This window comes from Perca flavescens, chromosome 15 (assembly GCF_004354835.1).
Source record: "Perca flavescens isolate YP-PL-M2 chromosome 15, PFLA_1.0, whole genome shotgun sequence".
NCBI classification, from domain to species: domain Eukaryota; kingdom Metazoa; phylum Chordata; class Actinopteri; order Perciformes; family Percidae; genus Perca; species Perca flavescens.
Window position 1 is genome coordinate 34,973,779 of NC_041345.1, and position 65,371 is coordinate 35,039,149.

General features: G+C 43.9%; 1 protein-coding gene across 1 annotated transcript; it reads right to left on the minus strand.

Moving 5' to 3' along the window:
• Nucleotides 1-15,128: 15,128 nt before the first annotated feature.
• arhgap27l (Rho GTPase activating protein 27, like) lies at nt 15,129-60,670 on the minus strand. Its single transcript, XM_028600513.1, has 21 exons — nt 60,595-60,670; nt 60,114-60,281; nt 54,052-54,740; nt 50,492-50,689; nt 43,338-43,493; nt 41,078-41,134; nt 40,710-40,766; nt 40,538-40,633; nt 40,312-40,392; nt 38,754-38,819; nt 38,335-38,402; nt 38,151-38,238; nt 35,816-35,917; nt 35,568-35,666; nt 35,385-35,457; nt 34,807-34,926; nt 34,606-34,704; nt 33,390-33,467; nt 32,505-32,639; nt 27,930-28,035; nt 15,129-15,543 (listed from the first exon to the last, which is right to left on the minus strand). The coding sequence occupies exons 1-21, from the start codon at nt 60,668-60,670 to the stop codon at nt 15,366-15,368; spliced, it is 2,790 nt and encodes a 929-aa protein (XP_028456314.1). The 3' UTR covers nt 15,129-15,365.
• Between the last annotated feature and the right edge of the window lie 4,701 nt (nt 60,671-65,371).

The window sequence follows — 65,371 nt, forward strand, 5'->3', positions numbered from 1 at the left end:
GCAATCTTTATCTGCTGATGAAGACCCGAGATGCGGTTAAAAGCTCAGGAAAAAGTGAAATAGACCTGGCTTTTGTAATTTTTGAGTATAGAGCTTTGAAGCTGTGGCCAAGACGATGGTGTTATGAGTTGTTGGGACCAGTTCATTAGCTACGTGGACCTTTTCCACGGCAGACATGTTGACATGTCAGAGTAGGAACAGCACAGGTGTGTTCAAAACCCTTCAGTCTCTGGAGAAACAAACTGGCAAAAAATCTGCTTAATGGGTGACAAATCCTGTCTTAATAACAAAGTGAAAGAGGTTTCTTTTAAAATCTTACATCTAAAATATATCCAGTAAAAAGGACATCAAAGAGATTTAAACTTGATATTGAATATTCTTGTTCTTTCTGTGAACTAGAAGAAGAAACAATCTGTCATCTGTTCTTTCACTGTATGCATACTAAAATATTTTGGGTCGATGTTAAACATCTTATAAGACTGAACACTGGGCAATCAATTCAACTTAAGGATGAAGATATTTTTATTTGGTTTGAAGGCAATGCGTTGGACAGTGATGTTGTTTATTTTGTTCAATTAATCTTGTTATTGGGGAAATTCTACATTCACAAGAAGAAATGGGCCGACTCCAAACCAAGCTTTAAACACTTCTTTCAAGAACTGCACCAATACGGCAAAACTATAAGAGACATTAAAAATAAGAAGGCAATTAAGACTGGAAGTGTGTTTGAAAGATTTCTCATGTAGCGGTGATACATTTGACTTAATATGTACTACATTTTTCTTTTTTACTTTTTTATATATTTTCTACATATAGTTTTCTCTGTATATGAACCTCTGGTATTGACTTCTTGTATATGTACATACTGGCGATGTACCTATGTTCTTTACTAAATAAAAAAGAAAAAATAATGATGGCAGCATTCCACTTAAGAGAGGCCCTGGTCAGGTGCAGATTAATGCACAGGCTTGCGGCTGCAGCCTAGGGGCCCCATGTGTGCATTGGCCATTGGCTAGACAATTTATTATTAGGCTATTTTAAATTTACTTCAGCGCGGACAAAAAACAGACCCTAATTGGCCCATAAGAAACATTTTAAAAAAACAAGCAGGTGATTGGATAGATTGGGTCACATCTATCCAATCATTGGAGGGAGTCTGAGACAGAGGGGCCGGGTCAGAGACTCCAGCCACCCTAAGCGCCATACTGCAGACACATGGCGCGTTCATGCCACCTGGGAATAACAGGCACCGCCCCCGTGGTTACGTTGTTTTTCTGACTGGCAGCGTTCACATGGTCGAGATGCGTGTTCTTCTTCTTCTGTTATATTGGGCGTTTGGCATAACAACTTGTTTCATGACTGCCACCAACGGTTGGCCGTAGCCGAGAGCATCAGGTGGTGAAAACATGGAGACACAATAACAGAAGATGTGCTGCTGTTTTCTTATACGAGCATCCAAACAGCACATGGACAGGTGTGTGTTTGTGTTATCTGCAGGACAACCAACGGGAAAGGACACGGATAATGTGTTTTTTTTTATACGTGGGCCTATTTATGAATAATTTGAAACATATTATGTCTGTGTATGTTTCTTAGAAGAGGCATTTGTCCACAATAAATAGTTTATTGTCATTAAAATATGTTCAGTAAACCAAAGTCGCCTCCATCAAACGTCAGTTGTCAACAACGCGTCACCAACTGGGGACCTCGGGTATCTAAATCCAGCCCCAGTTCCCCTCCTCCGGTTCCCACAGGAAGTTAATCGTGACGTTTTCACTGGGAAAAACGTTTTTCCGATGTCCATGAACGCACGGACAGTTCACCTGCTCGTGGGTCAGCCGCGCCCCCGGCAGAGATGGAGGGAATCCCGCCCCCCCTCCACCTGTTGCTACGGAGGAAAGGACACAAAAAGAGGCCGAAAAATCCTGCTACCTATGGCTCGGATCCTGCATGTTGGGATGAAATTGATGAATACATGAGGGCATATTGGATTAAAACGGAGCCTAAAAGTTGCCCGAACAAAGACGCAGATGTTGCTGCCTCAGAAAGACAACATAAACACCAAAAGAAGTAGGCTGCTTTTCCAAAACCCTGTTTAAAAGGAAACTGGCAAATGGTGAATCGCAGCCAAGAGAATGGCTGTTGTATTCCCCCTCAAAAGGCATCGTGTTGTGTCACGCATATTATTTGGGAACAGTGATATTCAGGTGACTTTAAAAAATGCAGCCGTACGCCTAGCTGGACATGAGGGATCCGAGTGCCACAGATAGGCAACGCTTGCTTATGTTTCGCACTGGGCTGACGCTGGGCGGAGAGATTTAGAACAAAAAAAAGGAGTTGACAATGGATGCTAATCTTGGACCGAGGTTTTAAAGAGGGTGGTTGCAGTGGTGAAAATCAAGAAAGAAAAAATACTAAAGGTGGGATGATTATGCAACAATATGTAGCCTATGTTGTGCTGCTGTTTCATTGTTGTTGTTAGTAACAGTGTTATGTGCTGCTGCTGTGTTTTAGTTACATTTCCATTGTAATTGTTTGGGGCTGTGGTGGCAGAGGATAATATCTGGTATTCTTTCCACTTACATCTGCTGTAGCCTGTTGGTTATAAAGCTAACCGATGCTGTAGCCTGTTGGTTATAAAGCTAACCGATGCTGTAGCCTGTTGGTTATAAAGCTAACCGATGCTGTAGCCTGTTGGTTATAAAGCTAACCGATGCTGTAGCCTGTTGGTTATAAAGCTAACCGATGCTGTAGCCTGTTGGTTATAAAGCTAACCGATGCTGTAGCCTGTTGGTTATAAAGCTAACAGATGCTGTAGCCTGTTGGTTATAAAGCTAACCGATGCTGTAGCCTGTTGGTTATAAAGCTAACCGATGCTGTAGCCTGTTGGTTATAAAGCTAACAGATGCTGTAGCCTGTTGGTTATAAAGCTAACAGATGCTGTAGCCTGTTGGTTATAAAGCTAACCGATGCTGTAGCCTGTTGGTTATAAAGCTAACCGATGCTGTAGCCTGTTGGTTATAAAGCTAACAGATGCTGTAGCCTGTTGGTTATAAAGCTAACCGATGCTGTAGCCTGTTGGTTATAAAGCTAACCGATGCTGTAGCCTGTTGGTTATAAAGCTAACCGATGCTGTAGCCTGTTGGTTATAAAGCTAACCGATGCTGTAGCCTGTTGGTTATAAAGCTAACAGATGCTGTAGCCTGTTGGTTATAAAGCTAACCGATGCTGTAGCCTGTTGGTTATAAAGCTAACCGATGCTGTAGCCTGTTGGTTATAAAGCTAACAGATGCTGTAGCCTGTTGGTTATAAAGCTAACAGATGCTGTAGCCTGTTGGTTATAAAGCTAACAGATGCTGTAGCCTGTTGGTTATAAAGCTAACCGATGCTGTAGCCTGTTGGTTATAAAGCTAACCGATGCTGTAGCCTGTTGGTTATAAAGCTAACCGATGCTGTAGCCTGTTGGTTATAAAGCTAACCGATGCTGTAGCCTGTTGGTTATAAAGCTAACCGATGCTGTAGCCTGTTGGTTATAAAGCTAACAGATGCTGTAGCCTGTTGGTTATAAAGCTAACCGATGCTGTAGCCTGTTGGTTATAAAGCTAACCGATGCTGTAGCCTGTTGGTTATAAAGCTAACCGATGCTGTAGCCTGTTGGTTATAAAGCTAACAGATGCTGTAGCCTGTTGGTTATAAAGCTAACCGATGCTGTAGCCTGTTGGTTATAAAGCTAACCGATGCTGTAGCCTGTTGGTTATAAAGCTAACAGATGCTGTAGCCTGTTGGTTATAAAGCTAACCGATGCTGTAGCCTGTTGGTGTATTAAGCTAAAAGTGATTACCAGCTTGCTGTTGAACTGTGAATCCAGGGAATTGTGCTGCTTTCCAGATTAGTTACATTTACAGTTTGGGGCTGTGGTGGCAGAGGATAATATCTGGTATTCTTTCCACTTACATCTCTGTTGATGTTAGTTTTATGATGTAGTTTTCTCATTTTACGTGTGTGTGTGTGTGTGTGTGTGTGTGTGTGTGTGTGTGTGTGTGTCAGTTCAACTTATTTGTGTGAGGACCATGTATGGCACTAAATACATTTTTCCAGTAAAGCACAATGATTAAGGGGGGGCCTCACACAAAGAGCAGCCTAGGGGCCCCTGACCACCTTAATCCGCCCCTGCGGAGAGCGTAGGTATATGTAAGGAGATAACATAAGCACAGGCTAATTATTGATCACTAACATGCTAGTTAACATTAGTAATTATTGATCACTAACATGCTAGTTAACATTAGTAATTACTGATCACTAACATGCTAGTTAACATTAGTAATTATTGATCACTAACATGCTAGTTAACATTAGTAATTAAACCTAAACAGCTAATGGAAGTCCAAACTGCCTGTGAGCTTCTCCTGTACTATACGGTAATTCCTCTACTGTGTGACAGTAAGTCTCGTGGTTATGACCCAAACGGTATTTTTATAAAAGCGTCTGCTACGGAGCCATAACGTGAGCTACAAGGTAATGGAGCCTTTTATACATTGTCGTGTTTCTTTAGAAATAAAAAACAGACAAATAGAGTATGGAGTTATATTCCTATCTTTATTCAAGAGCGCAATCTTTCAATTTGAGAGCATTTCTCACTGATATTACGTTCAGATTTCTTCTCCGTGAACCATCACCTTATCGTGGTGGAGAGGTTTGTGTGTCTCTGTGAACCTGAGGGCTGTGTTGTCTGGAGCTTTGTGCTCCTGGTAGGGTCTCCCAAGGCAAAGTGGTCTCAGGTGAGGGGCCAGACAAAGAATGGTTCAAAAACCCCAATGAAGAAGCAAGGTAGAGATGGAGTGACCCTGCCCGGAGGAAGCCCGGGGCCCCCGTCTGGAGCCAGGCCCAGACGGCGGGCTCGTCGGCGAGCGCCTGGTGGCCGGGTTTGCCATGGAGCCCGGCCGGGCACAGCCCGAACAAGCTACGTGGCTCCCATCTCTCCAGCCCATGGGCCCACCACCTGTGGGAGGAACCGTTGGGGTCGGGTGCGATGCCACATGGGTGGCAGTGAAGGTCAGGGGCCTCGGCGGACCAGACCCGGGCGGCAGGCGCTGGCTCTGGGGCGTGGGAACGTCACCTCTCTGTGGGGGAAGGAGCCGGAACTGGTGCGGGAGGTGGAGCGCTACCGGTTAGATCTGGTGGGGCTTACCTCTACGCACAGTCTCGGTTCTGGAACCATACTCCTGGATAGGGGTTGGACTCTTTTCTTCTCCGGAGTTGCCCAGGGTGTGAGGCGCCGGGCGGGTGTGGGGATACTCACAAGCCCCGGCTGGCGCCGCTGTGTTGGAGTTTACCCCGGTGGACGAGAGGGTCGCCTCCCCACGCCTGCGGGTTGTGGGGAAAACTCTGACTGTTGTTTGTGCATATGCACCAAACAGGAGTTCGGAGTATTCGGCCTTCTTGGAGACCTTGACTGGAGTCCTGCATGGGGCTCCAGTTTCCATTGTTATGCTGGGGGACTTCAACGCACGTGGGCAATGATGGAGACACCTGGAGGCGTGATTGGGAGGAACGGCCTCCCTGATCTAAACCAGAGTGGTTGTTTGTTGTTGGACTTCTGTGCTAGTCATGGATTGTCTATAACGAACACCATGTTCGAACATAGGGATGCTCATAAGTGTACCTGGTACCCAGAGCACCCTAGGCCGAAGGTCAATGATCGATTTCATAATCGTTTCATCTGATCTGAGGCCGTATGTTTTGGACACTCGGGTGAAGAGAGGGGCAGAGCTGTCAACCGATCACCATCTGGTGGTGAGTTGGGTCAGGGGTGGGGAAGACTCTGGACAGACCTGGTAAGCCCAAACGTGTAGTGCGGGTAAATTGGGAACGTCTGGAGGCCCCTGTCCGACAGACTTTCAACTCACACCTCCGGGCGGAGCTTTCGTGCATCCCTGTGGAGGCTGGGGGCATTGAACCCGAGTGGACAATGTTCAAAGTTTCCATTGCTGAAGCTGCGGCGAGGAGCTGTGGTCTTAGGATCTTAGGTGCCTCAAGGGGCGGTAACCCACGAACACCGTGGTGGACACCAGTGGTCAGGGAAGCCGTCCGACTGAAGAAGGAGTCCTTCCGGGATATGTTATCTCGGAGGACTCGGAGGCAGTTTTCAAGGGCTGCAGCCTCTGCCGTGAAAGAGGCAAAGCAGCGGGTGTGGGAGAAGTTTGGAGAAGACATGGAGAAGGACTTTCGGTCGGCACCAAAGTGTTTCTGGAAAACTGTTCGCCACCTCAGGAGGGGGGAAGCGGGGAACCATCCAAGCTGTGTACAGTAAGGATGGGACACTGTTGACCTCCACTGAGGAGGTAATAGGGCGGTGGAGGGAGCACTTTGAGGAACTCCTGAATCCGACTAACACGCCCTCTATGTTAGAGGCAGAGCTGGAGGATAACGGGGATTGTCGTCGATTTCCCAGGCGGAAGTCACTGATGTAGTCAAACAACTACACAGTGGCAAAGCCCGGGGATTGATGAGATCCGTCCAGAAATGCTCAAGGCTCTGGGTGTGGAGGGGTTGTCCTGGTTGACACGCCTCTTCAACATTGCGTGGAAGTCTGGGACGGTGCCAAAGGAGTGGCAGACTGGGGTGGTGGTTCCTCTTTTTTAAAAGGGGGACCAGAGGGTGTGTGCCAATTATAGGGGTATCACACTTCTCAGCCTCCCTGGTAAAGTCTACTCCAAGGTGCTGGAAAGGAGGGTTCGGCCGATAGTCGAACCTCGGGTTGAGGAGGAACAATGCGGATTCCGTCCTGGTCGTGGAACAACGGACCAGCTCTTCACTCTCGCAAGGATCCTGGAGGGAGCCTGGGAGTATGCCCAACCGGGTCTACATGTGTTTTGTGGATTTGGAGAAGGCGTATGACCGGGTTTGGGAGATACTGTGGGAGGTGCTGCGGGAGTATGGGGTGAGGGGGTCTCTACTCAGGGCCATCCAATCTCTGTATGACCAAAGTGAGAGCTGTGTCCGGGTTCTCGGTAGTAAGTCGGACTCGTTTCAGGTGAGGGTTGGCCTCCGCCAGGGCTGCGCTTTGTCACCAATCCTGTTTGTAATATTTATGGACAGGATATCGAGGCGTAGTCGGGGTGGGGAGGGGTTGCAGTTTGGTGGGCTGGGGATCTCATCGCTGCTCTTTGCAGATGATGTGGTCCTGATGGCATCATCGGCCTGCGACCTTCAGCACTCACTGGATCGGTTCGCAACCGAGTGTCAAGCGGTTGGGATGAGGATCAGCACCTCTAAATCGGAGGCCATGGTTCTCAGCAGGAAACCGATGGAATGCCTTCTCCAGGTAGGGAATGAGTCCTTACCCCAAGTGAAGGAGTTCAAGTACCTTGGGGTTTTGTTCGCGAGTGAGGGGACAATGGAGCGGGAGATTGGTCGGAGAATCGGGCGCAGCGGGTGCGGTATTGCATTCAATCTATCGCACCGTTGTGGCGAAAAAAGAGAGCTGAGCCAGAAGGCAAAGCTCTCGATCTACCAGTCAGTTTTCGTTCCTACCCTCACCTATGGTCATGAAGGCTGGGTCATGACGAAAGAGCGAGATCCAGGGTACAAGCGGCGAAATGGGTTTCCTCAGGAGGGTGGCTGGCGTCTCCCTTAGAGATAGGGTGAGAAGCTCAGTCATCCGTGAGGAGCTCGGATAGAGCCGCTGCTCCTTTGCGTCGAAAGGAGCCAGTTGAGGTGGTTCGGGCATCTGGTAAGGATGCCCCTGGGCGCCTCCCTAGGGAGGTGTTCAGGCACGTCCAGCTGGGAGGAGGCCTCGGGAAGACCCAGGACTAGGTGGAGGGATTATATCTCCAACCTGGCCTGGGAACGCCTCGGGATCCCCAGTCGGAGCTGGTTAATGTTGCTCGGGAAAGGAAGTTTGGGGTCCCCTGCTGGAGCTGCTCCCCCCGCGACCCGACACCGGATAAGCGGACGAAGATGGATGGATGGATGGATGGATTACGTTCAGATTTTGTAATAATTTCCCTCAAAACCTTGCTCTCACACTCAAATGGTCATGCTCGTGCTTGGATTTGCTCTGCTTGTGCTCAAACTTTGTGCTCGGACTCAGATATGTTGTTCTGTGGACAGATTTCCTGCTCTCAGCTTTGAACCTTCTCCTCGCACTCAGCCTGATTCTGCGCGCTTGCAAATCTGCTGCTCTCGGATCTCTCCTGCGCGCTTGGATTTTTTCTGTGTTACAACACTATCAAAATTCCACAACCAATAGAATGCCAGGTGTAGTGTTGACCAATGAAATGATCCCTGCCCCGTTGAGGGTGCGTTCGTTTTATGTGAGAACATCCGTTGCGGCCGGCTCCTCTGTAACCATGGGTCTGTAACCCAAGTTTATTTAACCCCGCCGTCCATCGCTTTATTATTAGTATATGTCAATAATGTGCACAGAATGGTCGACGGTCTTTCACCTGCACCCATCAGGAAACGGGAGAAAGCTTTGAAGTGGGACATATCAAGTTACGGAGCTACACAACTATGAGGGTGAGTAACATAAATTAAGCACATAGCATATGGCGCTAGCCTAGCTTGATGTCTGTAAACAAATAGCTTTTCTTTAAATCAGTAGTTTAGCTAGCTAGATTGAACGACATATGACGGACAGTATGTGTGTATTTACAACTGGTATTTAATGACCCCACTTTGTAATTTGTCCTTGTTTGGTTAACCATGTTCCTGGGGATTTGGCTAATTTCAGACATGTTAGAGGCAATAGTAAAACCTAAACTGTAATATAACTGAAAAACAAAAGAAACTGGATTGTTTGTATCAGTTTTTACATCACTGTTACATGTTTTTCAGATGTTCTAAATTCTTATAACATTATTTTAACAATAACATTCATATATATATATATATATCTGTATAGAAAGTTGTAAGTACAATTCCACTCCTATAATAAAACACTATTTAAAATAGCAGTTATTTATTTTTACCCTTATGAAATCAATACAAAGCAAATTGAACAGAAAAGTATTTAGTTTCAGTTTCCCTTCTTCCAGGTGGGGCTGAAGTACCCCTGTTGAGCTGCACCGTGTGCATGGACCAGTGTTGTACAACCACACTACTGTGTTGTTCCAGTCAGTACATTACTCCAAACGCAAAATCCCATTGGTTCCCCCTGTACTCACCTGTGTGCAGAGGGCAGACATTAGTGGCACAAACCAAGTACGTTGGCAAGTCTGATAATAATTTAATTGTAAAATCATGTTACATACACTTATCATTTCTTTCTTGCTTAAATTCACAGGGTGCACAACAAGGCCCAGGAGAGACAATTACTGTGATGTCCACACATCCAAAGCAGAGAAGAGAAGGTAAGGTAGTAATGATGTTAAAGAAAGCTATGTACTCCTAATACCTTATGTGTTGATGTCTATGAATTGGTTTTAAATAGGAGCACACTATACAAAGACAACAGTGGAGAGTTGCTGGATCGGTCTGTCCTCAAAGTGCCAGAGATCTACAAGGACTTCACCCGTTTCTGCACCATCACCTGCATAATCCAAGTGATAAAAGAGAGAGCAAACTATTTTGTTCTCTGCTTACATGAATAGGTGCCTGTAATGTCTGCACACATAAACAATCAATTAATAAATGTTAAGTATCACTGATATTTCTTAAATCATTGTGGTTTTTCAGAGCAATAAGATTATTAAAGCCATGTTCATTTTCATTCATTTTCTGTAATCTAAATCTAAAAACAGTATAATTAAATTTACCAGAGTGGACACTTGCAGGTTGTTAAACAGCTTTAATTTACCTTGTCAAAACAATAAGTAATTCATAACCAACTGCACAATATTTGACACAAAACCTAAAAAGCGTATGGTTCATACTCCTGTGAAGCAGTACACTTTGCCTGTAGGATTTACTGTAGCAGGAACATTGATATTGGCAAACTGATGACCCAGGTACAGGTGAGTTTGTGAGCAGGGTTATGATATGAACTAAAATAAAGATAAGATAAGCCTAGTGTTCACAAGAGGGATAATTCAGGTATTGCAACACAAGTTATAGAATAATTGAATTAAATAGGAGGTATATATAACTAGTAGAAAATAAATTAACTAAACAAGAGCAATTAAGGCAAAGTTATGAGGTAGTAGCAAGCTAAAGTGACGTATAATCAATAGCAGTGAGTCACATCAACAGTGTACACCAGAATAATATATACTGTGATTAAGTAATGATACTTAGTGTTGTCTGTAGACTACTAATATAAGAAAACAGAAAAATAATATAGTGTACGATGCAGTATGGAGAACAACAGAGTCCCATATGACCCCAAGAGACTTTAATTGCAGCTGTTGATGATGTTGCAGATGGTTGTAGTCTGTAGCCAGTCATACAGTAGGTAGATCTGGAGCAGCAGGGTGACTTCTAGCTTTCATGGGCTGGTGATAAGACTCTGCTGCTATGATGCAGCATTGGTCGAGCCCTTCATTCTCAACTGGAAGAAAAGAAAAGAAAAGAAAAGAAAATGCTTGTTTTTTCTGTTCAGTTTGCTTTGTATTCATTAAAAAAAACTGCTATTTAAGGAGCAAATTATTCTAGATCTGTTTTTATTATAGTGATAACATTGTACTTAACATTACAACGTTTTGAACAGACTGATATGAATCCATCATTTTCAAACTAATGTTATATGAAGAAATGAAGACTAAATTCTGATGAACAACACACAACAGTGATGCAAAAACAAACACAAACAATCCAGTTTCTGGTGTTCTTTCAGTTATATTACAGTTTAGGTTTTACTATTGGCTCTAACATTAAATTAGCAAAATCTCCAGGAAGGAGAGGTTAACCAAACGAGGAAAAATACACATACTGTCGGTCATATGTTGTTCAATCTAGCTAAACTATGAAGAAAATCTATTTGTTTACGGACATCAAGCTAGGCTGTAGGTTAGCATGTCTGAAATTAGCCAAATCCCCAGGAACATGGTTAACCAAACGAGGACAAATTACAAAGTGGGGTCATTAAATACCAGTTGTAAATACACACATACTGTCCGTCATACAGTATGTCGTTCAATCTATCTAGCTAGCTAAACTACTGATTTAAAGAAAAGCTATTTGTTTACAGACATCAAGCTATGGCTAGCGCCATATGCTATGTGCTTAATTTATGTTACTCACCCTCATAGTTGTGTGGCTACGTAACTTGATATGTCCCACTTCAAAGCTTTCTCCCGTTTCCTGATGGGTGCAGGTGAAAGACCGTCGACCATTCTGTGCACATTATTGACATATACTAATAATAAAGCGATGGACGGCGGGGTTAAATAAACTTGGGTTACAGACCCATGGTTACAGAGGAGCCGGCCGCAACGGATGTTCTCACATAAAACGAACGCACCCTCAACGGGGCAGGGATCATTTCATTGGTCAACACTACACCTGGCATTCTATTGGTTGTGGAATTTTGATAGTGTTGTAACACAGAAAAATCCAAGCGCGCAGGAGAGATCCGAGAGCAGCAGATTTGCAAGCGCGCAGAATCAGGCTGAGTGCGAGGAGAAGGTTCAAAGCTGAGAGCAGGAAATCTGTCCACAGAACAACATATCTGAGTCCGAGCACAAAGTTTGAGCACAAGCAGAGCAAATCCAAGCACGAGCATGACCATTTGAGTGTGAGAGCAAGGTTTTGAGGGAAATTATTACAAAATCTGAACGTAATATCAGTGAGAAATGCTCTCAAATTGAAAGAATGCGCTCTTGAATAAAGATAGGAATATAACTCCATAATAGAGTCTTTAAACTCTTCAGATGTGAAGTTATTCACTGTCAATGGAATGCTAACGGCGGGTGAAGGCTTGTTAGTAACAAAATGGCGCCATAGGAGCTACCCGTTGTGGAGAGAGGCTTACCCCCTTGCAAAGAACTGTTACTGGGAAATATAAAGTCTACTTGTGCTACACTGGGGGGTTAAAGAACACAACAGGACGCCGCTTAAGATGATGCTCTGATGTCCCGTTTCCCTGAAGGCAGCACAGAGCTGCGCCAAACAAAGCTGACAGAAGCACAGAAGTGAAGAGTTATGATCCACCGTCTCGTCCAGTAGCAGTGCCGTGAACTGACACGTAACAACATACTTTATATTATATTATATTTTAGATATATTTTTAAATGTCATCTGTGTTTTTCTTCTTCACAAGGGATAAATAAAGGTATTTCCGCTGTAAAATTGGTGCATAAAAGTGTATGATAATACAGGTAATGAAGTCTTTGACGCTCAAAATTTCCATGGGGGAGGACACCAAGACCCCCCACTATGATATGCCCCCCCCCCATTCTCGCCCACATATATATAGGCCCATACATACAGTACAGTATACCCACTACAATACATTAGACTAGACCACTGGTGTAGACTATCATAGTGATGAGAATGATGCATGGCGGTAGAATTCAATATAAAACACAATCAACGGTAGGTAGAAGTTAATCTGGCATCACTCGTTGCCATGGCTAATGTTCTCTATAATATGGAGACTATCTCTCCACCGTTACATATCCCATTACGCCCTTGCATATTATATATGAAAAAACACTCAGGAACAGTGACATACAGATCAGTTTTTATTTGTATTAAAGGTCAGTAAAATACCCTCTTATGTACAAAGTTTAAACTGCTAATCGTCCGTGTTAACTTTGTTCTATATCTGTAATACAGAAACTCAATACTATAAAAACATACAGTATTGTGCAGATTATCATTTCTAAAACTCAGCAACAGCAGTAAAAATGTTCCTGTAAAACCTAGAATCCCTTAAAAATTAACATTTCCTGTAGTTTTCTGCCTAATAACTTCTGGAGTCCCTCGGGGAAATATTCTGGGTCCTCTCAACTTTTTATTAACCCTTATTTTGATTTAAAATAAATTTATCCTCTTGTTCTCGGTTTATCTTTCTCTAATCTCCATCCTTCTTTAGTGTTATTCATCTGTTAAAAACAACACTTTTTGTGACTGATGTGTTTAATACCAAGGTTTTGTTTGTCAAACTACAGTAAAATATGATCTTGGCATCAGCACACACTGACTAAGAAATGAAGCTCTGCAATTAATCCAAATTTTAATCCTGATTACGATTCATGATCACCAAAACAGAATAATCGAGAACGATGATTTTGCACATTATGTTTTGTAGTAAACTCTTGTGTTCTTAAGTCTGGAGGAAATGTTACAGTTGAAGGTGTTTTCACTGTTGATTTCTTTCACTGTTTCACTGTTTTTTAACTTCAATAAATGCAACATCTTTCCATGTTAAATAATCCTGGTTGACCCAAATAATCGTATTAATGGCTTCTTTAATAATGGAGCAGCCCTACTAAGAAAGTGACTTTTCTGTGCTGTTACTTCCTTACTGAGACTCTACGAACAAGTACATAAACACGTTGATATCTTAATTAACTGAACAACAAACATCCCAACAACACCACCTGAAGAGCAGCAGAGTTCAGCAGTTACAAAGACACCATCTGCTGACTGGATGCACCAGAGCAGCGTCACAGCATGAACCATGTATGTACAGAAAGCTACGCCGAGGTAAGCACTGCAGCTTGTATGTATTCCACGTTTCTTTTGCTGTATGCACCACATTAAAGGTGCTGTATAAGAATGCTGTGGACTGCGTAGGGAGGAGTTTGTGGGGGATGTTTGGGTCAAAACACAGTAGTTGCATGCTGGGAGCGGAGTTTGCTTCCCGGGAAACACACAAGACTTGCACCCAGGAAATGCATGTTCCTTGGGAGTGTTTTAATCCAAACCACCATATTTGTCCTAATCTTAAACTATACTGTGTGTCATGGATGCCCTGCACTTCTTAACTGAGCAACAAATTTACCTACGGGTACAAATAAAGTAACCTGAACCTGAGAACCAGTCAAGGGTTGTAGGTGGTTCCACTCAGGGTCTAAAAGTGTGATGTAATGCTGGTGGTCTGGAGATTGGAGCATTATGTTACTCAACAGGTTCCAGGTTCAACAACCCATACATTTAGATGTCCAAAGAAAGGCGGAGGTGATGTTTGGGGTCCAGAGTTCCAGGTTGTAGATAAACTTGTTGGGACAGTTTCCTGTCACCTGCCTCCTCTGATAACAGCTGACAATGTTCAATGAACAATTTCACACCGCCATGCTGGCTCCAAAAACTGAAGAAACAACAATCCCAAAGTAGGAGCTCAGCGTCTCTTGCCTGTGACTCACACAATCCTGCGCCGTTATGTTTTCCATGTAGCCCTGGTGTAAAAGGGTGATGTAAGGCTGGGTTCTGGTAGTTGGAGCATTAAGTACTCAACAGCCCATATTTCCAATGAAAGGCGGAGATGATGTTTGTGTCCGGAGTTCTACGAGGATGTAGGACAGTGTAGGACTCGTTGGGACAGTTCTTTCTCAAAGTGAGAAAATGTTTATTTAAGGTGCCAAGTGAGCGTGTTTCTGTTCGGTCTGTTGCGTTGAAAGAGCAGTCAAGCTGCTGGTTAAAGTTTCAGGATGAGGCCAGGGTTCAATGTAGCTACACTCAACTTCTACCTGGATTATTCAGCGCACAGTGGCTAGCGAAAGGTATCATATAGTCTGCAGGCTAGGGTTAGGGTTAAAAACCAGTCCAGGGTTTTAGGCAGGATCTGGACATTGTTGGGAGAGTTTGGCTCAAAGTGAGATATCTTGAGGTTTAAGGTGCCAAGAAAATACGTTCCATTTTGGTCTGTTACCGTGGAAAAAAAGAGCAACGCTAGGTCCTCTGAAGGTCTTCTTGGGTTATTTAAGGCACAGTGGTTAAAAGGCATCATGTAGCTGCAGATTCCAGGTTCAGTCCTCTGTGAACTTCGGTTCAAAAGGAGGTCCAAAATTCGAGAAGGTTCAGGCAACATTTACACTGCTACGTTTTAGTTTGGAAGTGGAGAAATGTCTCTGGTTTAGGGGCTCAGAAACGCCAGAGCAGGGGGAATGAGAGGGGGAAATATCAGAGCAGGGGGAATGAGAGGGGGAAACACCAGAGCAGGGGGAATGAGAGGGGGGAACACCAGAGCAGGGGGAATGAGAGGGGGAAATAGCAGAGCAGGGGGAATGAGAGGGGGAAACACCAAACACCAGAGCAGGGGGAATGAGAGGGGGAAACGCCAAAGCAGGGGGAATGAGAGGGGGAAACATAGCAGAAGATCTTCCTTTTTAAACTAAAACGTAGCGGTGTAGATGTACCCGGAGACACTTTGGAAGATGTTTGGCTGGTCTCGCGGTGGTTGGGAGGCTTCTCGGAGAACCGTCGCAGGTTCTGGATGTTCTGGAGGTTCCTGTCCCCCTGGGAGAAGAGGTCTGTTTCCTTTAACTCTGGGAGAAGACGGTGTGGTACTCGTTGAGCATGAGCTCCACTATTTGGCTCTGGAACACCATGTGGACCGTCATGTTGGCCGACTCAGTCTGCGGGCGGAGCAACGTGGGGCCAAACACAATAGCGACGCTCTGAACTGACATCCTGTTAGAGTCCTTGTGCTCAATAACCCTGCAGAGAGAGAGAGAGAGAAAGAAAGAGAGAGAGAGGGAGGGAGAGAGAGAGAGAGAGAGAGAGAGAGAGAGAGAGAGAGAGAGAGAAATCCAACAATAAGTCTCCTGTTTAGAGTCTCCAAGTATAGAGTGCAAAGAAGTTCAAACTAATAATGAAGGTGCTCTTTGGAAGGAACACAAAAAGTTCAAAGGCACTCTTTTGGCAAAAAGTGAAATAGCCTTTATTTAGAGGGCTATTTCATTTAGAAATTGTTTGTATGTTGTATGTATTCTAGTCCATATCCTCAATGTCCTCAAACATTTACAGGGTAATACAAGATGGCCGCAGCGTGAGTGAGCCGGTCTGAGTCATGGTCTGCTTGCTTTTGTCATTTTAATTTTGTGGCTATGCTTTGCTTGATATTAGTTACATTTAACAAAATAGTGTGACTAACTTAACAAGGCACGTGATTTGCTTGATGAATGGACATATTTACTTTTGTTATCTTTAAAGAAATCAAATCATCAACCATTGACCAAACAATGGATACTATCCAAATGAAGTCTCTGCACGATACCATTCATCAGGTTAAACAGGATCTAATGACTTATTTCGACATTAAAGTTGATCCGATTTTTGGCCCTCTGAGTGGTATGGAGAGATCCCTATTCACATTAGGGGATCATGTGTCGCTGCTGGAACGTGTCGGAGTAAACAAGGACAATATGACCGATCTCTCTACCCGAGTCATACAACTTGAAACTGATAACAAATACCTGGCTGATAAGGTTGAGGATCTGGAAAATCGGAGCAGATCTGCAAATCTCCGCTTTCTCGAAATACCAGAGGCTGCAGAAGGCCGCAACATTCTGGAATTTATGGCTGGTCTGATTCCTCAACTCCTTGGTAAAGATGACTTTCCCATTCCGCCGGCTATCAAGAGGGCACAACGCACTTTTGTCCACAAAGTCCGCTCACACAGGAGTCCCAATCCTAGGCCTATCCTGATTAAGTTGCTCCATTTTTAGGATAAATTAAAGATTCTTCGCTTAGCTCGTGGAAAAAAAGATCTGACTCTTAATGGCAGCCGCAACTTCATTTAGCTGGACTATAGCGCTGACTTGACGAGGAAACGTAAAGCCTTCGTCACAGTTAAACGGAGGCTTCGGGAGTTGGGTCATGAATATTCTCTTCATTATCCCTGCACTCTGAGTGTTGTAGTTAAAGGAGAAAAACAACTATTCACCGATCACAAAGCGGCTGAGGCTGCCTTCATGGCACCTATGGACCCCTCCATGAGCTCTTCTGGTTAGGTAGTTCAGTAAACTTTCTTCTCTTTTTTTCCCATGTTGTTGTTTGCTTCTTTCTTTTTTTCTTCCCTTATTTTGTTATGTTGTTTTTGCAGCCATTTTATTATGAACTAACTATGATTACTGACTTAATGCAGTTGTATTTAAAACGTTTTCTTTGGTATCTTGGCTGTTAATCTAAGTTAATATATGAAGTGGATACGGTAGTATTTGCCGTAAACTGTCTAACTACCAAAAAACTGAAGTATAGTGTCGTAAAAAGTCATACTGACTGTATTATGTATTTTCTCCATATTGTATTATTTCTGTTAAGGATTAAGGATTTTCTTTTCTTTTTGGTCGTCTTAATTTGATTAAACTAATAAGCATTAGATAAAAATATGCATTTTCTACTTTTGTATTTATTTTCTATATGAAGTCATAACTAGTAGACTACATTTATTATTAAAATCATGTATTTGTCTTAATATCTCAATTCATGTTTGGTCTTTGAGCCACCTTAATATTTTCACTTTGAAGCAGGCCAAGCACAGAAGTGATTTTTTTCTTTTTTCTTTCTCCTTTTCTTATTTCTTTGTTTTACTCACCAAAAACCTGGGCATGGTGACCAGGGTTAAAAGGCTAGTCTTGGTGTTGTTTCTTGTTGTTTTGTTTTGTCTTTGTGTGTATGAATTTGTTAAGTATTTTGTTGTTTTTTGTGTGTTTTATTGTTATTGTTTTTTTAGTAATTTCGAGTCCTACAAATTACTTCCTTTGACCTTTTCTGTTTCATTATGTTTGATCAGTGGTTTTATTTTCTTAAACTTTAAATATCAAACTGGATGGTGATAAAGGTCTGAAAATAATTCATTTAAACATAAGAAGTCTTCTACCTAAAATTGACATGCTAAGAGCATGGGTTGAACAGTATAAACTTGCTGTTGTTACTTTGTCTGAAACCTGGCTTACTAACAAAATATCTAACAATGAAATTGAACTTGCTGATTATGTTTTATATAGGGTTGATAGAGGTGCAAGAGGAGGCGGTGTATCTACATATGTGTCTTCTAATTTGGTCTCAGAGTTAATCATTCCAGATATTGAACCTCTGCATTTTGAGTGTATTTTTGTAAAAATAACTATATATATATATAAGTATATAACTATTGGAAATATATATTGACCTCCATCTGCACCTGCTGAATCTATAAATTACATGATCTCTACTATAAACAAAATTATACTATTAGGTGATTTCAACAAAAATTGGCTTGATAAATCTGCTGCTAAAGATAAGAATAGTTTTGGAAATCTGAATCCAACCCAGTTAATCAGTGAACCTACCCGTGTTACACCAACGTGTCTGTTTGATTGGATACTAGTCTCTCATCCAAATAGATTCCTAAAATCAGGAATTATGTTTGACTGTTTTAGTGATCATGCAATTGTGTACTGTATATGGAAAATTAAACTGCTTAAATTACCTCCTAAACTAATTACTATTAGACAATACAATAAACTAAATTTAGATTATTTTATTAATGATATAATTTCAATCAACTGGGATAGGTATCAGTTAATTCCAAATGTCCAAGATGCGTGGGATTTTTTACTTTCTGAATTGAATACAGTTATTGACAAACATGCTCCTCTGAAAACTATTAAAGTAAAAGGTAGGCACCTTCCCTGGATACATGCTGATTTAATTAGACTTTTCAGGCAGAGAGATGCTGCCTGGGCCACATTCCATAAGTCTAAGAGCCCTGCTGATTGGGATGACTATAGGAGGTTACGAAATCTAAGTAAATAAAACCTGATAAAACCTCTTCTGAAAAAACCCACCCTAGATCCTGAGGTCTTAGCAAACTATAGACCTATATCTAACCTTCCCTTTCTATCCAAGATCCTTGAGAAAGTAGTTGCTAATCAGTTATGTGATTTTCTACATAGCAGCAGTTTATTTGATGATTTTCAATCAGGATTTAGAAAGAATCATAGCACAGAGACGGCACTGGTGAAAATTACTAACGACCTTCTAACTGCTGCAGACAAAGGATTTGTCTCCATACTTGTTCTACTAGATCTTAGTGCTGCATTTGACACTATTGACCATACAATCCTGTTACAGAGACTGGAACACTTAGTTGGCATTAAAGGAATCGCACTAAGCTGGTTTAAGTCCTATTTCTCTGAACGATCCCAATTTGTTAATGTTAATGATAAACCCTCCAAGCACGCTAAAGTTAGCCATGGCGTTCCTCAAGGCTCAGTGCTTGGACCAATTCTATTCTCCTTATATATGCTTCCTCTAGGTAATATTATTAGGAAACACTCGATTAACTATCACTGTTACGCAGACGATACCCAATTATATCTGTCAATTAAGCCAGATGAAAGTGGTCAGTTAGCAAGACTTCAAACGTGTATTGAGGATATAAAATCCTGGATGACCCGCAATTTCCTGATGTTAAACTCAGACAAAACTGAAGTTATTGTGATAGGACCAACGCACCACCGAACTTCGTTTTCGAAAGATATAGTTACTCTGGATGGTATTACCCTGGCCTCCAGCACTGCTGTCAGAAATCTAGGAGTTATTTTTGATCAGGATATATCCTTCAACGATCACTTAAAACAAACCTCAAGAATAGCCTATTTCCATCTTCGTAACATTGCCAAAATTAGGAATATCCTGTCTCAAAACGATGCTGAAAAACTTGTCCATGCATTCGTTACTTCTAGACTAGATTACTGCAATTCCTTATTATCAGGTTGCCCAAATAAGTCCCTTAAGACTCTCCAACTGATCCAGAATGCTGCAGCACGTGTTCTGACGAGAACTAAGAGAAGAGATCATATTTCTCCTGTATTAGCTTCTCTGCATTGGCTTCCAGTGAAATATAGGATCGAATTTAAAATCCTCCTCCTGACTTACAAAGCTCTAAATGGTCAAGCACCATCATACTTAGAAGAGCTCATAGTACCTTATTGTCCCACTAGAGCACTGCGCTCCCAGAATGCGGGGCTACTTATGGTTCCTAGAGTCTCTGGAAGTAGACTGGGGGCCAGGGCCTTCAGCTATCAGGCTCCAGTATTGTGGAACCAGCTCCCAGTCTGGGTTCGAGGAGCAGACACCGTCACCACATTTAAGAGTAAACTGAAAACCCTCCTCTTTGATAAAGCTTATAGTTAAGGAGTGAGGAGTTGCAGCGTCCACCTAACCCGCCCACCTGCTTCTCCTCATAGTCATCAGTTTATATACTGTATAATTAATAATCTAGCGAGAGTAGAGGGAGGCAGGCCAGTACAGCCCGATCCGGTTGGGGAGAGTTCTAGCCCGACCAGGCTCCTCTCTTTAACCTGCCTCTCTTAAGTTATGCTATTACAATTCTAGACTGCCGGGGAGGCTGTTCCTCCCTAAGATATACTGAGCTGCTCTCTCATCTCTACTTGTTACTTTTGTATGCATCCTGTCCAAGAAATGCTTGCTTGTTACTAATCTAGCTCTGGGGAGTTTACTCCCCGGAGTCCTTATGTTTCTTCTTCGCAGAGCTATGCTCTGCGATTCTCGGCATTTCCCGGCCGCTTCCTGCTGCGTCCTGCTGCACCCGCCGCACCCACCCGTGCTCTGCAGCGCCACGTTACATCCCGCAACGCCCTGCTGTGATGTTCCTATGCACAGAGTAGTCAGGATCCGGTATAGGAGACTGCACTACTCAGTATGACACGATGTGCCCTGCTATGACATGAACTTCCACGATAACCTTCGAAGTCACTGTGACTTCTAATGTGACTGTTATCACCACTGTTCATCACGCCCCCAACCGGCCCGTCAGACACCGCCTACCAAGAGTCTGGGTCTGCCGAGGTTTCTTCCTAAAAGGGAGTTTTTTCTTGCCACTGTCGCAATAGCCACTGCTAATGCTTGCTCTTGAGGGAATTACTGTAATTGTTGGGGTTTTGGAATTTATAGAGTGTGGTCTAGACCTACTCTGTCTGTAAAGTGTCTCGAGATAACTTTTGTTATGATTTGATACTATAAATAAAATTTAATTGAATTGAATTAAAACTATGACGAGAAATGCCAAATCTAACTATTACAAAGAATCTCTTATTGAAGACTTCAAAAATCCTAAACAATTCTGGTCCAAGATAAAATCAATAACTAATGCATCTGTTAAATCTGTACCTAAGCAAATTAAAGTTAATAATGAAATCTTACAAGAACCTCTTTTAATTGCCCAAGCCTTTAATACTCACTTTTCATCAGTCTCTTCTATACTGCCTGAATCATCTATTTGTGGTAATTTACAACCTAATAAATCACTGACTATTAACAGTATATTTTCTTTTAGGCTTATCACACCTGTTGAGGTACAGAATGTTATTAATGATCTTAAAATGAGTAATGGTTCTGTGTTGGATGGTGTCGAAGCTAGATTCTTAAAATTATCATCTCATGTACTTATGTATCCTTTATGTGATCTTTTTAATGTCTTTGTCTACCTATGAATTACCCAATATCTGGAAATGTTCACGCATTATTCCCTTACATAAAGGAGGTGATGTACTAGATTTGAACAACTATAGACCAATTTCTATTATCAGTTCTGTTGTTAAAGTGTTTGAAAAATTAATTTATAATCAATTGTCATGTTATCTTAATGAAAACAATATCCTTTCACCTTTTCAGTCAGGTTTTCATTCTAATCACTCTACAACTACTGCACTGCTAAAACTAACCAACAATATTCTTACCGCCTCGGACAATTCGGAACTAACTGGTGCTATTTTCATTGAGTTGACAAAGGCTTTTGATTTGGTCAGTCATTACATTCTTCTAGATACACTTTACACTATTGGCCTTTCACGCACTGCATTACTCTGGTTTAACTCATACTTTCAAAATAGAAAACAATGTGTTGTTATTAATGGAAACAAATCTGACACTCTAACTCAGCAGTGTGGTGTGCCTCAAGGATCAACACTTGGTCCACTTCTTTTTTCCATATTTATTAATGATCTTCCCTCTATTTGTAAGTGTTCTGTTCAGCTTTATGCTGATGATACGGTTATATACACTTCACATAAAAATTTAGTACAGATTGAAACAGACTTACAGTCTGATTTTAATAACTTACAAAACTGGCTTGCAGTTAATAAGTTACTCCTCAATAAAACCAAAACACATACTATGATTTTTGGCACTCAACAGAACATTAAACTTAAATGCAAATCACATTAATTTCGTATTTCTTGTCTTGATAGCATAACATTGCAGAAAGTTGACCATATTAAATACCTTGGTTTATACTTTGACTCTGAGCTCTCTTTTAATTATCATATTAATCACATTGTACATAAATTGAATTATAGTCTTAGTCTTCTTTTTTTCCATTTAAGGTCAGAAAAAGAATTGCCCTTCAACTTATATTGCCAATAATGGACTATGCTGATTCAGTGTACTGCATTGCTTCTAATTCCTCTCTTACTCCTCTTACTAGAGTGTATAATAGATTGCATAGATTTATTCTTAACTGTGCATTTACAACTCATCACTGTATAATGTATGAACTTCTTGACTTGCCCACACCATATATAAGAAGAAAGATTCATTGGTTGCACTTTGTCTTTAAGTGTGTTCATTTCAATTATCTTATGTATCTATCTTATGTTTTTGGTTCCTTTTTCCTCCACTCATCATTTAAGACAGTGGTTCCCAACCTGGGGTCCGGGCACCCCCAGGGGGGGCGGCAAAGATCACAGGGGGGGCGCAAGTCTTTATCTGGTTTGAGGTTGAGGAAAAAAATATATATATATTTGCACATGTTAAACAAATTATGATAATACACTACAATATATAATGTATACAAAAGTATTTTGTTGTATCCTCGTTTTTCCTGCCTCCACGGCATCACTATTTTATAAATGAAACATGGAGGAGAATCTTAACCGTGCTGATAACTCCTCTGTATCAAAAAAGAAAGTAAGGCTCTATCTGGAGAGTTACCTCAACTTCGGTTTCGGGGGGGCTCAGCTTTTCTTAGACATGAGTAGGGGGGCGCCAAGGAAAAAAGGTTGGGAACCACTGATTTAAGACATACTGTACAGCTTTTCTTTTCAGTACCTCATGTTTCTAAATCTAGATCAAAAAATGCTTTTATGTTTAAAGCACCTTCTGATTGGAATAACTTACCAGTAAATATTTGTTCCATTTCATCTTTCAGACTGTTTAAACATGCCTTGGCAATTCATTTTCATATTAACTGTACATGTAGACTTTAATTCTCTCCAGTTTTATCTCATTCTTCACTCTTCTTTTCTTATTGAACCACTTAATTTCACTGTCTTTCTACAGTAACGTTTGGCTATATGTTGATATATCATTATTCCCTGTTATTTATTATGTTGTAATTGTAGGCTCTGTGTGTGTTTTTTTTTTGGGGGGTGGGGGGTTGTGTTATTGTATCGGTTTCTTTTGTGTTTTGTTTATTATGTTTGTATGTCTGTAATGTTTTTTGTTGTATTTTGTTCAGGACCCCATTCGAAAACAAGATGGTACATCTCAAGGGGTTATCCTGATAAAAGAATTTCAAAAGAATTTCAAATGTTTCACTTCCGGGATTGCTCCGTTGCCACCGAAAATTTCGCCGGATGACCCTCATTTTGTTCGGATATCCATCCCCTTCCTCTGTCTCTGTGTTAGCGTTCTAACCTCCGGTGGATTTGTGAGGACTATGGTTAACTGCTCCTCAGATCTCTGCAGGGTAAATCCAGACAGCTAGCTAGACTATCTGTCCAATCGGAGTTTTCTGTTACACGACTAAAACTACTATTGAACGTCCACATGTTCCACCAAAACAAGTTCCTTCCTGAGACTATTTAGCAGAGGCACCGTGGCTCCGTCTGGAGCTTAGCCCCGCCCACGATGATTGTGACTTTATAAATACTATTGAAGTAGTTGTACGTTTGTACATTCTTCCTTGTGTATGTTTTTTGAATAGTTGTTTTTGTATTCTATCCTATTTATTATGTCTTGTATATTCTGTATGTGTGCTGCGTCTCTGATATTTTCCTATTGTAGCACAAACATTCCCAAATTTGGTATCAATAAAGTCAATCTATCCATCCATCCCTCTTCGTCCGCTTATCCGGTGTCGGGTCGCGGGGGGAGCAGCTCCAGCAGGGGACCCCAAACTTCCCTTTCCCGAGCAACATTAACCAGCTCCGACTGGGGGATCCCGAGGCGTTCCCAGGCCAGGTTGGAGATATAATCCCTCCACCTAGTCCTGGGTCTTCCCCGAAGCCACCTCCCAGCTGGACGTGCCTGGAACACCTCCCTAGGGAGGCGCCCAGGGGGCATCCTTACCAGATGCCCGAACCACCTCAACTGGCTCCTTTTCGACGCAAAGGAGCAGCGGCTCTACTCCGAGCTCCTCACGGATGACCGAGCTTCTCACCCTATCTCTAAGGGACACGCCAGCCACCCTCCTGAGGAAACCCATTTCGGCCGCTTGTACCCTGGATCTCGTTCTTTCGGTCATGACCCAGCCTTCATGACCATAGGTGAGGGTAGGAACGAAAACTGACCGGTAGATCGAGAGCTTTGCCTTCTGGCTCAGCTCTCTTTTCGTCACAGCGGTGCGATAGATTGAATGCAATACCGCACCCGCTGCGCCCGATTCTCCGACAAATCTCCCGCTCCATTGTCCCTCACTCGCGAACAAAACCCCAAGGTACTTGAACTCCTTCACTTGGGGTAAGGACTCATTCCCTACCTGGAGAAGGCATTCCATCGGTTTCCTGCTGAGAACCATGGCCTCCGATTTAGAGGTGCTGATCCTCATCCCAACCACTTCACACTCGGTTGCGAACCGATCCAGTGAGTGCTGAAGGTCACAGGCCGATGATGCCATCAGGACCACATCATCTGCAAAGAGCAGCGATGAGATCCCCAGCCCACCAAACTGCAACCCCTCCCCACCCCGACTACGCCTCGATTTCCTGTCCATAAATATTACAAACAGGATTGGTGACAAAGCGCAGCCCTGGCGGAGGCCAACACTCACCTGAAACGAGTCCGACTTACTGCCGAGAACCCGGACACAGCTCTCACTTTGGTTGTACAGAGATTGGATGGCCCTGAGTAGAGACCCCCTCACCCCATACTCCCGCAGCACCTCCCACAGTATCTCCCGGGGGACCCGGTCATACGCCTTCTCCAAATCCACAAAACACATGTAGACCGGTTGGGCATACTCGCAGGCTCCCTCCAGGATCCTTGCGAGAGTGAAGAGCTGGTCCGTTGTTCCACGACCAGGACGGAATCCGCATTGTTCCTCCTCAACCCGAGGTTCGACTATTGGCCGAACCCTCCTTTCCAGCACCTTGGAGTAGACTTTACCAGGGAGGCTGAGAAGTGTGATACACCTGTAATTGGCACACACCCTCTGGTCGCCCTTTTTAAAAAGGGGAACCACCACCCCAGTCTGCCACTCCTTTGGCACCGTCCCAGACTTCCACGCAATGTTGAAGAGGCGTGTCAACCAGGACAGCCCCTCCACACCCAGAGCCTTGAGCATTTCTGGACGGATCTCATCAATCCCCGGGGCTTTGCCACTGTGGAGTTGTTTGACTACATCAGTGACTTCCGCCTGTGAAATCGACGACAATCCCCCGTTATCCTCCAGCTCTGCCTCTAACATAGAGGGTGTATTAGTCGGATTCAGGAGTTCCTCAAAGTGCTCCTTCCACCGCCCTATTACCTCCTCAGTTGAGGTCAACAGTGTCCCATCCTTACTGTACACAGCTTGGATGTTCCCCCTTCCCCTCCTGAGGTGGCGAACAGTTTTCCAGAAGCACTTTGGTGCCGACCGAAAGTCCTTCTCCATGTCTTCTCCAAACTTCTCCCACACCCGCTGCTTTGCCTCTTTCACGGCAGAGGCTGCAGCCCTTCGGGCCCTTCGGTACCCTGCAATTGCCTCCGGAGTCCTCCGGGATAACATATCCCGGAAAGACTCCTTCTTCAGTCGGATGGCTTCCCTGACCACCGGTGTCCACCACGGTGTTCGTGGGTTACCACCCTTTGAGGCACCTAAGACCCTAAGACCACAGCTCCTCGCCGCAGCTTCAGCAATGGAAACTTTGAACATTGTCCACTCGGGTTCAATGCCCCCAGCCTCCACAGGGATGCACGAAAAGCTCCGCCGGAGGTATGAGTTGAAAGTTTGTCAGACAGGGGCCTCCTCCAGACGTTCCCAATTTACCCGCACTACACGTTTGGGCTTACCAGGTCTGTCCAGAGTCTTCCCCCACCCCCTGACCCAACTCACCACCAGATGGTGATCGGTTGACAGCTCTGCCCCTCTCTTCACCCGAGTGTCCAAAACATACGGCCTCAGATCAGATGAAACAATTATGAAATCGATCATTGACCTTCGGCCTAGGGTGCTCTGGTACCAGGTACACTTATGAGCATCCCTATGTTCGAACATGGTGTTCATTATAGACAATCCATGACTAGCACAGAAGTCCAACAACAAACAACCACTCTGGTTTAGATCAGGGAGGCCGTTCCTCCCAATCACGCCTCCAGGTGTCTCCATCATTGCCCACGTGTGCGTTGAAGTCCCCCAGCAGAACAATGGAGTCCCCCACTGGCGCCCCATGCAGGACTCCACTCAAGGTCTCCAAGAAGGCCGAATACTCCGAACTCCTGTTTGGTGCATATGCACAAACAACACTCAGAGTTTTCCCCCCCACAACCCGCAGGCGTAGGGAGGCGACCCTCTCGTCCACCGGGGTAAACTCCAATGTAGCGGCGCTCAGCCGGGGGCTTGTGAGTATCCCCACACCCGCCCGGCGCCTCACACCCTGGGCAACTCCGGAGAAGAAAAGAGTCCAACACCTATCCAGGAGTACGGTTCCAGAACCGAGACTGTGCGTAGAGGTAAGCCCCACCAGATCTAACCGGTAGCGCTCCACCTCCCGCACCAGTTCCGGCTCCTTCCCCCACAGAGAGGTGACGTTCCACGTCCCCAGAGCCAGCGTCTGCTGCCCGGGTCTGGTCCGTCAAGGCCCCTGACCTTCACTGCCACCCGTGTAGCAGCGCACCCGACCCCAGCGGTTCCTCCCACAGGTGGTGGGCCCGTGGGCTGGAGAGATGGGAGCCACGTAGCTTGTTCGGGCTGTGCCCGGCCGGGCTCCGTGGCAAACCCGGCCACCAGGCGCTCGCCGACGAGCCCGCCGTCTGGGCCTGGCTCCAGACGGGGCCCCGGGCTTCCTCCGGACAGGGTCACTCCATCTCTACCTTGTTTTTCCATAGGGTTTTTGAACCATTCTTTGTCTGGCCCCTCACCTGAGACCACTTAGCCTTGGGAGACCCTACCAGGAGCACAAAGCTCCAGACAACACAGCCCTCAGGTTCACAGAGACACACAAACCTCTCCACCACGATAAGGTGATGGTTTACGGAGAAAGTCAATCTAATCTCGTTAAAATAGAGCTGAGTAACAGCCTACGCACTGCTGCACAAACCCAGCAGAAGGCTTAGCGCAGCGCCATAGAAACCTTGGATGTGATTTTGTATTTCTTCTATGTAATGTGTTGGTGTGAATGCTAGAAGGCAACCTTATGTTCTTCTATGTATTTATTATTATTTTTCTGAACCTTTTTTTCCACATTAATTCCTTCCACATTTGTCAACATAGAAACTTCATTCAAACATCAAAACGTTCAGCACCATTAGGACATTCCTGCTTCTATACAAAATTTCCATAACTTTTATAATTTCAGAAATATTCAAATTTGACTCAAATTTATACATTTTCAACTGCTGTCTACTCATTCATACATTGACTGAGAAACACCATTCAAACTTTAAATGTTCTGCATCTTTCATACGTTATGGGAAGTATTCACACATGCATGCTCTAGTTCTTTCTGTTCTGCAACAAATGAACTCAATTAAACCATAAACAACACTGGCTGACATGGGTCATCTTCCCCGGCTCCAACCTTTCGTCATGTCTGGCTCCAAAAAAACAAGATGGCGACGGCAAACACAACCAATGGGTGAGGTTATTTTACAGTGGGGGTGTCTAGGAGTGAGCTCACCTGCGCAGGTGTTTGAACAGCAGCTCCATGGTGTCGTGGTTGGGCAGAGGCAGAGAGCGAACCAGGTCCTTCATGTAGGACACCCTCAGGCTGTAGTCCTGGACTTCTGCAGGGAGACAAACACACAGACATCTTATAAATATGTTTCATTCATGGAAATGTTAGCATGGCTAAGGTGTGTTCAACCCCTGTACTTGGTAGGACACGGTCGTGTACAGCTGCAAAAGGGAAAATCAGCAACAAAATGCCTCCCCAACAACTGAGTGTGCAGGTGAAGAACAGATTTGCTCCTCTGCTGCAGGACCCTGGACATGACCTGGATTACGTCTCATCGTCACACAGCAGGGTAAGGACTGAGAGCAATTCTAAAAGTAAAAAGCTACAGGGAAAGCTAATGACTGGGCCCCAAACTCTGATTGTGGGTGACTCTGCTGTGAAAGATATAAAAAGCAGTAAAAACACCAAAATACTCTGTTTTCCCAAAGACATGGTGTCTGACTTGGCCCAAAGAATCCCAGATATTGTAGCAGCACACCCAACTGTGAAGAACATTATACTGCATATAGGGTCAAATGATGTTGTAAAGCAAAAGTCTGAAGTGCTGAATCGTGACTTTATGAATCTGCTGAACACAGTCAGCTCCCTAAACGCAAAGGTGTTTATCAGTGGCCCTATACTGCCAGTCAGAGGAGGAGCTGAGAGTTTCGGCAGACTGTTGGCACTGAACAGATGGCTTTCAACTGCATGTACCAACAACCATTCTATGCAGTTCATTGACAATTTTAACATTTTCTGTGGCTGCAGACATCTTTTTAAAGCAGATGGACTATTCCTTAACAAGCCAGGAGTAAAGCTGTTCACCTCTAGCCTACTTTACTTTCTGCACCACCCATCTGCTCCCTTGGCCAAGGACACGAGACAAGATGAACCAAAACAAGAGGAAGACACAACAAAGTGCGGCAGTGAGCCACCACAGCCCCCACCTGAGCAAAGATTTGACCATGGGAGACCAAAGACCGGAGATGAGAAATCTCAACCCCCCTTCTCACCCGTCCACCACTCCTCAAACCCCTTTGACAACCACGAAAGCTTTGAGGACCTCTTTAAGGATACGTTGCTCTCTCCTCTTTCCCCCATCCCCATGTTGGAGTTCACTGACCAGATGAAGCAGCTGGTAAATGCTGGAACCAAGTATGCCCCCCCTTCCTTCTCCCATCGTAAAACGCCAGGCACCTCTGCCCCCTCAAGGACGGCAGTTAATTCCTTCTCCCCAAACTGATAAGGATGCTTGTGTGCAAAATGCAGCAAGCATTAACTGATATGGGCCGGGTCCAGGCTGCATGTCTAGTAGCACTCATGACTTTTTCCAAGACAAGCCTGGGCCCTACGATTAGATTCTTCCACAATTTATGTTGTGATAGGTAATAGAAAAAGAATGGTGAAAAAACACGGAACAGCAAACTTTGCAAATTTAGCATCCATTCCTCGTCAGCCACAGTCTGTCCCAAAAAATGAAAACGCACTAACACTAGCACTACTAAACGTTAGGTCTTTGGCGGGAAAATCATTTTTAATCAATGATTTTATTATCAACCACAATCTTGATTTTATGTTTTTAACTGAAACCTGGTTGGACCATAATAACAGTGCTGCTGTTCTCATTGAGTCAGCCCCCCCTAACTTCAGTTTTATGAGTGAGAATAGAGTGAATAAGAAAGGAGGTGGCGTCGCCATTTTGTTTAATGTCTCATTCCAATGTACGCAAATATCTTACGGAAATTTTGCTTCTTTTGAATATGTGGCTCTTCAGCTAAGATCCTCCCCTCAAGCTCTACTTCTAAATATCTACAGGCCACCTAAATACTGTGCATCCTTCTTTGACGACTTTACTGAACTGTTGTCTATAATCTGTATTCACTTTGACCGTGTAATTATTGCTGGTGATTTCAACATTCGTGTTGACAACCCCCAGGACCGAGGGACCAAAGAACTGTGTTGTGTTTTTGAGAGCTATGGACTGACTCAGCATGTGACACAGCCCACGCACAATAAGGGGCACACTCTGGACTTGATTATCTCCAAGGGTCTGAACATTTCCAAGGTTGTGGTGACTGATGTTGCTCTCTCTGATCATTCCTGTGTTTTCTTTAACGGCACTATCTCTCTGCCCAAAAGTGTTCAAACAAAGTTAATCAGAAAACGGTATATCACTGAAAACACCAGTGAATCATTCATTCAGCTTTTCTCCTCTACACCCACCCTCACTGGGGCCTCAGTCACTGAGCTTGTAGATAATTTCAACTGTAAAATTACGAATGTTATTGATGCTATTGCTCCCACTAAGGTCAAAGCTGTCTCTGGTAAGGAAAGATCTCCATGGAGAAATTTTATAGTTGTGAGAACAGAAAAAAGAGAGTGTCGAAAAGCTGAACGCAGTTGGCTAAAAATCTAATCTCCAGGTCCATTATAACACTTATAAAGAGAGACTTCGCATTTATAATATGGAACTAAGGAATGCAAGGTGGTCCTTTTTCTCTGACATTATTGCCAGAAACAATAATAATTCACGTGCTTTGTTTGCTACTGTTGATAGATTAACAAACCCTCCAGTACCAATAGCATCTGAACTGTTGTCTACCAAGGCTTGCAATGACTTTGCCTCCTTCTTCACAGACAAAATTCAGAAAATTAGACAAACAGTCAGTGCTTCCACATCAAGTACAGGATATGTGTTGTCACAGTGTGCACGCAAAACAAATTCCAACATGACACAATTTCATACGATCAACCTTAAAAACCTGGAGGACATAATACAACATCTGAAAACCTCCTCCTGTTGCCTTGATATTCTACCAACGGGTGTTTTCAAAAATGTTTCGAATTGTTTGGCTTCTGATCTTCTAAATATTGTAAATACATCTCTGCTCTCAGGTATCTTCCCACAGGCCCTGAAAACTGCAGTCATCAAGCCACTACTAAAAAAGAACAATCTAGACATGACACTAATGAGCCACTATAGGCTAATATCAAACCTTCCATTTTTAAGTAAAATCATAGAAAAAGTGGTTTTTCAACAACTCAACCATTTCTCATCGCTAAACAACAGTTTTGATGCCTTCCAGTCAGGTTTTCGACCACACCACCGCACTGAGACAGCTCTTGTTAAAGTCTTTAATGACATCCACTTAAACACAGATAGTGGCAAAATTTCAGTCTTAGTATTACTTGATCTCAGTGCTGCATTTGATACGGTAGACCATGACATATTGCTTGACCGATTGGAAAACTGGGTTGGTCTTTCTGACTCAGTACTAAAGTGGTTTGAATCCTATTTAAAGAATAGGGACTACTTTGTGTCTATAGGTAATTATACATCTGAGCATACAAATATGACGTGCGGAGTTCCCCAAGGCTCAGTTCTGGGGCCTCTTCTGTTCAACATCTACATGCTTCCACTCTCTCAGATTATGGAAAACAACAAAATAAGTTACCATAGTTATGCGGATGACACACAAATTTACATAACCTTATCGCCAGGGAACTATAGCCCAATACAACAATTAAATATGTGCATTGAACAGATTAATGATTGGATGTGCCAGAACTTTCTTAAATTAAATGAAGAAAAAACGGAGGTGGTTGTTTTTGGAGCAAAAGAGGAACGATTGAAAGTCAGCGCTCAGCTTCAAACGACAATGTTAAAAACAACAGACAAAACCAGAAATCTTGGTGTAGTCATGGACTCAGACCTAAATTTTAAAAGCCACATTAACATAATTAAAAAATCAGCCTATTATCACCTTAAAAATATATCAAGGGTTAAAGGGCTTATGTCTCAGCAGGATCTGGAAAAACTTGTCCATGCTTTTATCTTCAGTAGACTTGACTACTGTAACGGTGTCTTTACAGGTCTCCCTAAAAAATCAATCAGACAGCTGATTCAGAACGCTGCTGCTCGAGTCCTCACTAAAACCAAGAAAGTGGATCACATCACTCCAGTACTGAAGTCTCTACACTGGCTTCCAGTGCCTCAAAGAATTGATTTCAAAATACTTTTACTGGTTTATAAATCACTAAACGGTTTAGGGCCAAAATACATTTCTGATCTGTTACTACACTATGACCCACCCAGACCTCTCAGGTCGTCTGGGACAGGTCTACTTGTTGTCCCCAGAGTCAGAACTAAACAGGGGGTAGCAGCGTTCAGTTTTTATGCTCCACATATCTGGAACAAACTCCCAGAAACCTGTAGGTCCGCTGCAACTCTCAGTTCTTTTAAATCTAAGCTAAAGACCTATCTTTTTGATGTTGCTTTTCTTTAAATAATCTATTTTATTAACTTGAATTTCTTATACTGCACTGTAACTTTTATTATTATACTGCACTATCAATTTTATTCTTGTCTTTTAATGTTTTTAATTTGTTTATTATTGTTTTTTAATTGTTTTCTAACTGCTCTTTAATGTTTTATGTAAAGCACTTTGAATTGCCCTGTTGCTGAAATGTGCTATATAAATAAAGCTGCCTTGCCTTGCCTTGCCTTCAGTATGTGTGTGTGTGTGTGTGTGTACTGACGGATGGCGGCGATGAACTTGTCGAAGCAGCTGAAAGGGAACAGCGGCTCGGGGAGCTCCCGCAGGAAGAGCTTCAGAGCTCCGGTGATCACATGGATCTCCTCCCACTGGCCGTCCTCCAGGTCCAGGTGCTCCTCTGCAGGGACACACACACACACACACACACACACACACACACACACACACACACACACACACACACACAGGGACAGACACACACACACACACACACACACACACACACACAGGGACAGAAACATACAGACAGACACACCCAATGAGACAACAGGGACAGAAACCGGGACAGAATGAGGAAAAGACACAAGGACTATGTTTACATTCACTTTCTTCCTACAGGAAGTAAACATGGACCTAATCTGTTGCCTAGCGAGGCCAGGGAAACGGTCTATATATTTGTTGGATATTGTTCAAGAAATAAAGATTCCCCTTTAGTCTCTGTCTAATGGCATGAACTATTCCCAAAACTATAAGCCAATGTCTGTCTTACTGATCACTTCAGCTGATCAGTGTTAGCTTTATCTACTGTCTCTGGCAGATTAGGGTCTAATGCACTTAATTAAAAAACAAAAAAACAAACAAACGCTAAAATCTTCTCTAATACGGGTTCCTTTAATAAAAGACGCTAACACCTTCCATCTGTCTATATGCGTGTTCTGATGATCAATGTAGCCGTGCCTCAGCTTCATTAAAACAGCATTATCAGGCCACAGCTGGTAGTAGTAAAACAGACAGTTTAGCATAACTGCTGCAGAGCTGACAGAGAGACTGTTTACACTACGTCTACATTCACACTGATATTCTCAATCACTTTATATATATATATATATATATATATATATATATTATATAATAATCAGACTGTTACCGTGATCTGCTCTGTGTCGCAGCTTCTGGATCACAGCCAGGTTCCCACTCACTCTGTAGATCCCGTCTACGTCCAGACCTGAACACACACACACACACACACACACACACACACACACACACACACACACACAGTTAGACACTCAGTCTGTGTGTTTGTATTAAATGTGAATTAAAAAAAGTGCACAAAAACTGCTAAATACAATACTATAAAGGCCCCAAAAACATTGAGAAACTTTGAACAAAGTATATAGTATATAGAAGGATATAGTATATAGAAGTATGTAGTGTATAGAAGTATGTAGTATATAGAAGTATATAGCAGTATGTAGTGTATAGAAGTATATAGCAGTATATAGTATATAGCAGTTTATACCATGGTCTGGGTGAATACTCGATTCTGATTGGCTGCAGGGTGTCCATTAAAAAGTGATATAGGACACCTACTAAAGGAATTTTGGTGAAGATGACTGTTTACTGTTAAATGAATGCGCTACATTAAATCAAAAAGGAAATGTGGATTTATTATTTCCAACTCGTCCTCTGAACACCACAGGATGGCGCTAAAACACACAGGCTGCAGGAAGTCAGTTCTACTGGCCCTCTGGACTGACTTTGTTTCATAGAGAATAACGTTATCTCACATCCTGTTCACTGTTCAGGTCTCTGCTTCGCGGATCACATTCTTCGTAAAAGTCGTTATATTGTTTTGGGGACAATGACATGTCTGATAGCTAGCATGTCTTGTTGTTCAACATACTGTCAAATTATTTTTACTGATTGCCAACTGTACACAATGTTATTGACTTTGGATCTTGCTAGCATAGCGTTAGCTTTCTGGCTCGTAGCTAAACTGAAGGGTTCTATCAGCTGAGCGGACTATATAAATATCTCCGGTTGCTAAGGGATGCAAGTCGTATCTAAGGTCCTTCTTAATTCCTGGGGGAGTGAACAACGTTTGCATTGCATAAGAACCTGATGGATGGGAATGATTGTTCCAGGTATTAGTCAAACCGTCAGGCGTAACCAGGGAAACCATTAATACCTGACAATGGACACCTCGTCGGGCATTACCCCTTACATGTAGTGTATAGAAGTATATAGTATATAGAAGTATGTAGTGTATAGAAGTATATAGCAGTATATAGAAGTATATAGTATATAGAAGTATATAGCAGTATATAGTATATAGAATTATATAGCAGTATGTAGTGTACCTCTCCTCTCCACCGTTCGGATACACTTCTCCAGGAACTTTGGGATGGTGGCGTTCTCTCTGTGGCAGAGCGTGTCCAGGTGACAGCCAAACACGTTGTCTGAAACACACAGCATCAGCAAGATGATGATGATGATGATAATAACGACGACGACGACATCACATACACTTCCTATTGTGGGTCACCATGGAAACAGCTTACCTCTGATGTAGCCCTTCTCCTTGACGCTCTGCAACGTTGGCCTTCGCTGGAGGAAGCGCCGAAGTTTGGTCCGAACTCGCGTCTGCTCTGAGTCGGCGGTTCCTGTTGACGTCCGGCTCGCTAAAGCACGGGAGAAGATGAAGAAGAGACATTTCAGTTATATAACATCCATCTCCTCTGTGTCATAACTTCAGACTTAAAGCTCCCTGGGAGCCAGTGTTTGGGTCTCTGAAGGGACTTTTACTTTGGTAGAAACCCACCCATGTTGGGACTTTATTTTGAAAAGACACTGTTTATAGTTTGGTTGAATCCCACCCATGTTGGGACTTTATTTTGAAAAGACACTGTTTATAGTCTGGTTGAATCCCGCCCATGTTGGGACTTTATTTTGTAAAGACACTGTTTATAGTTTGGTTGAATCCCGCCCATGTTGGGACTTTATTTTGTAAAGACAGTGTTTCTGTAACGAGGGGAAGCTGACTGGTCCAAGGCTGCCGCTGCGTCGTAGTCTGACCAGTTGGGAGTGACCAGGGACAGATGAAGACCATGTGATAGGATCAGAAAGCACAGGGACTCACCGGTCCTCTGCCTGTCTTTGTCCTCTTTATCTGAAGCAGCTTCGTCCTCGTCCTCCGTCAGATAACCCTGATCCTGAAACACACACTACAGCTGAGACCTGAGAGGAGGTGTGTGTGTGTGTGTGTGTGTGTGTGTGTGTGTGTGTGTGTGTGTGTGTGTGTGTGTGTGTGTGTGTGTGTTACCAGCTGTTTGATGGTGTCCTGCATCACTTTGAGCCAATCGGTGATGATGCTCTCCGTGTCGTACTGCATCAGATACTCGCAGCCGTGACGTGTCTTCAGCTGCACAATCACACACAACACACACACACACACACACACACACACACACACACACACACACACACACACACACACACAAACACACAGGTTACTACAGCAACCGTTGCCATGGTGAGAGAACCCTGAGGTGCGTGTAGCGGGCGGCCTACCTCCAGGACGTTCTTCTTGGAGGACTTGTCCTTGGCTGCGCGACCAACCGAGGCGCCTCGCAGTTCCACCGTGTACTCCGGAACGATCTGAGACGATTTATTCTGAAGGGCAGGACACAGGAAGTAAGTAAGTAAGTAAGTAAAATTTATTTATAGAGCGCATTTCACAGATACAAATCACAAAGCACTTTACAAGGTACAAACACATCACCCTGACCATACATATACAAACATACAATGTGACAATGGGGTAGACAGGCCAGGAAGACAGGGTATTGTGAAAATACAGCATGACATGAGGATAGGGGAGGAGAAAAAGGCAACTCCCAGACTATGCCCCTGACAGGGGTACAGTGTGGGAACAGGAAAAAAAACACCTCAGCAACATAAGCACATAACCAATACATGGGTTTCTCAGCAACGTCATCACTGCTTGCGCACGCAACCGGGGGGCCGAAAGAAGACGTGTTTTGTGTAGCTAGCTAGTAGAGGCATAGCGTAATCTAAAATGCCAAGGAGTTGTTGCGTAGTTAATGATACAAACAGAGCCAGTGATGGGTGCCTGATGTTTAACATACCCAGGGGGAAGCATGCTTTTGCCATAAACCGGCGGAGGTTATGGCTTCAAGCCATAAGAGGGGCAGATTGGGGTCATGTGCAAGAGTCAGACTCCCATTGGATCAATCAGAAAAGTTGCAGCTTGTGGTTGTTCAGCTAAGTGATATCTACCTGTCAGGGCTGTGGTACTCGAGTCCGGACCATAGACAATTAAAGGTCCGGACTCGAGACAAGTTTAGACAGCTAGCTAAAGCTACGCCGATGTTTTGCTAACGTTAGCGCAACAGTGTTAGCCTAGCCTACTAGGTAAATATTACGACTGCCTTCGGAGTTTACTATATCGATATAGTAAACTCTGAAGGCAGTTGTCTGCGTCCACGTTGCCAACATAGGACCTGTGGCGTTAGTGCTCCTTTTGTACATAACTTTATTGAATGAAATATTAAGCTTTGCTCCTCTGAGATGGGTGGGTTTTTGTTACGTTACATACAAAGCTAACTGGCTATAGTTAGCCTACATTAGCTAACGTTGCCGAGACAGTGGCAGTAGAGCTTCGGCGAGCTAACCAAGACAGTGTTGTCGCCCTCTCGCCCACAATCAACCTCTGCTGCAAAAACAATCAACCTGCAGTGATGTTTTGAAACTAACATATCGTACCTTTTCCCAGAAATCCTGGCCATTATTTTAAGGCATAAACCAACCATAAAGGTACACTCAGGAGTAACCCTGCTGCTAACACGGGCTATTACATTAGCCTAAAATGATAATTATAGCCATACATATATATCACAGTAACACTGCAAAATTAAAGACCGACAAACAGATCCAACTAAAATCATGTTTTATTGAGTCAGCAGTTATATACAAACAATAAGGAAAGCTTAAAGGAATACGCCACCGGAATGCATGTCAAAATTCTAGCAGCGATGTTTCCCCATTGGAATGAATGGCAAACAGAGCTATAGCTAGCTTCTCATAATGAGAGCTCTCCAGCTCCCAAAAAATGATTAAATTGTAATCGGTCAAAAACATTAGCTTTGTAAGACCATAGAGTATGTGTTATATAAATACCATGACGAAATTCAAAGTGTAAATATATGCAATGTATGTCCAAAGTCTAGCCGCAAGGTTTCCCCATTGGAATGAATGGCAAACAGAGCTATAGCTAGCTTCTCATAACGAGAGCTCTCCAGCTCCCAAAAAATGATTAAATTGTAATCGGTCAAAAACGTTAGATTTGTAAGACCATAGAGTATGTGTTATATAAATGCCATGACGGAATGAAGGGACTAAGACAATGTGCACTGAGACAAAAATGCGTTTGCATTATCGGACCAGCTCACCAATCTGGCTTTCTGCCCCTGGTATGCGCACGCACCCTGTAATGTTTGTAAACAGGAAACCCGTCTATACAAGGGCAAACAAGACACGCAATGGGGGAGGGGAGTGTTGGGGTGGGGGTAGTCCAGCACAGGCAAGCAGCCATCTGGTCCTGCAGGAAGTCAGCAGCATCCAATCAGAAGGTCCAATCACATATAACATGATGTTGTTATATTTAATATCCTCAAACTGAATGTGCAGTGACATGTGTTAACATTTTTTATTTTAATTGGTTTGAAATTGGCTAAAGATTGTGCATGTGGAGATTGTGCGTGTGCAGATTGTGCGTGTGCATATTTTGTGTGCAGATTGTGCGTGTGCAGACTGTGTGTGGAGATTGTGCGTGGCCCTGATGGCTTATATACGTGATAATAAGATGCTGTGTGGTGGGTCTTACAGCGGTCCCAGGGGGGGCAGATTTGGGGTCTCTGTGGAAGGTTAGGATCCCTCCGTGCAGGACGGTCCACGACTGACTCCAGTTCTTCCTGTCAGACACAGAAACACACAACATCCCATCATGTACATCATACAACATCATGGAGAAGACTCTCACTCACATGCAGAGAGAAGAAATGGCTCACCTGATCTTTTTGCCGTTATCGGCTACTTTGGTCTTATTCATGATGCCTGCTTTCTCCAGCAGATGGCCCTGCACAGACACACAGACAGGTCAACATGGGAGTGGTGTGTGTGTGTGTGTGTGTGAGAACAATCACCAGAGCTTCAGGATTTTTGGTTAGTAGTTGGTTGAAAAACTTTGTGGTATAATAAGTATCATTTTGGGAAAAATACTTTTATTAAAGAATTGCACAGCGTGCTCTTGAGAAATCTAATCTGTTAGACCCCCCGTTAGTGACCAAGATGTTAGTTTCATTTTTCTTTGTTAGTTAGAACAACGGTTAGTAAAAACACCCGGCCCCATGGACACGTTTCCATGGTAACACCAGGAGATCTGACCACCAGACAGACACCCGACAGCCAATCAGGGTGCGGCACGTACGTGTGGCTGGCGGGAGCCGACGCTCCGGTCGGACAGATTCCTCTTCAGGGCGGGTCTGTCAGGAAGCTAACAGGATGACATCACAGGGTGACATCACAGGGGGTGGACCAATGAATGATGGGTGAAAGACAGAAGAAATGATGGACAGGGTTGAGAGGAAGGGTGAGACTGTCTCGACATGTTTGCAGAAGTTATCTTCACACAAAAAACTTTATCAAAAAGTTGAAAGAAATGTCGAAAAAAGCAGCGGAAAAAATGTTAAAATAAAGTCAAAATAGCATTCAAAAAGTTTGGAGAAAAAAAACTAACTAAGCGTAAAAAACCCCATGAAAAAACGTTGAAAAATAGTCTGAAAAATGTAAAGAACAGACATTTTAACAGTAAAGGAGACACAGGTGAGACAGGTGAGTGTGTGAGAGACAGGTGAGTGTGTTGAGACAGGTGAGTGTGTGAGAGACAGGTGAGTGTGTGAGAGACAGGTGAGTGTTTGTGAGACAGGTGTGTGTGTGTGACAGGCGAGTGTGTGAGAGACAGGTGAGTGTGTGTGAGACAGGTGAGTGTGTGGAAGACGGGTGAGTGTGACAGGTGAGTGTGTGTGAGACAGGTGATTGTGTGAGAGAAAGGTGTGAGACAGGTGAGTGTGTGAGAGAGACAGGTGTGTGTGAGAGACAGGTGTGTGTGTGAGACAGGTCAGTGTGAGTGAGACAGGTGAGTGTGAGTGAGAGACAGGTGAGTGTGTGTGTGTGTGTGTGTGTGAGACAGGTGAGTGTGTGTGAGATAAATGAGTGTGAGAGACCAGTGAGTGTGTGTGAGATAGGTGAGTGTGAGAGGCAGGTGAGTGTGTGTGAGACAATTGAGTGTGTGAGACAGGTCAGTGTGAGTGAGACAGGTGAGTGTGAGTGAGAGACAGGTGTGTGTGTGTGTGTGTGTGTGAGACAGGTGAGTGTGTGTGAGACAGGTGAGTGTGTGTGAGATAGATGAGTGTGAGAGACCAGTGAGTGTGTGTGAGATAGGTGAGTGTGAGAGGCAGGTGAGTGTGTGTGAGACAATTGAGTGTGTGAGACAGGTGAGTGTGTGTGAGATAGATGAGTGTGAGAGACCAGTGAGTGTGTGTGAGATAGGTGAGTGTGAGAGGCAGGTGAGTGTGTGTGAGACAATTGAGTGTGTGAGACAGGTGTGTGTGTGTGTGTGTGTGTGTGTGAGACAGGTGAGTGTGTGTGAGATAGATGAGTGTGAAAGACCAGTGAGTGTGTGTGAGATAGGTGAGTGTGAGAGGCAGGTGAGTGTGTGTGAGACAATTGAGTGTGAGAGACAGGTGAGTGTGTGTGAGACAGGTGAGTGTGTGAGAGACAGTGAGTGTGTGTGAGGCAGGTGAGTATGTGTGAGACAGGTGAGTGTGAGTGAGACAGGTAAGTGTGTGAGACAGGTAAGTGTGTGTATAAGACAGGTGAGTGTGAGAGACAGGTGAGAGTGTGTATGAGAGACAGGTGAGAGTGTGTGAGACAGGTGAGTGTGTAAGAGACAGGTGAGAGTGTGTGTGAAACAGTTGAGTGTGTACCTGTTGACTGTCTGGAGATTGTCTGTTGACGGAGATGTCGGTGAAGTCGGAGACGTTCCTCCGGTGGCTCGGAGCAAACGTCTAAAACACACAAACAGTTTTAATTCGTCGAAAAAAACTTTGATATAAGCATTGAAGAAAAAAAATTGGGGGTTTAAAATGTGTTTTTTTAAACCCATTAAAAAAGCATTGTTGTCTTGAGAAGTTATCTTGCTGTTTGACTCACGTCTTCGGCCACGCTGTGTCTCCAGTTCCTGGCCGACGCCGTCGTTCCCTCCTCAGAAACTCCGTTTCCCATCAGCCTCTGGGGCAGAGACGGAATCTGGAACAATCAAAGAATGGTTAAAGAGAGAATGAGAGCTGTGGCGGCCAGACGTCTTGATGTGTTGTCTGGTTACCTCCTGTAGATGGGCTCTGGGAATCAGCGGCACCACCGCCGGCTGCTGCTGAGGATTCTGGGAAAAACAAAGACGGACATTTAATATTCAAGATGACGAGATAAAAAAGTGTGTGTGTGTGTGTGTGTGTGTGTGTCTGTGTGTGTCTGTCTGTCTGTGTGTGTGTGTGTGTGTGTGTGTGTGTGTGTGTGTGTGTGTGTGTGTGTGTGTGTGTGTGTGTGTGTGTGTGTGTGTGTGTGTGTGTGTGTGTGTGTCTGTGTGTGTGTGTGTGTGTGTGTGTGTGTGTGTGTGTGTGTGTGTGTGTGTGTGTGTGTGTGTGTGTGTGTGTGTGTGTGTGTGTGTGTGTGTGTGTGTGTGTGTGTGTGTACCGTTGTGAAAACGTCATTGTGGTGGTTAACAGGATAATCTTCCTCTGGCAGCGGAGGCTTCAGTTCAAACACAAACAGTTATTAAACATGTTGAAACATGTTAAACATTATAAACATGACTGGTTTCACTGATATTTATTTACTTTCTTTTCAATATTTCACATAATAGAACATGTGTAGGTGACCATGTTGATGCGGATTTATTCTGGAATCAGACAGCAGCCTTCTGATTCTCAGCCGGCTCTGTGTCTTTGCAGTGTGGGGAGTAAATGCAGATCTGTGTCTTCGCTGTGTGGGGAGTAAATGCTGCTTTGTGTCTTTGCAGTGTGGGGAGTAAATGCAGATCTGTGTCTTCGCTGTGTGGGGAGTAAATGCAGCTCTGTGTCTTTGCAGTGTGGGGAGTAAATGCAGCTCTGTGTCTTTGCAGTGTGGGTAGTAAATGCAGCTATGTGTCTGCAGTGTGGGGAGTAAATGCAGCTCTGTGTCTTTGCAGAGTTGGTAGTAAATGCAGCTCTGTGTCTGTGCAGTGTGGGGAGTGAATGCAGCTCTGTGTCTTTGCAGTGTGGGGAGCAGGGCATGAAATTAACACCTGTCCACCCGCGAAATGTGGGTGAATTTTGCAATTAACGGGTAACACTGTCAATCTACCTGCTACTTTGGCAGGTAGCCAATGAGAATTGAGTGATTCAGATGCGTAACTATCGGTAAGCAGGGTACGCGGTTGCTTATGGGCCTGGTCCAATCAGGGGCCCGCATCACTGGAAGACATTGATTGACAGCCGGGGCTCCCTATCGTATTTTCATTACTAACACAATCCCAGCAGTCCCACATGCAGCCACTGACCAAGTGGGAGTGAGAACGGGTAAAATTAATTTCCTTGTTTCTGTTATGAAGACGAGATGTGTGTGTGACTTGAACATCTCACATTTACCATTAAACGTACAACGAAAGACATTTCAGACCGTCCTGCCAACATGTAGGCCTATACATTGTAACATCAATGTACGCTGGAACGAGTTTTCACTCTGAAATCTGAAGCGGCTGCTGTTTCAATCTTGTCAGCTGTCTGCAGAGGGCGGGGCTTGCAACTGACACGCACACATACACACACACACACAATCACACACGGTGGATGCAGGAAAAAACGCAGATGAGACCTACAGGTAAGGTTGGTAGGTAAGGTTCCTAGGAAATCTCAGCCCAGAGTAATTAATTAATAGTACTAATTATTATTCTCCCCAAAACAAGTTTCCTTTTTATTTATTTTTTTATTTTTAAGAACTATACAAAAAAAGTTGCAACATTTTTGCAACAACTCATGTGTTATGGTCCACATTCACCAGTGTTTTTTTGTTGTGGTGCGCGTAGGCTACTCCTGATTTTGTCAGTCCTCATCTCTTATATGCAGTGGCGTAACGAGCCAACACCGGACCCCTATGCAGGATTATCAAGGTGGGCCCCCCTACTACAGCATGTGATGACAGTGCAATATCCACGAGTAGGCTACCATGAATAGGACAGGATAAGATCATAGAGACACAGCGAGTGCTGTTTTTCACCTTTATGAGGCAAAAAAAAAAAAAGAACTGGCTGGTAAAAAGTCACGGCCAAAAATCCACCTGCCAAAGTCCACTGGTGGTCAAAAAAGTTAACTTCATGCCCTGGTGGGGAGTAAATGTAGCTCTGTGTCTTTGCAGTGTGGGGAGCAAATGCAGCTCTGTGTTTTTGCAGTGTGGGGAGTAAATGCAGCTCTGTGTCTTTGCAGTGTGGGGAGTAAATTCAAGCTCTGGGTCTGTACAGTGTGGGGAGTAAATGCAGCTCTGTGTCTTTGCAGTGTGGCCAGTAAATGCAGCAAAATGGTGTTTGGCTTCCCTGCATGTTGCCATGGTGTGGAGACACTTCACTCATTTATTTACAGCCTTTAACCCTCCTTGACCCATTTTCTAAAAGTTTCTATATTGGAAATTTCTGTGAATTTGGGTGTTTTATTCTATTTTATAGCATTTGCTGAATGAACGTTCATTATGAATGAACGTTGAAAAATGTAAAAAATGGGAAAAAAATGGACAAAAACATCAGATAATGTGACAAAAACGTCAGGAAAAGTGACAAAAGTGTTAAAAAAAAAAGACAACCAAAACGTTTTTTCAAATTTGGACCCAGAAAAACATAAAGTTACATGGTCGACGGGAAGATAACAAAAGGGTTAAATTTGGAAGACTTGAGTCATCTAAAAGCAGACGTGTGTCTGGATCGTACCGGGCCTGCGGTGGGCTTCCTGTTGGTGGTGGATCCTGGGGGTGAGGAGGGGGACAGTGGCTCCGGGGCGTCCCAGGACGTGGCTCCTGATGCGGGATTGTAGTAGTAATACCTCCCAGAGACTTCGTCCACCAGCTTCTCCCAAACACAGGAACCCTGACAGGAAGCAGACACGGTTTACTTTAAGTAGAATACTACTACTCTTCTTTAGTTAGGAAGACGACAGGTGTGTTTCTACCGCTCCGTAGAGAGCAGACTGCCTGCAAGATCTGCACACCTCCCCAAAACTAGTTTGACTGAAAGAAAGCCCCGAGCATACAGACACCCTCTGTTTACAACGTTTCAGGACAATTCAAACACAAACTAACAGACCCAGAAACACAGAACTGCTCTTAACACATCTCAAGATTTAGGGATGAATTCAGCAGAAAATGTTGTTTTTACTTTCTTTCACATATACTGTATTCATAGTGACATACAGGTCCCTATCTCGCACCTGGCGCAGCAAAAAGCCCGACCCAAGTCTCTTTGCTAGTTTAAGACCGACGCAGTTGTCAGTTTCCTGTCCAGCACCCACGTCGTTTAAATAACAAATACACCTGGGCTCATCTGTGGCCCATGGGCGTGCTGGTCTTACAGGGAGGTGTGTTCAGGTGCATTCTTGTTCAGGTGAATTCTGGGCATGCTGGTCTTACAGGGAGGTGTGTTCAGGTGCATTCTGGGCGTGCTGGTCTTACAGGGAGGTGAGTTCAGGTGCATTCTGGGCGTGCTGGTCTTACAGGGAGGTGAGTTCAGGTGCATTCTGGGAGTATTGCTATCTTGAGGCAGCGGGAAGTGATCGCGCCATTGACCAACAAAAACCTGGTCTAAAGTCAATAACGCAGCATTTCATTGTTATTTTAACAGAGCATTAGTAAAATGCTCCTAGGCTCCTGCACAGCACACGCACACTATGCTTGTTACACACACAGGGACGCAGCAGCACACACACACACACACACACAGAAGATTACAAATAAAAATATTAGGGTGTAAATCCTCCATCATAACAGCAATGCTCCAAGGTCCAAACGCGCCTGGCTTTTATAGGGAATGGGAGATGATATCTGATTGGTTGATTGCATGTTACGCCTAAAACACACCTCTGATTAATGAAGACACTAAGGACAACCCTTTTGGACCATGCACCCGGCGCACGGACCCTTTTTTCCGCCGTCAAACTAGCAAAAGTGGATTTGGACACGCCCTAAACACACCTGCACCATGCGCTTCACACCGTGACCTCAGATCGTTAAAATAGGGTCCATAGTCTCTTTTATATGTACTTATTCACCTGTTTACACGTTTGCTGATGTTTGCACAAGTACTATAACAATAAAGACTACTTCCTTTTTTTTTTCTTCTTTTTTTCTTTTTTTTTTCTTTTCTTTCTTTTTTTGCTGACAAACAGAACAACAGAAGGAAGTGAGACGGGACAATAACAGAACTGACAAGACGGGACTGGACAGGACAGTTAACAAACACCAGGATGTAGTATTAATAATTGGGTAGAATGATCTACGATTCATAGACTTAGGGGACCAGGTATCTTCAAAGGCTGACATTTGCTTCTCTCTATGTGCATTGTTTTTCCACTGAGATGTATTCTGAGATTAAATTTGTCCAGTGATTGATGTGGATCGAATTCTTTGATTTCCGGTTTTGGAGGTCTACTTTCTTAGCGACAGCTAGAGAAATGAACGACGGATTCCTGAATTTTTGCGGGATGTGGATTTCGGAGATATCACCAAGGAGACAGAGTGTTGGAGATGATGGGATGCTGTAGCTCAGGGTGGTGGACTGTGTCTCAGTGACCATGATCCAGAATGAATGAACTGGTTGACAGAGCCACATGGTGTGCAGATAATCGTCTGTGCTACCTAAGGTGCATTGTGAAGAGATATCTGTGTTTGCTAGGCCCATTTGGAACATTTTCCTTTGGGTGATGTGAGTCCTATGAATGACTTTATATTGTATAAGCTGCAGGTTTGTGTTAGCAGTCATGGAGAAGGTATTCTTACAGTTCTGTTCCCAGTAATCAGGGGTGGGACAGAAGACCAGATCAGCTTCCCACTTGGTTGTTGCGAGTGTTATTGTTGTGTTTAGGTTGGAAATCATTGTTTATAGCCGGGAGGTTAGTTTTTTGAAGTTATTAATTTTCATAAGATCTTCTGTGAGCTGAGAGGGTTGTAACGTGGTATTGGTGATTGCGATTTTATCTTTGATTTTAAGTCTAAGTTGTTGATATTGTAGGAACTGTTCTCTCCCAACCCCATATTTATGTGTGAGTGTGTTAAATGACATGAAATGGTTGTTCTCAAATAGGTGGTGAAGGTGTGTGATTCCTTTTTTGTGCCCATGTGGAGAAGTAAAAAGGTTAGTTATGTAACATGAACACTGGGTTGTGCCAGAGTGGGGTGAACTTGTTTAACTGTACTGATGATTTTGTGATTTGGTTTGTTTTCCACCAGGCTGTCAGAGGTGAATAGATGGTATTGCGTTGGCAGAAGTTGGATATCTTGATTGATTGCGAGAGGAAGGGGAGGTCTGCAATTGGGATGTTTGTACATTGGTTTTGTTCCAGTTCTACCCACGGGTAATTGTGCTTTAGCCTTGTGAGACCGTCCTGATCTCGCGAGCTCCAGTTTTCCACTCGCAGATCAGTCTGGCATCTTGAGGCAGAGAAAATTTGGAGCCGTTAGCCAAACGACCGGGCCAATCAGCGTTGGTTTTGAGGTGGGTTAGGTGGTGCTAGACAGATGGTTCATCCAATCAGCTAACCAGTATTTCCGCCCCCTTGCCAAAAGTTCTCCAACGGAAAGTTCCCAGATGGATATGCCGAGCAAATGCGAAGCAATCCATCTGGAGGAGTCAGGTTAATTGTGCTTATGTATATTGATCCATTTAACCATGTACTGTAATTGATTTGCCAGGAAGTAGCGACAGAAGTTTAGTGCCTCAAGCTCACCATGTGATTTTTTATTTTGTAGTGTTGAGAGTGATATTCTCGTTTTTTTTGTTTTTCCAATAAAATTGTGTTGTTAATGAATTGAGATTTTTGAATCATTTGTCTGTAGGAGTGATGGGGATCATAGAAAAAAGGTAATTAATCTGAGGTAGGGTTTTCATTTTGACTGCAGATATTCTTCCAATGAGTGTGAGTGGGTGTTTAGACAAGCTTTTATATTCGTCTTTGATTTTCCTGAGAAGGGGAGTATAGTTGAGGGTGAAGAGCTCTGACAGCTTGGGGGAAATCTGAATCCCTAGGTACTTGATGTTGCCTGTGTGAAGGTGGAGGAAGTGTCCTGAGCTCCAAAATCCCATGCGTCATCTGAGAGGGGTAGTAAGATTGATTTGTTCCAGATGATAGTGTAATGCGAGACATGGGAGAATCTGTTGATGATATTGAACGCTTCTTTAAGTGATACCTGTGGGTTCTGTAAATAAAGTAAAAGATCATCTACATATAAACTCATTTTGTGTTGTACGTTGGCTACCTGAATTCCTTTGATTATGCTGTTTTGTCGTATTGCTGCTGCAATAAAAAAAGACTACTTGGTCCTAAACATGGTGACTGGTACCTGCTAGAAGGCGGGGGAGAGCAGAGGGGAGGGGGGATGGGGAGCACCCTCTGGATCGGTCCATGCCTGCAGACGGCGGGGGGTGGCCCCGCGGGGGTCGCACCACGTGGTCTGTTTACTCACAGGATGGAAATAAAACACCTTCCCACTGTCCTGGTCTGTGTGCACCTGACAGACAGGCAAACTTTCCAATCCATCGTTTTATGAGTACATACAGTGGGGGAAATAAGTATTTGACCCCTTGCTGATTTTGCAGGTTTGCCCACTTACAAAGAATGCAAAAATCTACAATTTTAATCATATGTACATTCTAACAGTGAAAGACAGAATCCCAAAGAAAATTCCAGAAAATCACATCATATGAAGTTATTAAAATTGATAACCATCTGATGAGGAAAAACAAGTATTTGACCCCCTGGACAAACAGCATGTTAATATTTTGTAGAAAAGCCATTATTGGCCAGCACAGATGTCAAACGGTTTTTATAGTTGGTGACAAGGTTTGTGCACATTTCGGCAGGGATGTTGGCCCACTCCTCCCTGCAGACAGCCTCCAAATCATTCAGGTTCCGAGGTTGTCGCCTGGCAACTCGAATTTGAAGCTCCCTCCAAAGATTTTCAATCAGATTCAGGTCTGGAGACTGGCTAGGCCGCTCCAGAACCTTGATGTGCTTCTTCTTCAGCCACTCTTTTGTTGCTTTGGCGGTGTGCTTAGGGTCGTTGTCGTGCTGAAACACCCATCCTCGACCCATCTTCAGCTCTCTCACTGAGGGAAGGAGATGTCGGTCCAGGATTCCACGATACATGGCCCCGTCCATCCTCCCCTCAATACGATGGAGTTGTCCCGTCCCCTTGGCTGAAAAGCACCCCCAAAGCATGATGTTGCCACCACCATGCTTGACGGTGGGGATGGTGTTCTTTGGGTTGTACTCGGTGTTCTTTGCCCTCCAAACACGACGAGTTGAGTTGAGGCCAAAAAGTTCTATTTTGGTCTCATCTGACCACATCACCTTCTTCCAGGCCTCTTCTGAGTCGTCCAGGTGGTGAATGGCGAACTTCATGCGGGCCTGTACATGTTTCTTCTTGAGCAGGGGGACCTTGCATGCGCTGCAGGATTTCAATCCATGACAACGTAGTGTGTTACCAACCGTTTCTTTTGTAACTGTGGTCCCAGCTGCCTTCAGTTGATTCATCAGTTCCCCCTTGTGGTTTTGGGATGATTCCTCACTGTTCGCATGATCAGGGACACCCCACGAGGCAAGATCTTGTGTGGAGGCCCAGACCGAGGGAGGTTGGCGGTGGTGTGGTGCTTCTTCCATTTCCTGATAACTGCACCGACAGTTGATCTTTTCTCTCCAAGTTGCTTTCCGATTCTCTTGTAGCCCATCCCAGCCTTGTGCAGATCAACAATCTTGTCCCTGATGTCCGTAGAAAGCTCTTTGGTCTTGCCCATGGTGGTGATGTTGGATGCTGGTTGTTTGGGTGTTGACAGGTGTCTTTTATACAGGTAACGAGGTGAGGCAGGTGTATTTGATGTAGATAATTGGTTCGGATTGGGGCTGTGTCTTAAAGAAAGACTAACTGGCTTGTAGGAATACTTGCTGTTTGTCCAGGGGGTCAAATACTTGTTTTTCCTCATCAGATGGTTATCAATTTTAATAAATTCATATGATGTGATTTTCTGGAATTTTCTTTGGGATTCTGTCTTTCACTGTTAGAATGTACATATGATTAAAATTGTAGATTTTTGCATTCTTTGTAAGTGGGCAAACCTGCAAAATCAGCAAGGGGTCAAATACTTATTTCCCCCATTGTAACCTCTTTGTACTAGTGTAGAAGTTTGGTATCATTTCGGGCATTATTAGTGGGGTCATTTACGAGATACACTCTTGGATCCATTAGCGCCTGCACTAAGCTATTCAGCTGATAACGCTAACTCTCCCAATGTTTGACCCAGGTGAAAAAAGCTTCTGGGGGGTTGTTTGGCTCGAGGTCGTGGTGCAAAGGACCCTAGGGTGAAATTACTCCCAACCAGCACTTCATTTAAGACAATAATATATATGCAAAGGCCCACATTTTCAAACTCCTCCGTCCAATCTGGACGAAACATTGGAATGGAAACTTTTCTTAAACGTTGTTTATCTGTTGAAGTGCCTCTGAGCCAGGCAGCAGAGCATCAGCTGTTCCTCAGAAACATGTAAACTGAAGGGATCAGATTCCAGCCATGAAACTTTAATGAGCTCAGCTGAGACAGACTGAAACCTGACGCGAGGGGACAGAGGGACGCTTTGGGAAAACATGTTGAAGTTGACCATTATTATGCAAAGTGGCAATGACTTCAGTTTAGATCACACACATGCTATAGATGCTATACGTGCAGATTAAAATCCTATAGCTTACTTATTAGCAGCTAGCTTAGCAGAAGTTGCCCAGGCAGTTGGTACTCCTGCTGGGTTTTTATATAGAGATTTAGGACCTTATTTTAACGATCTGAGGTCACGGTGTGAAGCGCCTGGTGCAGGTGTGTTTAGGGCGTGTCCAAATCTACTTTTGCTAGTTTGACGGCGGAAAAAAGGGTCCGTGTGCCGGGCGCATGGTCCAAAAGGGTTGTCCTTAGTGTCTTCATTTTGGGCGTAACATGTAATAAACCAATCAGAGATCATCTCCCATTCCCTTTAAAAGCCAGGCGCGTTTGGACCTTGGAGCATTGCGATTATGATGGAGGATTTGCACTGTAATATTATTATTTGTAATCTTCTGCATGTGTGTGCTGCTGCTGTGTGTGTGTGTGTGTGTGTGTGTGTGTGTGTGTGGAGCCTAGGAGCATTTTACCATTTTCCCGCTGCCTCAAGATAGCAATACTCCCAGAATGCACCTGAACACACCTCCATGTAAGACCAGCACACCCAGAATGCACCTGAACACACCTCCCTGTAAGACCAGCACACCCAGAATGCACCTGAACACACCTCCCTGTAAGACCAGCACACCCAGAATGCACCTGAACACACCTCTCTGTAAGACCAGCACGCCCAGAATGCACCTGAACACACCTCCCTGTAAGACCAGCACACCCAGAATGCACCTGAACACACCTCTCTGTAAGACCAGCATGCCCAGAATGCACCTGAACACACCTCTCTGTAAGACCAGCACACCCAGAATGCACCTGAACACACCTCCCTGTACGACCAGCACGCCCAGAATGCACCTGAACACACCTCCCTGTAAGACCAGAATGCCCAGAATGCACCTGAACACACCTCCCTGTAAGACCAGAACGCCCAGAATGCACCTGAACACACCTGAACACACCTCCCTGGGTCGGTCTTAAACTAGTAAAGAGACTTGGGTCGGGCTTTCTGCCGCGCCAGGTGCGAGACAGGGACCTAGGTTTTAGCAGTAGTAGCTTTATAGTAATGTTAGCATTGGAACAATGACAACAGCTGGTTGCTAGTAATACATACTGTTATTCAACTAATGCTACTAAAGTGTGTGATGGGAGTAGAAACCCTACCAAATATTTCAGCTTACCTGCCAGCCATCCTGTGGGTGGAGCGGGGAGGCGGGGCTTATCATCCCGGAGGAGGAGCCTGGTGGTGAGGGGGCGGGGCCTGGTGGCGGCGATGGCGGGAGAGCGGGGCCAGAGACGGAGATCTGAGGGAGGGACACTTTCTTCAGAGAGGAGACGTTAGCGTAGACGGGCGAGAGCGGGGCCGCCTCAGGACCAATCTGAGAACCAATCACATTATAGCACAACATAAACAAAACTACACACAGAAACACAACGCAGAACGCAGCGCTAGCTCGCCCTAAAGACACACAACCCACCACAGCCACACATGTTATGTAATGTGTTGGTCTGTCTGTAACTGTCCCAAACAGGTCTCTCTTGAGAATGATTAGCTATATGAATAAAGGTTAAATTAAATACATAATATCTACGCTACAGACATCATGGCTTCCCAAAGAGGAGCACCTCTGCCAGCTGACACAAAGACCAAGTCGAGACAGAGCTGCACTTCCTGACACAAACTGCAGCCAGTCCCAACTACATATTTCTCCATATTTGACCCAATGAACAAAATGCTAATCCTGTTGAGAGAGCACACAGAGAGCTGCAGTCTAGTAGCAGAGAATGTCTTTACCTGCCACACACATGAACACACGCACGCACTCAGGCTTTAACGCGTTAAGAGTTTTCTGTTTGTGTTTTGTGAGGTTTTCCTCGTTAACTCTGATAGCCTTTCTCTGGGTGGAGGGACAGGAAGAACCACTCCTATGTTTTATAAACAGACACACACACACACACACACACACACACACACACACACACAACAAACAGACGTCAGTAGCAGCCTGTTGCTTTTTTTTTCTGTTGAACAATAATAGTTGAACTTGTTTCACTGACTTCTTAAATTTATCTGCATTCATCAGTTGGAGTCCTTTTGTGTGAACTCTCCTAGTGACTAGTTGTCCTGTTGTCCTGTTTATCTGTCAGCTCGCTCCCTATTCTGTCTCTTCTAATCTCTGTAGCTCTACCTTCTGCTCCGGTTGGCTTCCTCTCTGCTGTCTTTGAATTTTAAAAAGCATTTTAACATCCAGGCCTACAGATGAAAACACATCCTGGCATTTGTAACCCGTGTCTAATCATATCTGTTATTAGCTGACTGCAGATCAGCTCTTAAAACATAACAACAGCCTGAAACACAACTAGAAAGTCTTCCATCGCTTTGTTTCAAGTCAACTAAAAGTTTACCTCTAGTTCAGGAGGAGTGGACTTACCCATAATGCCTCTCTCTGTTTGTGTCCGTAAAGTCTCCTCAACATCCAACTCAAAGTGTGGAACCGGTCTGTAACTGAAGCTGGCAGACTGCAGCCTGTAGTCCCGCCCCCTGTCTCTGGGCAGCCTGTAGTCCCACCCCCTGTCCCAGGGCAGCCTGTAGTTCTGCCCCCTGTCCCATGGCAGCCTGTAGTCCTGCCCCCTGTCTCTGGGCAGGCTGTAGTCCTGCCCCCTGTCTCTGGGCAGCCTGTAGTCCCGCCCCCTGTCCCATGGCAGCCTGTAGTCCTGCCCCCTGTCCCTGGGCAGCCTGTAGTCCTGCCCCCTGTCCCTGGGCAGCCTGTAGTCCTGCCCCCTGTACCTGGGCAGCCTGTAGTCCTGCCTCCTGTCCCTGGGCAGCCTGTAGTCCTGCCTCCTGTCCCTGGGCAGCCTGTAGTTCTGCCCCTTGTCCCATGGCAGCCTGTAGTCCTGCCCCCTGTCTCTGGGCAGACTGTAGTCCTGCCCCCTGTCTCTGGGCAACCTGTAGTCCTGCCCCCTGTCCCAGGGCAGCCTGTAGTTCTGCCCCCTATCCCAGGGCAGTCTGTAGTCCCACCCCCTGTCTCTGGGCAGCCTGTAGTCCCACCCCTGTACCTGGGCAGCCTGTAGTCCCACCCCTGTCTCTGGGCAGCCTGTAGTCCCGCCCCCTGTACCTGGGCAGCCTGTAGTCCTGCCCCCTGTCCCATGGCAGCCTGCAGTCCCGCCCCCTGTCTCTGGGTAGCCTGCAGTCCCGCCCCTTGTCTCTGGGCAGCCTGTAGTCCCGCCCCCTGTACCTGGGCAGCCTGTAGTCCCGCCCCCTGTCTCTGGGCAGCCTGTAGTCCCACCCCCTGTCTCTGGGCAGCCTGTAGTCCCGCCCCCTGTACCTGGGCAGCCTGTAGTCCTGCCCCCTGTCTCTGGGCAGCCTGTAGTCCCGCCCCCTGTCTCTGGGTAGCCTGTAGTCCCGCCCCCTGTACCTGGGCAGCCTGTAGTCCTGCCCCCTGTACCTGGGCAGCCTGTAGTCCCGCCCCCTGTCTCTGGGCAGCCTGTAGTCCTGCCCCCTGTACCTGGGCAGCCTGTAGTCCCGCCCCCTGTCTCTGGGCACGCTGTAGTCCCGCCCCCTGTGATGGTGTCGAGTGTGTCATCACTATTCAGTTTCCCATGTTTCCAATGTTCCCCACCAAAGTACGTACATACATACCCGCAAATTGGCGGGTTGGTGGTTGTCAAACAACACAACACACCAGACAGGCTGAGGAGCAGACTCCAACACCCACAATGCACCACAGCAAGTCAAACTATATAACTCCACCCACTGAGTGTTAACATGGGACTCACAGCACAGATCTCCACATCACATCTCAATATTCTTGGGGGATTATGTCCAATAATTACTCAATAATAATGTCTTTGTGTGTGTGTGTGTGTGTGTGTGTGTGTGTCTGTGTGTAAGAGTGTGTATCTGTGTGTGTGTCTGTGTGTGTCTGTGTGTGTGTGTCTGTGTCTGTGTGTGTGTGTCTGTGTGTGTGTGTTGATTAAAACTTGTAATCTTTTTGTAAACATTTGACAGCGTGTACATCCTGCAGGCATCGCTGCAGCGCCACTCTCTCCCAGTTTCCTGTCTGTTTCCTGAACACATCCTGCCGGCTGTGACATCACTGCATCCTGCTGACCTCATCACATCCTGCTGTGACATCACACTGACCCTGACCTCCCTCCCTTTGGTTTTAAAGAAGAGAAACTAAGAATAAACACCAAAAGTAAAGGAGATAATTATAAGAAATAATTTTTTTTAAATTAAACAAAAATAATAGATGTATAATATATGAAAGGATTTATCCAAACATTAAATAAAAAATTAAATTACAACCATTTAAGATTAAAATTAATTAAAAAATCTAAATAAAAAACAAATAAAAAATAAATTAAATTAAATAAAAATGAAAATTAGTAGTTCTTTTCTAAACCATAATAAATAAAAAAGTTAGTAATAGAACATGTAAATAAATATAAAAGCTAATGAATGAAAACCACCTAATAGGTGTGATTAAAGTCTGGTGCGGCGCTGCAGATCAGAGGTCAAAGGTCAGCAGAGGAAACAGGACTTCCTGTGTGGACGCTGCAGGAAATGACACGCTGCTCTGAAACCTGACTGTTTTATATTCTATATGATGTTTGGTACACGCACGCACACACACACGCACAGTAACAAATGCCAAAGGCCAATGAGTGTATGTGGGTCTATCTCTCTGTGTGTGTGTGTGTGTGTGTGTGTGTGTCTCTCTCTCTCTCTGTGTGTTACCTGCATTGGGGGTGGGGCCAGGGGTTGAGGCGGCGCTGCAGGACTCTCCCGTCCTCCAATCAGAGCGTCCAGGTCCAGGTTCAGGTCCTGGATTGACTCGTAGATGTGGTTCGATTCTTCCTCCTTCGGTGAGTCTCCTTTTCTCTCCTCCTCCTCCTCCTCCTCCTCCGTCTCTATCGGCGACTCCTGCGTGTCCTGGCGAGCTATGGATGGTGAGGGCGCGGCGGTAACCACGGGGACAGACGGCGTCGCCACGGCGATGAGAGGGGCGTGGGGCCGTGGCACCACGACGACGGGGTCCGCCGGGTTGAAACCGGGAACTCTGGGTCTGTCCGAGTCTTTGTGTTCGTCCAAGAACACGGGGAGCTTCTTGTTGACAGCGCTGTCAGCCATGTTTGTAGTCATGCTGCCCGTCGTTGGTTTGCCCGTTGCTGGTTTGCCCGTTGCTGGTTTGCCCGTTGCTGGTTTGCCCGTTGCTGGTTTGCCCGTTGGTTTCTCTGCAGGACCGGCGGGAAGACTGCTGGGAAGTCGCGGTGCCGTCAAAGGGGAGGCGTCGTGGACGTCCGGTGGGAATCCAAACGTGGACATGCGGTTCTCAGTCTTCCGGTATCTGTCGGGTCTGAGCCGGATCAGAACTTCTTCCACCGGTTTGGTTCTGGGTTCCTCCAGCACCGCTTTATTACCGGAAACTTAACGTAAAAGAAACAGTGAAACACACTTTTAGTAAATTCTATCTGAATAAAAAGAAAGCTGAAGCTATGTTGCTAAATAAAACCACTGAAGTAGAGAAAGCTGTTGTTGAGTCAGCGCTGAGCCACGCTTATTCTAGCTGCAGTCTTTTTGCTTTTTTGCAGGTTTATCCATATGGGATGGGAGGAAAACGTGCTCTGGTTTATTGGCATTTCTTTAAACCAATCACAATCGTCTTGGGCGGTGCTAAGCTCCGGACGGAGCCCCGGTGCCTCAGGAAGGAACCTGTTTGGTGGAACATGTGTAAGTTCAGAAGTAGTTTTAGTCGTATATATGTATATGTATATGTATATATATATATATATATATATATATATATATATATATATATATATATATATATATATGTATGTATATGTATATATATATATATACAGTACAGACCAAAAGTTTGGACATACCTTCTCATTCAATGCGTTTCCTTTTTATTTTCATGACTATTTACATTGTAGATTCTCACTGAAGGCATCAAAACTATGAATGAACACATATGAAATTATTTACTTAACAAAAAGTGTGAAATAACTGAAAACATGTCTTATATTTTAGATTCTTCAAAGTAGCCACCCTTTGCTTTTTTATTAATAAGGGAAAAAATTCCACTAATTAACCCTGACAAAGCACACCTGTGAAGGTAAAACCATTTCAGGTGACTACCTCATGAAGCTCATTGAGAGAACACCAAGGGTTTGCAGAGTTATCAAAAAAAGCAAAGGGTGGCTACTTTGAAGAATCTAAAATATAAGACATGTTTTCAGTTATTTCACACTTTTTTGTTAAGTACATAATTCCATATGTGTTCATTCATAGTTTTGATGCCTTCAGTGAGAATCTACAATGTAAATAGTCATGAAAATAAAGAAACACATTGAATGAGAAGGTGTGTCCAAACTTTTGGCCTGTACTGTATATATATATATATATATAGCCCCTCTAACCCCCCCTTGCAGTTGAAAATATTAACTACTACCACCAACTTTTCTCAGGACATTGTAAACCCCCCCTACTGCCAGTCATTGGCAATAACACGTCCTCTGCTCCCTATTCATTTTAACAGTGAGGCCTTTGCTCCCTGGGAAGCGTACCAGCAGATCCGTGTCCAGGTATCTGCGCCCCCTGGCCCGAGCTTCTGCTGTGCTTAGCAGTGGGTCCGTGCCATCACCAACAAGTCTTTTATCTTGAATGATTTATTCTCTGACAAATGCCTTGATTTCTTATTCCTGACTGAGACTTGGCACAGAAACACGAAATTCGGAAGTCTAATTGAACTTTGTCCACCAGACTGTTGATTTATCAGTGCTCCAAGGATCTCAGGCCGTGGTGGAGGGCTCGTGGTGGTGTTTAAAAACCGCTTTCAAAGTCGGACAGTAAACCATTGTTTTTTTTCCACATTTGAACTACAGGTGACCAAAGTTGGAACTTCAAATCCATTTTATTGTATTTTAATTTACTGGGCCCCTGGTTCAAAGAGTTCTTTTATGTCTGAATTCAGTGAACTTTTGTCCTCTATTATTAGTTTGGATAAAGTGGTTATGGTTGGTGACTTTAACATTCACGTCGATGACATGTCTTGCACCTTTGCTGTGGATTTTCGTAATGTCACTGAGTCTTTTAATTGCATCCAACATGTGTCTGGTCCCACACACGTTGGGGGTCATACTTTGGACCTTGTTTTTACACTTGGTCTTAATCTTGACTCTATCTGCACTGAGGAGCTGCATGTCACCGACCTTGACTGCATTTTATTCAGCCTGTCTTTTAATTTAGATTTACGGCCCAGTAAACATATAAGCTGTTCTTGCATCTTAAATCGCCTTCTCAGCTGAAAGGTTTTCTGCAGCTTTTGACCAAAGTGCAGTGTTGTCTTCTAATACTGACATTAATTGTCTGGTCCACTCCTTCAACACATATTGCTCATCAGTTTTGGATAAAGTGGCTCCAAATAAAATGCGACTTGTTCCAGCTGTCAACTCATCCCCATGGTTAAAGGACTCCACTCCAAAGGACTTTCACGTTTATGGGCTGAACGAGAGTGGAAAACCTTCTTCAAGCTTCATGTTCACCGGATCTATCACAAAGAACTATTATCTGAATATAATGACATGGTTAAGGAGGCGATGACAATCATTTTTAACGCCGTCAACAACATTGTTAATCCCTCTCCTCCTGAAGTGCCAATCTTTTCAAATAAAGACTGCAGTGACTTTCTATTGTTCTTTGAAAATAAGATCAGAGATGTCACGAATAGCATCATCTCTTCTGCTACTGCATGTTCTTTTCATTTCACTCGGCCATCAATTTTGAATCGTTTTGCTCCTATTTCATTGCAAGAACTCACTGACTTGGTGAGCAGTATGACATTTTCTTTGAGCCCAGTAGATGTCATACCAACTTCCCTATTTAAAAATGTCCTTGGGTCTGTAAGTACGTGTGTACTCTCTATAATCCACTGCTCTCCACAAACTGGTTGTGTCCCAATGTATTTTAAACATGTAGTTGTACAGCCACTATTAAAGAAAACAAATCTGGATCCATCAACTCCCACAAACTATAGGCTAATCTCCAAGATGCCTTTTATTTCCAAAATTTTAGAAAAAGTTGTTGCCAAACAGTTCTCTGCTGTTTTGGCCACACACAACATACTAGACACATTTCAATCGGGCTTCCACCAGAAACACTCTACAGAAACCGCTCTTCTTAGAGTGTCCAATGATTTAATGATGTCTTAAAACTAAATGTTCTGTTTTGGTGATGCTGGACCTTAGCGCAGCTTTTGATACAGTGGATCACGCCATCTTGCTTGAAAGACTTAAGCACTGGGTTGGTATCTCATGGAGCGCCCTGGATTGGTTCTCCTCCTATCATTCAGATAGACGTTTTTCTGTGTCACTGCATCCCTATTTCTCTGAAACTGCTGCCCTTTCTTGTGGGGTGCTGCAGGGCTCTGTGTTAGGTCCTATTTTATTTACATTGTATATGCTTCCCCTAGGCCACATAATTAGGCAATTTGGAGATAAACATTATCATTTCTATGCTGATGACATCCAGCTGTATGTTTCTTTTAATCCGGAGGAAACTACTGCTCAATTGTTTGTCTTCCATTAAGGAGTGGTTGGCAAACAATTTCTTGCAGCTTAATGAAGATTAACACACACACACATCCAGAATACCTATTACGTGACTATTGAAACATATGAAAATCACTACAAAATCTCCTTAATTCAACTTAAATTGAAAATAAATGCAACCAGACCTTCATCCACAGTCACGTGGGGGCCTGGAGTGTAGAGAAAGGGTAATCGCTGCACCCACTTGTCCCATACATCCCGTATTGCTGCCAATTTGCCAATGTTTTCAGTGACAAAGTGGCTGGAAATATTGCCCTTCCAGTTTCAGCATTCCACAGGCTTGCTGTTGCTTCACTTTTTGACTTGTATACTCCTGCCAAAATGAGCAACCCAATGTAAGCATGGAGGTCTGTCACATCCACATCTTTCCAACTGTCCACATTCACATGACTTCCCTCTAAATTTGTCATCTCAAGTATATATTTTTCAACTGATGGTGTCATGTAAAGCTCAAATGCTGATTTGTGAACATGGCTGACAGCATATCTGGTGGGGCCTGGAATCATTTTTATCACATTAGCAGCACTAAGTCTACCCTGTCGGTCAAGTGAGGAGAAGGACCATAATAATTTCGTTTTTGGGTAAGGTAATGTGTCTGCTGGTGGTTGAGAGACAACAGAAGGGTCAACCCCAAGAGTCTCATTTTCTTCAGAGAAGGATGCCTCATAATCAGTGTCCTCCTCAACATTATCCTCAGTCTCGGACATATTCTTCTCTATGTCACTTTCAGTGTCAAAGAGCTGTGACAAAACTTCACTGACAGAAAACCGTTTCTTGCAGGCCATTTTCAAATGAAAGTGAGTGTACAGAGAGAGCACATTGAGCACCAAGAGAAATGGTTTGGAAGGCAGCGGTGCCTGCATGTGAGCTTTTATATGTTCGCCCCTCCCCTGTGTATCATGTGATACAAACAATCCCTGCGAGAACCATATTTTCCCTCCTTCAGAGTGCGGGAACAATATCTTCCCTCCCTCAGAGTGCGGGAACAATATTTTCCCTCTCTCAGAGTGCGGGAACAATATTTTTCCTCCCTCACAGAGGATGGATGCATGTGTAGGGTGGGGGGAGTGGAATTGAAGATTGTGAAATTGCAACAACCTGCATGTGAAAGTGACCTCAATATCAGCCAAAACAATCTCAGCAAATTTGTGTAAAATGTTCACATTTTCTATGTTTTTTACAGCTAAAACAGCCTGGGGTCAAATTGACCCCAAGGAACACCGATGCGTACAAAATGCATACAGGACATTGAAAATATATCATCATGTTGATTTTATGTTTACCCAGTTGTCCCCATTAAATTAGGAAAAGTCATTCAATATGAAGCAAAAAAAATTATGTCAAGCACTTTTTTAGAGATGTTAAACATTGAATGGGGTCAAATTGACCCCAAGGATAACAGGAGGGTTAAGTAGTCACATGTATCTGTTTTGGTGTTATACATCCACAGGTTTATCGCTCCAGCGGAAAGGATGGCTCGTTTAGACAGCAGCTAAGTTTACAAGATTTTGTCTAAAATTCAAGATTTGTTGCAAACTAAGATAAAAAGTTAGACTACAAAGTGACATCTTTCATTTTAGCTTGTTTGTAAAAAGTCGCTACTTGCAGAGTAGAGCTGTGTTTGCAGAGTAGAGCTGTGTTTGCACAGCGCAGTGGACAAGAGTGGACAGCACAGACAGAGCAGACAGAAATATGGGTTTCTACATGTTTCTGCCTGTAGAACAGGTAGGTGGGTATACGGATAAGTATTGACTTTTTAATCATGGAGGCTTTATTGTAACGAGTGTAGCGTTATTTCATCTGCGGCAGCGGCAGTAAATAATGTATATCGTTTCCAATCAGTTACATGTTCTGCGTGAATTAACGCACACACATCGGCTCTGCTGTGTGTGTGTGTGTGTGTGTGTGTGTGTGTGTGTGTGCGTGCGTGAAGCACGGGCATCGCTGTTCAGAATCCCGTCTATCTTCCATAATGCAACGCTTGTATCCAAATGAATTGTGTTGTGAAGTTGTTAGCTTCACTGCTGTTAGCCACCTCCATTGAGCCACAAAGACCTGCTGTAATGTTAGAGCACTCTAAGGGGTGTTTTCATTTGATCGTGTTTGTTAGCTACATTGCCATCCTTTTGAACGGCATTTAACACAACATGTAGTTCCTGAGTGGTTTCATTGGCCCTGTTTAACGTGGTGAAGCTCCCGGCGGGCGTAGTAGTGCTGTAGCTGGCGGTGAGGGATCCTTGAAGGCACCGTCCTCACGCTGCTGCTGCTGCTGCTGCTGCTGCTGCTGCCATAATGCTGGACACGGCAACGTTAAGTGCCGCTGCGGCGACATTGGGTCCTCTTCCAGTATTGCTGGAGGACAACAGGCATCTTGTATCGCAAGAATGCTGTACAAAAGTGTAATAATAGTTTGCCTCAAACTTTTTATTTGTCTATTTATTTAATTTGTATCATTTCTTCCCCAAGCTCATAAAATAAATTTGGGTCGCACATAAATTGACAGGGTCGGTCGGAAACCGGAACCAAACAATTATTTTTGTTAGGCCTAAACTTAGAGCCATGGTTTGTGAACTTGAGATGATCATCCATGGTTTTATATCATCCCGGCTTGATTACTGCAACTCCATTTTCACCTGTCTCAGCAAGGCTTCCCAGGACCGTCTACAACTGGTCCAGAACTCTGCTGCTAGGCTGTTGACCAGGTCCAGCAGGATGTCGCACATCAGTCCTGTCTTATCCATGTTACAATGGCTTCCGATCAAGCTCAGGATCCAATTTAAAGTTCTTGTTCTTACATATAAAGCATTGCATGGTCAGGCGCCTTTTCATATCTCTGACCTGCTCCATCGGTAGACTACTAACAGGTCTCTCAGGTCTTCTAACCAGGGTCTACAGGTGGTCCCACGCACTTGTCTAAAGACTAAAGGGGACCGTTCCTTTGAAGTGGTAGCTCCAACTCTGTGGGAACGCCCTTCCTAATAACTTGCCTTCTGCAGTCTCGGTTGACGCTTTTAGAAAGCAGCTGAAGACACACTTGTTTCAACTCGCTTTTTGTCTCATGTTTGTAATTTTGTTATTGTTTGTAATTAGTCTTTTAATAGTCATTGGTATTGTATCTGTTTTTGCTTGTTTATTTTCTGTTTTGGATCCTACTCTATTTTAACAAATGTCTTTTGTGTGAAGCACTTTGTGACTCTCTGTAAAAGGTGCTATATCAAATAAAAATTATTATTATTATATATATACAGTACAGGCCAAAAGTTTGGACACACCTTCTCATTCAATGCGTTTCCTTTATTTTCATGACTATTTACATTGTAGATTCTCACTGAAGGCATCAAAACTATGAATGAACACATATGGAATTATGTACTTAACAAAAAAGTGTGAAATAACTGAAAACATGTCTTATATTCTAGATTCTTCAAAGTAGCCACCCTTTGCTCTGATTACAGCTTTGCACACTCTTGGCATTCTCTTGATGAGCTTCAAGAGGTAGTCACCTGAAATGGTTTTCCAACAGTCTTGAAGGAGTTCCCAGAGATGCTTAGCACTTGTTGGCCCTTTTGCCTTCACTCTGCGGTCCAGCTCACCCCAAACCATCTCGATTGGGTTCAGGTCCGGTGACTGTGGAGGCCAGGTCATCTGGCGCAGCACTCCATCACTCTCCTTCTTGGTCAAATAGCCCTTACACAGCCTGGAGGTGTGTTTGGGGTCATTGTCCTGTTGAAAAATAAATGATGGTCCAACTAAACACAAACCGGATGGGATGGCATGTCGCTGCAGGATGCTGTGGTAGCCATGCTGGTTCAGTATGCCTTCAATTTTGAATAAATCCCCAACGGTGTTACCAGCAAAGCACCCCCACACCATCACACCTCCTCCTCCATGCTTCACGGTGGGAACCAGGCATGTAGAATCCATCCGTTCACCTTTTCTGCGTCTCACAAAGGCACGGTGGTTGGAACCAAAGATCTCAAATTTGGACTCATCAGACCAAAGCACAGATTTCCACTGGTCTAATGTCCATTCCTTGTGTTTCTTGGCCCAAACAAATCTCTTCTGCTTGTTGCCTCTCCTTAGCAGTGGTTTCCTAGCAGCTACTTGACCATGAAGGCCTGATTCAGTCTCCTCTTAACAGTTGTTCTAGAGATGTGTCTGCTGCTAGAACTCTGTGTGGCATTCATCTGGTCTCTAATCTGAGCTGCTGTTAACTTGTGATTTCTGAGGCTGGTGACTCAGATGAACTTATCCTCAGCAGCAGAGGTGACTCTTGGTCTTCCTTTCCTGGGGCGGTCCTCATGTGAGCCAGTTTCGTTGAAGCGCTTGATGGTTTTTGCGACTGCACTTGGGGACACATTCAAAGTTTTCGCAATTTTCTGGACTTACTGACCTTCATTTGTTAAAGTAATGATGGCCACTCGTTTCTCTTTACTTAGCTGATTGGTTCTTGCCATAATATGAATTCTAACAGTTGTCCAATAGGGCTGTCGGCTGTGTATCAACCTGACTTCTGCACAACACAACTGATGGTCCCAACCCCATTAATAAGGGAAAAAATCCACTAATGAACCCTGACAAGGCACACCTGTGAAGTGAAAACCATTTCAGGTGACTACCTCATGAAGCTCATTGAGAGAACACCAAGGGTTTGCAGAGTTATCAAAAAAGCAAAGGGTGGCTACTTTGAAGAATTTAAAATATAAGACATGTTTTCATTTATTTCACACTTTTTTGTTAAGTACATAATTCCATATGTGTTCATTCATAGTTTTGATGCCTTCAGTGAGAATCTACAATGTAAATAGTCATGAAAATAAAGGAAACGCATTAAATGAGAAGGTCTGTCCAAACTTTTGGCCTGTACTGTATATACTGTACGTTATAGAACATTATCTCATACAAAGCTGCTCAGTTAGTAAACTTCTGAAATTGTTTTAAAAATCTTCAAGATTGTCGTAAAAAAGTGTCAAACATCAACAAAAGTAACAGTGTGGACTTCACTAATCTCTCAAACCCTCGGTGGCCAACGGAAGTTGTCGGAACACAAATTATGCAATTGAGTTAACAAAAATGTATTTCAATGAGAAGTATCTTACGTAATCACACCATGAAACCTTCTGCCACTCAGCTGCAGTAGAGAAGCTGGATACAGCTTTGATATTATTGGTATTTTTAGCCCAATAATCGCTGTTTTAATCAACATTTATTCCCCAGATCTCATCACGGTTTATATGTATTTCTTTTAATGTTATTATTTCGGTCTATTTCGGCCAGGGAAGCTGGATTGCTTTGTTGTTTATTGATATTTTTAAAACTATAACGCTACATCTTTCAACATGTATTTAGCTGTTATCATGGTATGCATTTCTTTATTTTAATAATATTATTTCAGTCTTATTACCGGTGAAATATTACAGTAAATAAGACAGAACAGTAAGCTACGATATAAGCCGAGCTGGGCGCATTCAAAGCAGATGTCCCACAATGCAATGCGGGCATTCATTCAAAGAATCAGACGGCGATCAGCGGGTCTATAACGGCAGTATCGCTTCAATGTACGTAAGGGATAATATTAGTTATTAGTTATATTAGTTATATAGTTATACTTAGCAACGGTCTGTAAAAAACTACAACTGCCACTATAGACGTGGCCCAGAATCTGTTACAAAGCTTGAGCACTTGTAGTTCTTCCGGGCTGGGTGGGAGGACGTGTTCGGGTCCTCTTTCTGCTGTCTGCCGTGACTGGGCTTCATTACATTTCAGATTGATGCCGCCGGCCGGCCGGCCGAGAACACAATACATGAGACAAATACATGAAACTGTATTTTATTATTGATGCTATCTTTATTGTTTAACTCCTCAAATACAACGTTGGACAAAAACATCAATATTACGAATATTATGTATTTGTATCTTTTATATCCGCCGAGCGGTAATTACGACGTCACTTCCAGAGTCTTCGGCTGATTTTTTTTAAACGTTATTACGATGCATAACTTACTGGAACAAAACTGAGCAACGTGTTGTTGCTGGTGACAAAACTACTGATTATATATATTTATTACATGGCTTGCTTATATTCTAATGTAGAATGTGGTCTGTTATTTTCTTGATAACGGACTGCTGCTAAATATAACACACCGTTGCCATGCATAGCAGAGCGTTGCCATGGACGCAGTTCTGTTCCCTCTGGAGGAGAGCTATCAATAAATCCGCTAGAAGAAGATTGGCGTCGGGCTCCTGATCACCCCGTCGTTGTTGTAGTCGCTATAACAACGCTCTACATGATCCCTTACGTACATTGAAGCGATATAGACCCGCTGATCGCCGTCTGATTCTTTGAATGAATGCCCGCATTGCATTGTGGGACATCGGCTTTGAATGCGCCCAGCTCGGCTTATATCGTAGCTTACTGTTCTGTCTTATTTACTGTAATATTTCACCGGTAATAAGACTGAAATAATATTATTTAAATAAAGAAATGCATATCATGATAACAGCTAAATACATGTTGAAAGATGTAGCGTTATAGTTTTAAAAATATCAATAAACAACAAAGCAATCCACCTTCCCTGGCCGAAATAGACCGAAATAATAACATTAAAAGAAATACACATAAACCGTGATAAGATCTGGGGAATAAATGTTGATTAAAACAGCGATTATTGGGCTAAAAATACCAATAATATCAAAGCTGTATCCAGCTTCTCTGCTGCAGCCGAGTGGCAGAAAGTTTCGTGATGGGATTACGTAAGATGCTTCTCATTGAAATACATTAGTTTAATAAACGTGACCCCAACACGTAAATCTTCACAATAACGTAATGGTATCACGTTCTAATAGATTTAATTTTGTAATGCCATCACGAACTGACGTGAGACTGGGTTGGCTGTTAATACACAGATGTTTCTTACAGGCTACATTGTAGCATAATGTTTGCAGAGTGGATGCTGCTTTAAATACTAGAATCCGAGAAACTGGAGACACGGGACAGAGAGCAGTATAGTGGTGATCCGCTCTGCAAACCTAAATACAGGACATTCTTCTATTTACTGTATATGTTTCACGCGTGGTTTGAAACAGATCATAAAGTGTCTATATTTCTTTTAAATTAAACTACCGATACACAGGAAATGCCTGTATGACTGTCAGTGAGCGTGATGGCAGTTTGGTTTGGAGAGTTTCTGTTTTTATTTCTTGTTTCCCTCCCCTGCGTCCTCTGATAACAGCTGACAGTAGATTGATGTTTTTCAGCTCTGTGCCGGCTCCAAAAACTGAAGAAACAACAACGATCCCAGAGAGAAAGCTCTCCATCTCGCTGTGACTCACACAATCCTACGCCGTGTGGCGCTGCAGGTGGAGACGGTTAAAAGATATGTTTAGCGGCTAACGCTAACGGTCCGCATTTGGTACGCTGTAATGTAGCCAAAGCTTTAGAA

Bases quoted from the DNA above. Each gene is read 5' to 3' on its own strand.
- arhgap27l (XM_028600513.1), bottom strand. From the start codon at position 60,670: ATGGATAAGACAGGACTGATGTGCGACATCCTGCTGGACCTGGTCAAC. The intron at 34,927-35,384 runs GTGAGTCCCTGT...CCCGTGCTTTAG, and splicing joins CAAAGACAGGCAGAGGACCG to CGAGCCGGACGTCAACAGGA. The intron at 34,705-34,806 runs GTAAGCTGTTTC...TGTGTGTTTCAG, and splicing joins GGAGAAGGGCTACATCAGAG to ACAACGTGTTTGGCTGTCAC.